Genomic DNA, 67,743 nt, shown 5'->3' on the forward strand with positions numbered 1-67,743 from the left:
TAGAAAAGTTCATCGGAGATGACTCTTTTCCTATAGAAAAGTTCATCGGAGATGACTTATCCTATAGATAAGTTCATCGGAGATGACTTTTCCTATAGAAAAGTTCATCGGAGATGACTTTTCCTATAGAAAAGTTCATCGGAGATGACTTTTCCTATAGAAAAGTTCAACGGAGATGACTTTTCCTATAGAAAGGTTCAACGGAGATGACTTTTCCTATAGAAAGGTTCATCGAAGATGACTCTTTTCCTATAGAAAAGTTCATCGGAGATGACTTTTCCTATAGAAAGGTTCATCGAAGATGACTCTTTTCCTATAGAAAAGTTCATCGGAGATGACTTTTCCTATAGAAAAGTTCATCGGAGATGACTTTTCCTATAGAAAAGTTCAACGGAGATGACTTTTCCTATAGAAAGGTTCATCGAAGATGACTCTTTTCCTATAGAAAAGTTCATCGGAGATGACTTTTCCTATAGAAAGGTTCATCGAAGATGACTCTTTTCCTATAGAAAAGTTCATCGGAGATGACTTTTCCTATAGAAAGGTTCATCGAAGATGACTCTTTTCCTATAGAAAAGTTCATCGGAGATGACTTTTCCTATAGAAAAGTTCATCGGAGATGACTTTTCCTATAGAAAAGTTCAACGGAGATGACTTTTCCTATAGAAAATTTCATCGGAGATGACTTTTCCTATAGAAAAGTTCATCGGAGATGACTCTTTTCCTATAGAAAAGTTCATCGGAGATGACTCTTTTCCTATAGAAAAGTTCATCGGAGATGACTCTTTTCCTATAGAAAAGTTCATCGGAGATGACTCTTTTCCTATAGAAAAGTTCATCGGAGATGACTCTTTTCCTATAGAAAAGTTCATCGGAGATGACTCTTTTCCTATAGAAAAGTTCATCGGAGATGACTTATCCTATAGAAAAGTTCATCGGAGATGACTTTTCCTATAGAAGAGTTCATCGGAGATGACTTTTCCTATAGAAAAGTTCAACGGAGATGACTTTTCCTATAGAAAGGTTCAACGGAGGTGACTTTTCCTATAGAAAAGTTCTTTGGAGATGACTTTTCCTATGGAAAAGTTCATCGGAGATGACTTTTCCTATAGAAAAGTTTATCGTAGATGATTTTTCCTAGAGAAAAGTTCATCGGTGATGACTTTTCCTATAGAAAAGTTCATCGGAGATGACTTTTCCTATGGAAAAGTTCATCGGAGATGACTTTTCCTATAGAAAAGTTAATCGTAGATGATTTTTCCTATAGAAAAGTTAATCGTAGATGATTTTTCCTATAGAAAAGTTCATCGGTGATGACTTTTCATATAGAAAAGTTCATCGGAGATGACCTTTCCTATAGAATAGTTCATCGGAGATGACTTTTCCTATAGAATAGTTCATCGGAGATGACTTTTCCTATAGAAAAGTTCATCGGAGATGACTTTTCCTATAGAAAAGTTCATCGGAGATGACTTTTCCTATAGAAAAGTTCATCGGAGATGACTTTTCCTATAGAAAAGTTCATCGGAGATGACTTTTCCTATAGAAAAGTTCATCGGAGATGACCTTTCCTATAGAATAGTTCATCGGAGATGACTTTTCCTATAGAATAGTTCATCGGAGATGACTTTTCCTATAGAATAGTTCATCGGAGATGACTTTTCCTATGAAAAATTTATCGGAGATGACTTTTCCTATAGAAAAGTTCATCGGAGATGACTTTTCCTATAGAATAGTTCATCGGAGATGACTTTTCCTATAGAAAAGTTCATCGGAGATGACCTTTCCTATAGAAAAGTTCATCGGAGATGTCTTTTCCTACAGAAAAGTTCATCGGAGATGACTTTTCCTATAGAAAAGTTCATCGGATATGACTTTTCCTATAGAAAAGTTCATCGGAGATGACTTTTCCTATAGAAAAGTTCATCGGAGATGACTTTTCCTATAGAAAAGTTCATCGGAGATGACTTTTCCTATAGAAAAGTTCATCGGAGATGACCTTTCCTATAGAATAGTTCATCGGAGATGACTTTTCCTATAGAATAGTTCATCGGAGATGACTTTTCCTATAGAATAGTTCATCGGAGATGACTTTTCCTATGAAAAATTTATCGGAGATGACTTTTCCTATAGAAAAGTTCATCGGAGATGACTTTTCCTATAGAATAGTTCATCGGAGATGACTTTTCCTATAGAAAAGTTCATCGGAGATGACCTTTCCTATAGAAAAGTTCATCGGAGATGTCTTTTCCTACAGAAAAGTTCATCGGAGATGACTTTTCCTATAGAAAAGTTCATCGGATGACTATAGAAAAGTTCATCGGAGATGACTTTTCCGCTAGAAAAGTTCATCGGAGATGACTTTTCCGCTAGAAAAGTTCATCGGAGATGACTTTTCCGCTAGAAAAGTTCATCGGAGATGACTTTTCCTATAGAAAAGTTTATCGGAGATGACTTTTCCTATAGAAAGTTCATCGGAGATGACTTTTCCTATAGTTCGGAGATGAATTTGGAAAAGTTCGTCGGAGATGGCATTTCCTATAGAAAAGTTCGTCGGAGATGACTTTTCCTATAGAAAAGTTCATCGGAGATGACTTTTCCTATATAAAAGTTCATCGGAGATGACTTTTCCTATAGAAAGGTTCATCGAAGATGACTCTTTTCCTATAGAAAAGTTCATCGGAGATGACTTTTCCTATAGAAAGGTTCATCGAAGATGACTCTTTTCCTATAGAAAAGTTCATCGGAGATGACTTTTCCTATAGAAAAGTTCATCGGAGATGACTTTTCCTATAGAAAGGTTCATCGAAGATGACTCTTTTCCTATAGAAAAGTTCATCGGAGATGACTTTTCCTATAGAAAGGTTCATCGAAGATGACTCTTTTCCTATAGAAAAGTTCATCGGAGATGACTTTTCCTATAGAAAAGTTCATCGGAGATGACTTTTCCTATAGAAAAGTTCAACGGAGATGACTTTTCCTATAGAAAATTTCATCGGAGATGACTTTTCCTATAGAAAAGTTCATCGGAGATGACTCTTTTCCTATAGAAAAGTTCATCGGAGATGACTCTTTTCCTATAGAAAAGTTCATCGGAGATGACTCTTTTCCTATAGAAAAGTTCATCGGAGATGACTCTTTTCCTATAGAAAAGTTCATCGGAGATGACTCTTTTCCTATAGAAAAGTTCATCGGAGATGACTCTTTTCCTATAGAAAAGTTCATCGGAGATGACTTATCCTATAGAAAAGTTCATCGGAGATGACTTTTCCTATAGAAGAGTTCATCGGAGATGACTTTTCCTATAGAAAAGTTCAACGGAGATGACTTTTCCTATAGAAAGGTTCAACGGAGGTGACTTTTCCTATAGAAAAGTTCTTTGGAGATGACTTTTCCTATGGAAAAGTTCATCGGAGATGACTTTTCCTATAGAAAAGTTTATCGTAGATGATTTTTCCTACAGAAAAGTTCATCGGTGATGACTTTTCCTATAGAAAAGTTCATCGGAGATGACTTTTCCTATGGAAAAGTTCATCGGAGATGACTTTTCCTATAGAAAAGTTAATCGTAGATGATTTTTCCTATAGAAAAGTTAATCGTAGATGATTTTTCCTATAGAAAAGTTCATCGGTGATGACTTTTCATATAGAAAAGTTCATCGGAGATGACCTTTCCTATAGAATAGTTCATCGGAGATGACTTTTCCTATAGAATAGTTCATCGGAGATGACTTTTCCTATAGAAAAGTTCATCGGAGATGACTTTTCCTATAGAAAAGTTCATCGGAGATGACTTTTCCTATAGAAAAGTTCATCGGAGATGACTTTTCCTATAGAAAAGTTCATCGGAGATGACCTTTCCTATAGAATAGTTCATCGGAGATGACTTTTCCTATAGAATAGTTCATCGGAGATGACTTTTCCTATAGAATAGTTCATCGGAGATGACTTTTCCTATGAAAAATTTATCGGAGATGACTTTTCCTATAGAAAAGTTCATCGGAGATGACTTTTCCTATAGAATAGTTCATCGGAGATGACTTTTCCTATAGAAAAGTTCATCGGAGATGACCTTTCCTATAGAAAAGTTCATCGGAGATGTCTTTTCCTACAGAAAAGTTCATCGGAGATGACTTTTCCTATAGAAAAGTTCATCGGATATGACTTTTCCTATAGAAAAGTTCATCGGAGATGACTTTTCCTATAGAAAAGTTCATCGGAGATGACTTTTCCTATAGAAAAGTTCATCGGAGATGACTTTTCCTATAGAAAAGTTCATCGGAGATGACCTTTCCTATAGAATAGTTCATCGGAGATGACTTTTCCTATAGAATAGTTCATCGGAGATGACTTTTCCTATAGAATAGTTCATCGGAGATGACTTTTCCTATGAAAAATTGATCGGAGATGACTTTTCCTATAGAAAAGTTCATCGGAGATGACTTTTCCTATAGAATAGTTCATCGGAGATGACTTTTCCTATAGAAAAGTTCATCGGAGATGACCTATCCTATAGAAAAGTTCATCGGAGATGTCTTTTCCTACAGAAAAGTTCATCGGAGATGACTTTTCCTATAGAAAAGTTCATCGGATGACTATAGAAAAGTTCATCGGAGATGACTTTTCCGCTAGAAAAGTTCATCGGAGATGACTTTTCCGCTAGAAAAGTTCATCGGAGATGACTTTTCCTATAGAAAAGTTTATCGGAGATGACTTTTCCTATAGAAAGTTCATCGGAGATGACTTTTCCTATAGTTCGGAGATGAATTTGGAAAAGTTCGTCGGAGATGGCATTTCCTATAGAAAAGTTCGTCGGAGATGACTTTTCCTATAGAAAAGTTCATCGGAGATGACTTTTCCTATATAAAAGTTCATCGGAGATGACTTTTCCTATATAAAAGTTCATCGGAGATAACTTTTCCTTTAGAAAAGTTCATCGGATTTTCTATTGAAATGTAATTTTCGATGAAAATTTTAAAATTTATTTCTTAATTAATTTTATTTCTTAATTTATTTTGAAACTTCCATATTCCGCTTGTATTAATATGATGGTATATAGGACTGTTTGGGCGATTATAGAAAATAGTGTGGCCAAGTTAATTGTAACCATGCCTAAAATGTTGATATCTCGCCCAGTTAAACTACAGCTCAAAGTCAACTTTTCTAACTGTAAAGTAGAGAAAAAAATTTATTTTGTTTAGTTTTCTCTTAGGAGAGTGCTTACCTCTTGCTCCCCCTCTATCTTAAACTGAGTAGTGTTGTATTCATAAAGAATCGCCTGAGATTCCTTCATGGTGGCCATTACCCATTCACAAATCATGAAATAAAAATACATGTGGACGAGGATGCAGAGATAAAAACTATCACCAAACAGATAAACATAATTGTGCAGTTTTTGTCCTGATAACAGGATCCGCATTAACACCACATAGCCCACGATTGAGTTGGAGATAATCAGGTACAAAAGTATGCACAGCACTGTGGGACCATAGATTTCATTTAGCTGCAGTAATTTGCTGCGTAGCTGAGAGTAAATTAAACTCAACTTTGGATCCTGATAATTCGCCAGCAGCTGATAATTGATTTGGAATAGGCATTCGCGCAGATAACACAGCAGAATGGCATGTTGCAGCATGAACAAATGCTGGAACGCAATCATGCCCAGCAGAGGATACAACTCAATTGCCTTAAGGAATTGGCTCCGAAATGCCAGCTTGTAAATATCCACAATAACACTGCCAATGTGAGCACATGCCATTGCACCACTCAAATACAACCACTTCCGATGTCCGGTGTTCTTGGGTACATCCCGCAGACGATCAAAATACGAACATTGTATATCCATTATGGCCTCAAACCAGCGGCTCAGTTTCTTATCCCTTTGAATCCGCTCCAGGGTATGAACAAAAATGATTACTAAGCGCATCACCAGATTTAAGAAGTTGGCATATTTGGCCACAGGATTTTTCACAAACAACTGCGACTGGTGGCCGGCAAAGAGCACCGTGTATGGCATCCACAGAACAAAGAATATATTGCCGACTACAACATAGAATTTAACAAAGAAGTTTGCAGGAATTAGTTGCCTTTTTTCGAAATTAATTCTCAATAATGTTGAACCCAAATAAATGCTCAAATAAATTACAAATTTCATTAGAAAGCGATTCCAGTTCATTCTAACTGTACTCTTTGCGTTACTACCACTAACGAGGGCATTGTTGTGATATGGACGAACTCATTAAGGGTGAACTGAGTTGTAATTAAATATTGATAAACAAAATTATTGATAAACATCAGGTGAATCAGTCATCAGAGGAAATTACTTAGCAGAGACACAGTGGGGGATAATGAGCAGGAAGTAAGACAGGAAGGGTATTTCCGACATTTTTTTCTATGAAAAAGGACATTTTTCGATAAATTCTCAATATATTTTTATCGATAGGAAATTTCTGATAGGAAATTTTTCGATTATCGATAAATTTCGGATAGGAAAATTTTCGATTATCGATAAATTACTGATAAGAAATTTTTCGATTATCGATAAATTTCTGATAGGAAATTTTTTGATTATCGATAAATTTCTGATAGGAAATTTTTCGTGTATCGATAAATTTGTGATAAAAAATTATTCGATTATCGACAAATTTCTGATAGGCAATTTTTCGATTATCGATAAATTTCTGATGGAAATTTTTTGATTATCGATAAATTTGTGATAGAAAACTTTTCGATTATCGACAAATTTCTGATGGAAATTTTTCGATTATCGATAAATTTCTGATAGGAAATTTTTCGATTGTCGTTAAATTTCTGATAGGAAATTGTTCGATTATCGATAAACTTCTGATAGGAAATTATTCGATTATCGATAAATTTCTAATAGCAAATTCTTCAATTATCGCTAAATTTCTGAGTGGAAATTTTCTATTATCGATAAATTTGTGATAGGCAAATTTTCGATTATTGGTAAATTCCTGATAGGAAATTTTTCGATTATGGAAAAATTTCTGATATAAAATTTTTCGTGTATCGATAAATTTGTGATAGAAAATTATTCGATTATCGACAAATTTCTGATAGGCAATTTTTCGATTATCGATAAATTTCTGATGGAAATTTTTTGATTATCGATAAATTTGTGATAGAAAATTTTTCGCTTATCGACAAATTTCTGATGGAAATTTTTCGATTATCGATAAATTTCTGATAAAAAATATTTTTTGATTATCGATCAATTTCTGATAGGAAATTTTTCCATCATCGATAAATTTCTGATAGAAATTTTTAGATTATCGATAAATTACTGATAGGAAATTTTTCGATTATCCATAAATTTCTGATAAGGAATTTTTCGATTATCGATAAATTTCTGATAGGAAATTTTTCGATTATCGATAAATTTCTGATCGATACTTTCTATCAGATATTTATCGATAATCGAAAAATTTCCTATAAATTTATCGATAAATTTCGGATAGGAATAATTTCCTATCAGTATTTTTCGATAAATTTATCGACATATTTTTTATCAGAAATTTATCGATAATCGAACAATGTCCCATCAGAAATTTATCGATAATCCAATATTTCCTATCACAATTTTATAAATAATCTAAAAATTTGCTATAAGAAATTTATCGATAATCGAAAAATTTCCTATCACAAATTTATCGATAATCGAAAAATTTCCTATCACAAATTTATCGATAATAAAATTTCCTATCAGAAATTTATCGATAATCGAATATTTCCTATCAGATGTTTATCTATAATCGAAAAACTTCCTATCAGAAATTTCCTATCGAAAAATGTCCTATTAGAAATGTATCGATAATTGAAAAATGTCCTATTAGAAGTTTCCTATCACAAATTTATCGATAATCGAAAAAATTCCTATAAGAAATTTATCGATAATCAAAAAATTTCCTATCAAAAATTTATCGATAATCGACAAATTTACTATCAGAAATTTATCGATAATCGAAAAATTTACTATCAGAAATTTATCGATAATCGAAAAATTTACTATCAGAAATTTATCGATAATCGAAAAATTTCCTATCGAAAACTTATCGATAATCGAAAAATTTACTATCAGAAATTTATCGATAATCGAAAAATTTACTATCAGAAATTTATCGATAATCGAAAAATTTTCTATCAGAAAGTTCATACTAGTTCATACTATGAAAAGTCGAAACGCTCTTCCGATGAACTTTTTCCTATAAAAAAAATCGTCCGATGACCCTTTTCAGAAAAGTTCATCCGATAAACAATCGATAAATTTCTGATAATCGAAACCTGATAATCGATTATCGCTAAATTTCTGATAAGAAATTTTCGATTATCGATAAATTTCTGAAATTTCAGAAATTTATCGATAATCGAAAAATTTCCTATTAGAACTTTATCGATAATCGAAAATTGTCCTATCAGATATTTATCAATAATCGAAAAATTTCCTATAAGAAATTTATCGATAAGCGAAAAAATTCCTATAAGAAATTTATCGATAATCAAAAAATTTCCTATCAAAAATTTATCGATAATCGAAAAATTTACTATCAGAAATTTATCGATAATCGAAAAATTTACTATCAGAAATTTATCGATAATCGAAAAATTTCCTATCGAAAACTTATCGATAATCGAAAAATTTACTATCAGAAATTTATCGATAATCGAAAAATTTCCTATCAGAAATTTAGCGATAATCGTAAAAATCGTATCGATAATCGAAATTTCAGAAATTTATCGATAATCGAAAATTTCTTATCAGAAATTTAGCGATAATCGATTATCAGGTTTCGATTATCAGAAATTTATCGATTGTTTATCGGATGAACTTTTCTGAAAAGGGTCATCGGACGATTTTTTTTATAGGAAAAAGTTCATCGGAAGAGCGTTTCGACTTTTCATAGTATGAACTAGTATGAACTTTCTGATAGAAAATTTTTCGATTATCGATAAATTTCTGATAGGAAATTATCGATGAAAGATTATCCGATGGATATTTTCTAGAGAAAATTAACCGATATTCACCAATAAAAAGGTTCAACCGAAAATTCTACACTCGCGCCTAGTGTCATCTTCTTCCCCAACAGGAATAAATTTAAAAAATCTTTCCGTTAATGACCATGAGTTTTGATTGACCATCACAAAAATCACAGTTTGCCCATTAATATCCATTCGGTATTTTCGAATTTTAGTTTCACACAATGCTTCGTGCGGCACGTTACCTAACGGTCTTGGTTTACTTATATTCTCTGCTTTTGGGTGTTGTTGCCTTTACCTATGACGTTGATACGGGATATGTGTGCAAGAAAACGACCTTAACCATCTATTGCCTCTTCATAAATCTTCTAACGCTGGCAGGAGTTGTCGCTTTTGCCCGAAACATGGAAATAAAAATGCAGAAGTCGGGACAACCAGATTTACACTACAAATTATTGGTGACCATGACCATAATACGTATCACTGGAGTCTTAATGGTCTTGGCTGTCAATTGGTTGCGCCGTAATGATTTCGTAAACAATCTGAATTTGCTGCAAGAATTTCGTGCTCGTTATTTGCGAAAGATTCGGAATCATGAGAAACATTTGGATTTTTTTAATCAACAAATTGTTTTGAAATTTTTAATTGGCGGTTTATCTGAAATGGTGATGTTTTTTGGTACAATACAAATTATGCATCAGATTTTTGAGGTCAATAATCCGGTGATTTTGACAATTTTGGGTCTAATGTCGACTGTCTTAAATTTAATGTCCTCCCACTATTTCTTCATTGTGCTTAATTTGCAAATCCTGTTTCGAATTATGATTGATGAATTGAAGAGCCTGCTGAGGACAATGGAAGAACTCTTTCGCCGGCACTACCGCAACCGTATTGGCCAAGGGCTCTTCAGTATTCTGTGCTGTCAATTATCCGATGATTTGGACTATTTGGCCCGCAACCATTCGGAGTTGCAGTTACTGGGCGACAAAATCAATCGTATGTTCTACATCCAGGGTTGCTGTGTCTTTTTGGTTTTGTATTTGAACAACATTTGTATTTTCCACATTTCAACCAAACGGTTTTATATGCTCTACCATTGGCTGTTTTGCTTTACTATGCCGATTCGTTTATGCTGATCTATATGATATTGGGTTATTTCGATACCATCACAAAACCCAGTGAATTGTTGAAAGATTGCCAAGCATGGCTGCCAATATTGGACACAAGGTTGGAGGAGAGTGTAAGCAAATGTGTGGTGCATAATTTTAGGCAGTGCTGTAGCATTCATAAGTTTGTTCTCTTTTTACAGGCTCAGCTGTTCTCGATCAAAATGGCTGCTTTCCCAATAAGTCGTCAATTGTTGTATCTCTTCGATGTTACCCGGCCCATGGTTTTTGCAACAATTAGTTCCACCCTAACAAATGCCATTGTGCTAATGCAATATGATTATAAATATAGTAAAATAAAAAATTAGTAATTTTTCCTTATAGAAAGAATATTCTCCTTATATCTCCTTAGCAGCGGATGTGAATTTTTTATATATTTTTCAATATTAATCTTCTAGAGGAAAACGTTCATCGGATGAACTTTTCTATAGGAAAATGTTCATCGGATAAACTTGTCTCTAGGAAGATGTTCAACGAATGAATTTTTCTATAGGAAAGGGTTCATCGAATGAACTTTTCTATAGGAAAAGGTTCATCGAATGAAATTTTCTATAGGAAAAGGTTCATCGAATGAAATTTTCTATAGGAAAAGGTTCTTCGGATGAACTTTTCTATAGGAAAAGGTTCACCGGATGAACTTTTCTATAAGAAAAGGTTCATCGAATGAACTTTTCTATAGGAAAATGTTCATCGAATTAACTTTTCTATAGGAAAAGGTTCATCGGATGAACTTTTCTCTAGGAAAAGGTTCATCGGATGAACTTTTCTCTAGGAAAAGGTTCATCGGATGAACTTTTCTATAGGATGAACTTTTCTATAGGAAAGGGTTCATCGGGTGAACCTTTCTATAGGAAAAGGTTCATCGGATGAACTTTTCTATAAGAAAAGGTTCATCGAATGAACTTTTCTATAGGAAAATGTTCATCGAATTAACTTTTCTATAGGAAAAGGTTCATCGAATGAAATTTTCTATAGGAAAAGGTTCTTCGGATGAACTTTTCTATAGGAAAAGGTTCACCGGATGAACTTTTCTATAAGAAAAGGTTCATCGAATGAACTTTTCTATAGGAAAATGTTCATCGAATTAACTTTTCTATAGGAAAAGGTTCATCGGATGAACTTTTCTCTAGGAAAAGGTTCATCGGATGAACTTTTCTATAGGATGAACTTTTCTATAGGAAAGGGTTCATCGGGTGAACCTTTCTATAGAAAAAGGTTCATCGGATGACCTTTTCTATAATAAAAGGTTCATCGGATGAACTTTTCTATAGGAAAAGGTTCATTGGAAGATCTTTTCTATAGGAAAATGTTCATCGGATGAACTTTTCTATGGGAAAATATTCATAGGATAAATTTGTCTCTAGAAAGATGTTCATTGAATGAAGTTTTCTTTAGGAAAATGTTCACCGGATGAACTTTTCTATAGGAAAAGGTTCATCGAATGAACTTTTCTATAGGAAAATGTTCATCGGATGAACTCTTCTATAGAAAAAAGGTTCAGCGGATGAAATTTTCTATAGGAAAATGTTCATGGGATGAACTTTTCTATAGGAAAAGGTTCATTGGATGAACTTTTTCTATAGGAAAAGGTTCATCGGATGAACTTTTCTATAAGAAACGGTTCATCGGATGAACTTTTCTATAGGAAAATATTCATCGGATGAAGTTTCTATAGGAAAAGTTTAATCGGATGAACTTTTCTATAGGAAAATGCTCATCGGATGAACTTTTATATGGGAAAAGGTTCTTCGGATTAACCTTTCTATAGGAAAAGTTTCATCGAATGAATTTTTCTTTAGGAAAATGTTCACCGTATAAACTTTTCTATAGGAAAAGGTTCATCGGATGAACTTTTCTATAGGAAGAGGTTCATCGGATAAACTTTTCTATAGGAAAAGGTTCATCGGATGAACTTTTCTATAGGAAAGGGTTCATCGGGTGAACTTTTCTATAGGAAAAGGTTCATAGGATGAACTTTTCTCTAAGAAAAGGTTCATCGGATGAATTTTCTATAAGAAAAGGTTCATCGGATGAACTTTTCTATAGGAAAATGTTCATCGAATGAACTTTTCTATAGGAAAAGTTTCATCGAATGAACTTTTCTATAGGAAAATGTTCATCGGATGAACTCTTCTATAGAAAAAGGTTCATCGGATGCAATTTTCTATAGGAAAATATTCATGGGATGAACTTTTCTATAGGAAAAGGTTCATTAGATGAACTTTTTCTATAGGAAAAGGTTCATCGGATGAACTTTGTCTCTAGGAAAAGGTTCACCGGATGCACTTTTCTATAAGAAACGGTTCATCGATTGAACTTTTCTATAGGAAAATATTCATCGGATGAAGTTTTTATAGGAAAAGGTTAATCGGATGAATTTTTCTATAGGAAAAGGTTCATCGGATTAACCTTTCTATAGGAAAAGGTTCATCGAATGAATTTTTATTTAGGATAATGTTCACCGTATAAACTTTTCTATAGGAAAAGGTTCATCGGATGAACTTTTCTATAGGAATAGGTTCATCGGATAAACTTTTCTATAGAAAAAGGTTCATCGGATGAACTTTGCTATAAGTAAGGGTTCATCGGGTGAACTTTTCTTAAAGAAAAGTTCATCCGATGAGTTTTCTATAAGAAAAGGTTCATCGGATGAACTTTTTTATAGGAAAATGTTCATCGAATTAACTTTTCTATAGGAAAATGTGCATCGGAAACCTTTCTATAGGAAAATGTTCATCGAATAAATTTTTTATGGGAAAATGTTCATCGGATGAACTTTTCTATAGGAAAATGTTCATCGGATGAACTTTTCTATAGGAAAAGGTTCTTCGGATGAACTTTTCTATAGGAAAATGTTCATCGGATGAACTTTTCTATAGGAAAAGGCTAATGGGATGAACTTCTGTATTGGCAAATTTTCATTGGATAATTTTTTCTATAAGAAATATTCACCGGGTGAACTTTTCTAAACGACAATGTTCGTCGGATGAACTTTTCTATAGCAGTAGGTTCAGCGGGTGAACATTTCTGTAGCAAAAGGTTCATTGGATGAACTTTCTATTGGAAAAGGTTGAGCGGTGAACTTTCCTATAGGAAAAGGTTCATCGAATAAACTTTCGTATTAGAAAAAATTCATTGGATGAACTGTTCTATAGCAAAATGTTTATCGGATGAACTTTTCTTTAGGAAAAGGTTCATCGAATGAACTTTTCTATAGAAAAATGTTCATTGGATGAATTTTTCTATGGGAAAATGCTCATCGGATGAACTTTTTATAGGAAAATGTTCATAGGATGAACTTTTCTATAGGAAAAGGTTCATCGGATGAACTTTTCTATAGGAAGACGTTCATCGTATGAACTTTTCCATAGGAAAAGGTTCATGGGATGAACTATTTTATAGGAAAATGTTCATCGGATGAACTTTTCTATAGGAAAAGGTTTATCGGATTAACTCTTCTATAGAAATATGTTTATCGGATGAATTTTCTATGGAAAAATGTTCGTCGGGTGAACTTTTCTATAGGAAAAAGTTCGTCGGATGAAATGTTCGATAGGAAAAGGTTCATCGAATGAACTTTTCTTTAGGAAAAGATTCATCAGATTAATTTTTTGTAGGAAAAAGTCCATAAGATGAACTTTTCTATATTCATCGGATGAACTTTTCCATGGGAAAAGGTTCATCGGATGAACTTTTCTATAGGTAAAGGTTAATCGGATGAATTTTTCCATATGAAAAGGTTCATCGGGTGAACTTTTCTATAGGAAAGGTTCATCGGATGAGCTTTTCTAAAGGAAAAGGCTCATCGGATGAACTTCTCTATTGGACAAATTTATATAAGAAATATTCAGCGGGTGAACTTTTCTAAAGGATAATGTTCGTCGGATGAACTTTTCTATAGGAAAAGTTTCATTGGGTGAACTTTTCTATGGGAAAATGTTCATCTGATGAACATTTCTATAGCAAAAATGTTCATCGGATGAACTTTTCTATTGGAAAAGGTTTATCAGATGAACTTTCCTATAGGAAGAAAAATTCATTGGATGAACTTTTCTATAGCAAAATGTTCATCGGATGAAATTTTCTTTAGGAAAAAGTTTATCGGATGAAATTTTCCATAGGAAAAAAGTTTCATCGGATGAACTGTTCTATAGGAAAAGGTTCATCGGATGAACTTTTCTATAGGAAAAGGTTCATCGGATGAACTTTTCTATAGGAAGACGTTCATCGTATGAACTTTTCCATAGGAAAAGGTTCATGGGATGAACTATTTTATAGGAAAATGTTCATTGGATGAATTTTTCTACAGGAAAAGGTTCATTAGAGTAACTTTTTGTAGGAAAAGGTCCATAAGATGAACTTTTCCATAGGAAAAGGTACATCGGATGAACTTTTCTATAGGAAAATCTTCATCGGATGAACTTTTCTGTAGGAAAAGGTTCATCGGATAAATTTGTCTCTTAGAACATGTTCATCGAATGAATTTTTCTTTAGGAAAATATTCACCGGATGAATTTTTCTATGGGAAAATGTTCTTCGGTTGAACTTTTCTATAGGAAAATGCTCATCGGATGAACTTTTCTTTAGCAAAAGGTTCAGCGGATAAATTTTTCTATAGGAAAAGGTTCATCGGATGACCTTTCCTGTAGGAAAAAAGTCATCGGAGGAACTTTTCTTTACGAAAAGGATCATCAGATTAACTTTTTTTGTAGGAAAAGGTCCATAAGATGAATTTCTCTATAGGAAAAGGATCATCATCGGATGAACTTTTGGCAAGTGTTCATCGTATGATTTTTTCTATAGCAAAATGTTCATCGGTTGAACTTTTCTATAGGAAAATGTTGAACGGATGAACTATGGGAAAATATTTATCAGACCTTTCAATAGAAAAAGTCTATCGAATGAACTGTTTCATAGAAAAAGTGTATTGAATGAACTTTTAATAAGAAAAAAGTAATCGAAGATGACTTTTCCGATAGAGTATTTCAATAGACTTAACTTGTGTTATGGAAAACTTCATGGGGAATGACTTTTTTCATAGAATAGTTCATCGGAAATGGCATTTCCTACAAAAAATGTCATCGGGTATGACTTTTCCCATAGAAGTGTTCATCGGAGATTACTTTTCTTGTGGAAAATTTCGACTGAGATTTTTTCTTATACAAATTTTCAAATTGTTTGTATAGAGAAATTCATTGGGTTTGACTTTTCTCGTAAAAGGTTAATCGAAGATTAAATTTTTTACAGAATCTAAAGGTTAATATTTCGTTATTAGTGAAATAACCATGACGTCAAGGTGTCGACGTATTCCATGAAAATGCAGTTTGTCTATAGATAGATAACCACTGCCATGTGATATCAGTTGGAATATCAGAAATTACTGTCATTAGGATGGAGGTTAATTGAAAAGATTATTTTTCAATATTGCCATCGAAGTTTGAAATCTGATAGAAAGACATATGGGCCATTCATAAAGAGTTGTTGGGATGATTTCTTTTTTAAACGAACTTTGGTCTATATAGAATAAAACATCGGATGATCTGTTGCCTCTAAGAAAAATCATCTGATGGACCGTTTCTTAAAAATGAATCAAAAGGACAATTGCCTTTGGAAAATTAATCTCATGTTCCCATGTGCAATGCAATGGTCCATATTTTGTTATAATTAAAACAAAAAATCCCAACAACGGATTTCAAGGCTGTCTGTCTCAATAGTCTCCAACTTAAAGAAGTAAACAATCAAGTTAAACTCAGCAAAACCATGAGACGCTCCACCCGTTGGATGTTGGCCTTCTTCTATTGGAGTTCGCAAATATTTGCCATCGTGCCATTCGGTTATGATTTCGAGAAGAGGGAAATCTATACTTCACTCTCACTGACCTTGTATTGCATTGTGGCTAATGTGGGAATGCTGACCCTGATACCGCTCCTCTGGGATGTACAAATGAATCCACAAAACATGTATGAGAAGGACTTGCATGTAATAATCACAGCCATAACAACACTGGTGGAAATTTTGGCTGTTCTGATCACGGTGATAATCATATGGCTGCAACGTCAGGAGTTTATGGAAGTAGTGAGCAAATTTCTGCACCTACGTAGATTCATCTTGGAGAAGTGGATTCCTTATGAAAAACAAAAAACAAAGTATGAAAATGCCATTCGATTGAAATTCTACTGGAGTTTATTGGCCCACGTTTGCATTATTTTCGGCTATACCGATTTCTTTCAACAACATTTCCACATGAATGGATTCTTGGTGGTGCTGCTCGCAATGTTTGTTTTTCTTGCAACTGTTAATATGTTACTGGAACTTCTTAACGGGGAACTGAAAAAGGTTCTGGAATGTTCGGATTTGTTGTCACGTTTTGAATATTTGAAGCAGATTCATGCTGTCGACTTTGAACGTCAGTGCACTAAACTTGCCAATGAACTGGACAACTTAGCCGCAGTCCAATATCAAATGTTTCAGATTTTGAATCGCATTATTCGCATCTTTGGCGTACAAATTATCGGCGATATCCTTGTGGTATATCTTAGCAACATAGGAGTCTTTTATATATCCTATATGATCCTGCAGCATTCCTATATGAGGGAAATCTATGGCACAGCTGTCATATACACATCGATTTCTCTAGTCGTCTACTACATGGATTTGAAATTGTTTATATTCCAAATATTCCGAGTGGAAGAGCTCTTTACAGAAACGGGAGAAGTGTTGAGGCTTCGTGATATGTTCGAGTCGAATTTGAGTGAACGTTTGGAGAATAGTGTGAGTATACTTTGTAGATATTTAAGAAAATAGACATAGCCATAAACGAACATGTTATCAATTGATCAAAAAGTTTATCGATAACCGAAAAAATTGCTCTAGAAAAATTTTCTATAGAAATTTTATTGGCGATCGAAAAATTCCCTATAAAAAATGTTGCCGAAAATCAAAAATTTTTCCATAGAAATTTTTTCGATTATCGGAAAAATTTACTATAGAAATCGATAATCGAAAAAATTTACTATAGAAATTTTATCGATAATCGAAAAAACTTACTATGGAAATTTTATCGATAATCGAAAAAATTTACTATAGAAATTTTATCGATAATCAAACAAATTTACTACAGAAATTTTATCGATAATTGAAAAAATTTTCTACAGAAATTTTATCGATAATTGAAAAAATTTACTATAGAAATTTTATCGATAATTGAAAAAATTTACTATAGAAATTTTATCGATAATCGAAAAAATTTACTATAGAAATTTTAGCGATAATCGAAAAAATTTACTATAGAAATTTTAGCGATAATCGAAAAAATTTACTATAGAAATTTTATCGATAATCAAAAAAACTTACTATAGAAATTTTATCGATAATCAAAAAAAACTTACTATAGAAATTTTATCGATAATCGAAAAAATTTACTATAGAAATTTTATCGATAATCGAAAAAATTTACTATAGAAATTTTATCGATAATCGAAAACATTTACTATAGAAATTTTATCGATAATCGAAAAAATATACTATAGAAATTTTATCGATAATCGAAAAAATTTACTATAGAAATTTTATCGATAATCGAAAAAATTTACTATAGAAATTTTATCGATAATCGAAAAAATTTACTATAGAAATTTTATCGATAATCGAAAAAATTTACTATAGAAATTTTATCGATAATCGAAAAAATTTACTATAGAAATTTTATCGATAATCGAAAAAATTTACTATAGAAATTTTATCGATAATCGAAAAAATTTACTATAGAAATTTTATCGATAATCGAAAAAATTTACTATAGAAATTTTATCGATAATCGAAAAAATTTACTATAGAAATTTTATCGATAATCGAAAAAATTTACTATAGAAATTTTATCGATAATCGAAAAAATTTACTATAGAAATTTTATCGATAATCGAAAAAATTTACTATAGAAATTTTATCGATAATCGAAAAAATTTACTATAGAAATTTTATCGATAATCGAAAAAATTTACTATAGAAATTTTATCGATAATCGAAAAAATTTACTATAGAAATTTTATCGATAATCGAAAAAATTTACTATAGGCATTTTATCGATAATCGAAAAAAAATACTATAGAAATTTTATCGATAATCGAAAAAAATTACTATAGAAATTTTATCGATAATCGAAAAAATTTACTATAGAAATTTTATCGATAATCGAAAAAATTTACTATAGAAATTTTATCGATAATCGAAAAAATTTACTATAGAAATTTTATCGATAATCGAAAAAATTTACTATAGAAATTTTATCGATAATCGAAAAAATTTACTATAGAAATTTTATCGATAATCGAAAAAATTTACTATAGAAATTTTATCGATAATCGAAAAAATTTACTATAGAAATTTTATCGATAATCGAAAAAATTTACTATAGGCATTTTATCGATAATCGAAAAAAAATACTATAGAAATTTTATCGATAATCGAAAAAAATTACTATAGAAATTTTATCGATAATCGAAAAAATTTACTATAGAAATTTTATCGATAATCAAAAAAAATTTACCATAGAAATTTTATCGATAATCGAAAAATTTCCCTTAGAAATTTTGTCGATAAATTTTCCAATTGAAATTTGGTCGATAATCGAAAATTTTCCTATTGAAATGTGGTCGACGATCGAAAAAATTGCTATAGAAATTTGGTCGACAATCGAAAAATTTTCAATAGAAATTTGGTCGATAATCGAAAAATTTCTTATTGAAATTTGGTCGATAATCGAACAAATTGCTATAGAAATTTGGTCGATAATCGAAAAATTTCCATTGCACCACGGTGGCATCGATAAAATTTACTATAGATATTTTATCGAAAATCGAAAAAAATTTACTATAGAAATTTGATCGATAATTAAAAATTTGGTCGATAATCGAAAAATTTCCCATAGAGATTTGATCGATAATCGAAAATTTTCCTATTGAAATTTGGTCGATAATCAAAAAAATTGCTATGGAAATTTGGTCGATAATCGAAAATCTTTCTATAGAAATTTGGTCGATAATCGAAAAATTTTCCATAGAAATTTGGTCGATAATCGAAAAATTTTCCATAGAAATTTGGTCGATAATCGAAAAATTTCCTATTGAAATTTGGTAGATTACCAAAAAAATTGTTATAGAAATTTGATCGATAATCGAAAAATTTGCTATAGAAAGTTGATCGATAATCGTAAAAATTGCTATAGAAATTTGGTCGATAATATAAAAATTTCCCCTAGAATTTGGTCGATAATCGAAAAATTTTCCATAGAAATTTGGTAGATTATCAAAAAAATTGTTATAGAAATTTGATCGATAATCGAAAAATTTGCTATAGAAAGTTGATCGATAATCGTAAAAATTGCTATAGAAATTTGGTCGATAATATAAAAATTTCCCCTAGAATTTGGTCGATAATCGAAAAATTTTCCATAGAAATATGGTAGATTATCAAAAAAATTGTTATAGAAATTTGATCGATAATCGAAAAATTTGCTATAGAAAGTTGATCGATAATCGTAAAAATTGCTATAGAAATTTGGTCGATAATATAAAAATTTCCCCTAGAATTTGGTCGATAATCGAAAAATTTTCCATAGAAATTTGGTAGACTATCAAAAAAATTGTTATAGAAATTTGATCGATAATCGAAAAATTTGCTATAGAAAGTTGATCGATAATCGTAAAAATTGCTATAGAAATTTGGTCGATAATATAAAAATTTCCCCTAGAATTTGGTCGATAATCGAAAAATTTTCCATAGAAATATGGTAGATTATCAAAAAAATTGTTATAGAAATTTGATCGATAATCGAAAAATTTGCTATAGAAAGTTGATCGATAATCGTAAAAATTGCTATAGAAATTTGGTCGATAATATAAAAATTTCCCCTAGAATTTGGTCGATAATCGAAAAATTTTCCATAGAAATTTGGTAGATTATCAAAAAAATTGTTATAGAAATTTGATCGATAATCGAAAAATTTGCTATAGAAAGTTGATCGATAATCGAAAAATTTTCCATAGAAATTTGGTCGATAATCGAAATATTTCCTATTGAAATTTGGTCGATAATCAAATAAAATGCTATAGCAATTTGGTTGATAATCGAAAATTTCCTATTGAAATTTGGTCGATAATCGAAAAATTTCCTATTGAAATTTGGTCGATAACCGAAAAAATTGCTATAAAAATTTGGTCGATAATCGAAAAATTTCCCCTAGAATTTGGTCGATAATCGAAAAATTTTCCATAGAAATTTGGTAGATTATCAAAAAAATTGTTATAGAAATTTGATCGATAATCGAAAAATTTGCTATAGAAAGTTGATCGATAATCGTAAAAATTGCTATAGAAATTTGGTCGATAATATAAAAATTTCCCCTAGAATTTGGTCGATAATCGAAAAATTTTCCATAGAAATTTGGTAGACTATCAAAAAAATTGTTATAGAAATTTGATCGATAATCGAAAAATTTGCTATAGAAAGTTTATCGATAATCGTAAAAATTGCTATAGAAATTTGGTCGATAATATAAAAATTTCCCCTAGAATTTGGTCGATAATCGAAAAATTTTCCATAGAAATTTGGTAGATTATCAAAAAATTGTTATAGAAATTTGATCGATAATCGAAAAATTTGCTATAGAAAGTTGATCGATAATCGTAAAAATTGCTATAGAAATTTGGTCGATAATATAAAAATTTCCCCTAGAATTTGGTCGATAATCGAAAAATTTTCCATAGAAATTTGGTCGATAATCAAAAAATATCCTATTGAAATTTGGTCGATAATCGAAATATTTTCCATAGAAATTTGGTCGATGATCGAAAAATTTCCTATTGAAATTTGGTCGATAATCGAACAAATTGCTATTGAAATTTGGTCGATAATCGAAAAATTTTCCATAGAAGTTTGGTCGATAATCGAAAAATTTCCCATCGAAATTTGGTAGATTATCAAAAAAATTGTTATAGAAATTTGATCGATAATCGAAAAATTTGCTATAGAAAGTTGATCGATAATCGTAAAAATTGCTATAAAAATTTGGTCGATAATCGAAAAATTTTCCATAGAAATTTGGTCGATAATCGAAAAAATTGCTATAGAAATTTTGTCGATAGTCGAAAAATTTCCCATAGAAATTTGGTCGATAATCAAAAATTTTCATATTTAAATTTGGTCGATAATCGAAAAAATTGCTATAGAAATTTGGTCGATAATTGAAAAATTTTCCATAGAAATTTGGTCGATAATCGAAAAATTTCCTATTGAAATTTGGTCGATAATCGAAAAAAATGCTATAGAAATTTGGTCGATAATCAAAAAAATTGCTATAGAAATTTGGTCGATAATCGAAAAATTTCCCCTAAAAATTTGGTTGATAATCGAAAAATTTCCTATAGAAAGTTGATCGATAATCGAAAAAATTGCTATAGAAATTTGGTCGATAATCGAAAAATTTTCCATAGAAATTTGGTCGATAATCGAAATATTTCCTATTGAAATTTGGTCGATAATCAAATAAAATGCTATAGAAATTTGGTTGATAATCGAAAATTTCCTATTGAAATTTGGTCGATAATCGAAAAATTTCCTATTGAAATTTGGTCGATAACCGAAAAAATTGCTATACAAATTTGGTCGATAATCGAAAAATTTCCCCTAAAATTTGGTCGATAATCGAAAAATTTCCTATGGAAAGTTGATCGATAATCGTAAAATTTGCTATAGAAATTTGGTCGATAATCGAAAAATTTTACATAGAAATTTTGTCGATAATCGGAAAATTTCCTATTGAAATTTGGTCGATAATCGAAAAATTTCCCATAGAAATTTTGTAGATAATCGAAAAATTTCCCATAGAAATTTTTTCGATAATCGAAAAATTTCCCATAGACATTTGGTCGATAATCCGAAAATTTTCCATTGAAATTTTGTCGATAATCGAAAAATTTCCCCTAGAAATTTGGTTGATAATGGAAAAATTTCTTATTGAAATTTGGTCGAAAATCATAATAAATTGCTATAGAAATTTGGTCGATAATCAAATATATCCCTAGAAATTTGGTCGATAATCGAAAAATTTCCTATAGAAAGTTGATCGATAATCGTAAAATTTGCTACAGAAATTTGCTCGATAATCGAAAATTTTCCCATAGAAATTTGGTCGATATTCAAAAATTTTTCTATAGAAATTTTGTCGATAATCGAAAAATTTCTTCTAAGAAATGTCTCAAAAAAATCTCATAAAATGTTGCTTATGAAATTTATCGATTAAGATTAAAAATATTTAATTATCCTGCGCATTAGTAATTAGGAGACGATTGTGAAGTTTGTGATAAAACCATCCCATTCCCCATAAGAAATACAACTCAATTCTATTTCTATGTTGTTTTTCCCTATGTCTTGAATTAGTTCCGTTCAGTCAATAGAAGCCGTCATGCGACGGTCTACGGATTACATGATTATTGTGGCTTTGTTTGTCGCCCAAATGTTGGGTGTTATATCTTTTTGCTACAATCATCGTACGGGGGAAGTGTACACATCAACTTGGCTAACTGTATACAGTGTCATCATAAGTATGGTTATGTTTGGAGCATTACCAATACTGCGGCATATCAACGTCAATAAAAAATATTTATATGCCAAAATCAATTTCTTAATATTTCTAATACAAATAGTGGCCGTCTTGGTCACCATCTTCTTCAATTGGACAAAACGCTGTGAATTTATGCACACGCTAAGAGAAGTAACAAGAGTGGAAATGGAATTTAAGAAAAAATGGCCTCTTAGCGAGAAAGTGGAGAGGAGATTTGAAAAAACGATACGTTCGAAATTCACCTGGGGATGTGCTTCCAGTTTGGCCATAATGATGGGATCGTTGGAATTCTTTAAGCATCAATTTAATTTGGAAAACATCTGGTTAATATTGGCTTTGGGTGTCATCACTAATGTCATTAATTTGGTCATGACAACATATTTCTTTTATATTCTCCACATAAATACTTTCCTGGCGGCCCTTAATGAGGAGTTGTTGTTGGTACTGAAGAAATCTGAGAACTTGGCATATCTTCAGAGATTGGGACAAGCTCATGCAGGATTTTTCATAACTCAATGCTGTCAAATAGCCGATGATGTGGATGAATTGGCTAAATTTCAGTTGGTGTTTCGCCAATTAGCCAAACGCATCAACACCATGTATGACGTCCAGGGGGCCATTGTCCTATTGACCATATATTTGAATAACATATCGGTCATTTACGCGTTTTATACGTGGTCAAGTACTGAAGAGGAAGTTTACAGTAAATGGATAATGGTCTGGATGCCATTTGCCTTGTTCTTGTATTTTGTGGATATGAAGTTATTTTTATTTTCAATGTTGGCCTATGAAGATTTAGTCGGTGATACCGGAAGAATGCTGAAGGAATGTCAAACGTGTTTCAATAATCTGGATGTTCGATTGGAAGAAAGTGTAAGTAGAAGAAAAGAGATGATATTACAATTATTAAGAAGTGAATTTGTGGATGAATAATATTGCACATATGAAGTTTTCGAGCAAAGTTAACCGGGTGAAACTTTTCCTACTTTTTTTATAGAAAAGTTCATTGAATTAAACTTTTCCTATAGAAAAGTTTATTGGATGAAACTTTTCCTATAGAAAAGTTCATCAAAAAAAACTTTTCCTGTAGAAAAGTCCTAAAAGAATAGACAAATTGAAAATTCGATTATCACTAAATTTCTCATAGAATATTATTCGATTATCCATAAATTTCTATAGGAAATTTTTCGATTACTGATAAATTTCTGTTAGGAAATTTTTCGATTATCGATAAATTTCTGTTAGGAAATTTTTCGATTATCGATAAATTTCTGTTAGGAAATTTTTCGATTATCGATAAATTTCTGTTAGGAAATTTTTCGATTATCGATAAATTTCTGTTAGGAAATTTTTCGATTATCGATAAATTTCTGTTAGGAAATTTTTCGATTATCGATAAATTTCTGTTAGGAAATTTTTCGATTATCGATAAATTTCTGTTAGGAAATTTTTCGATTATCGATAAATTTCTTAATTATGGGCCATCAAAGCAGTAATTTTGTTTATGTACTTCTTCAGGATAAAAATCATATTTCCCTTAATTAACCCCGACAGAAAGAAAAACAAACGTTTTCAATTATTTAGCTTATCAAAAATTTTTTGATTAAATTTCCTATAAAAAATCAAAAAAAAATCCATTAAAAAATTTGTCGATAATCAAAAAATTTCCTTTAAGAAACTTGTCGATAATTGAAAAGTTTTCTTTTAAAAATTTTTCGATTATCAAAAACTTTCCTTTAAGAAATTTGTCGATTATCGGAAATTTTCGTTTAAGAAATGTGCAGATTATCAGAAAATTTCCTTTAAGAAGTGTGTCTATAATCGAAAATTTTCATTTGAAAAAATTTTCGATAATTGAAAAGTTTCTTTTAAGAAATTTGTCAATAATCGAAAAATTTCCTATGAGAAATTTGTCGATAATTGAAAAATTTCATCTAAAAATTTCCTATAGAAATTTTATCGATCATCGAAAAATTTCCTATAGAAATTTTATGGATAATCCAAAAATTTCCTATAGAAATTTGATCGATCATCGAAAAATGTCCCAGAGAAATTTTATCGATAAACGAAAAATTTCCTATAGAAATTTTATCGATCATCGAAAAATTTCCTATAGAAATTTTATCGATAATCCAAAAATTTCCTATAGAAATTTGATCGTTAAACTAAAAATTTCCTATAGAAATTTTATCGGTAAACGAAAAATTTCCTATAGAAATTTCATCGATAATCGAAAAATTTCTTATGAGAAATTTGTCGATAGTCGAAAAAGTATCTATGAGAAAAATAGTCAAGAACATACTATGAGAAATTTATCGATCATCGAAAAATTTCCTATAGAATTTTTATCGATCATCGAAAAATTTCCTATAGAAATTTTATCGATCATCGAAAAATTTCCTATAGAAATTTTATCGATCATCGAAAAATTTCCTATAGAAATTTTATCGATCATCGAAAAATTTCCTATAGAAATTTTATCGATCATCGAAAAATTTCCTATAGAAATTTTATCGATCATCGAAAAATTTCCTATAGAAATTTTATCGATCATCGAAAAATTTCCTATAGAAATTTTATCGATCATCGAAAAATTTCCTATAGAAATTTTATCGATCATCGAAAAATTTCCTATAGAAATTTTATCGATCATCGAAAAATTTCCTATAGAAATTTTATCGATCATCGAAAAAATTCCTATAAAAATTTTATCGATAATCGACAAATTTCCTATGGAAATTCTATCGATAATCGACAAATTTCCTATAGAAATTCTATCGATCATCGAAAAATTTCCTATAAAAATTTTATCGATAATCGACAAATTTCCTATAGAAATTCTATCGATAATCGAAAAATTTCCTAACAGAAATTTATCGATAATCGAAAAATTTCCTAACAGAAATTTATCGATAATCGAAAAATTTCCTAACAGAAATTTATCGATAATCGAAAAATTTCCTAACAGAAATTTATCGATAATCGAAAAATTTCCTAACAGAAATTTATCGATAATCGAAAAATTTCCTATAAGAAATTTTATAGATCGTCGAAAAATTTCCTATAAGAAATTTTATAGATCGCCGAAAAATTTCCTAACAGAAATTTATCGATAATCGTAAAATTTCCTAACAGAAATTTATCGATAATCGAAAAATTTCCTAACAGAAATTTATCGATAATCAAAAAATTTCCTAACAGAAATTTATCGATAATCGAAAAATTTCCTAACAGAAATTTATCGATAATCGAAAAATTTCCTAACAGAAATTTATCGATAATCGAAAAATTTCCTAACAGAAATTTATCGATAATCGAAAAATTTCCTAACAGAAATTTATCGATAATCGAAAAATTTCCTAACAGAAATTTATCGATAACCGAAAAATTTCCTAACAGAAATTTATCGATAATCGAAAAATTTCCTAACAGAAATTTATCGATAATCGAAAAATTTCCTAACAGAAATTTATCGATAACCGAAAAATTTCCTATAGAAATTTTATCGATAATCCAAAAATTTCCTATAGAAATTTGATCGTTAAACTAAAAATTTCCTATAGAAATTTTATCGATAAACGAAAAATTTCCTAACAGAAATTTATCGATAATCGAAAAATTTCCTAACAGAAATTTATCGATAACCGAAAAATTTCCTAACAGAAATTTATCGATAATCGAAAAATTTCCTAACAGAAATTTATCGATAATCGAAAAATTTCTGTTAGGAAATTTTCGACTATCGACAAATTTCTCATAAGAAATTTTTCGATTATTGATGAAATTTCTATAGGAAATTTTTCGTTTATCGATAAAATTTCTATAGGAAATTTTTAGTTTAACGATCAAATTTCTATAGGAAATTTTTGGATTATCGATAAAATTTCTATAGGAAATTTTGCGATTATCGATAAAATTTCTATAGGAAATTTTTCGATGATCGATAAAATTTCTATAGGAAATTTTTCGATGATCGATAAAATTTCTATAGGATATTTTTCGATGATCGATAAAATTTCTATAGGACATTTTTCGATGATCGATAAAATTTCTCTAGGACATTTTTCGATGATCGACAAAATTTCTATAGGAAATTTTTCGATGATCGATAAAATTTATATAGGAAATTTTTCGTTTATCGATAAAATTTCTCTGGGACATTTTTCGATGATCGATCAAATTTCTATAGGAAATTTTTGGATTATCCATAAAATTTCTATAGGAAATTTTTCGATGATCGATAAAATTTCTATAGGAAATTTTTAGATTAAATTTTTCAATTATCGACAAATTTCTCATAGGAAATTTTTTGATTATCGACAAATTTATTAATGGATTTTTTTTTGATTTTTATAGGAAATTTAATCAAAAAATTTTTGATAAGCTAAATAATTGAAAACGTTTGTTTTTCTTTCTGTCGGGGTTAATTAAGGGAAATATGATTTTTATCCTGAAGAAGTACATAAACAAAATTACTGCTTTGATGGCCCATAATAAGTTGATGAAATCTACATTTGTCCTTTTTGGGTAATTAAGCATTGATTGCGCAATCGAATCTAATTACCTCATCAGAAAAAAAATTCAAACCAATGACGGTTTTATTCAGTCCATAAGTAACTTCTGTAGGAAACGTCATGCGTCGGTCTACGCATTGGATGATTACGGCCGTATTGGTAACCGCTCAACTCTTGGGTACCTTATCTTTCTGCTACAATCATCGCACGGGTGAAATTTACATTGCACCCTGGCTCACCTACTACACTGCCCTGATAAGTGTGGCTATGTTTGGAGTTTTGCCGATGCTGCAGCACATCACTGTCAACAAAAAATATTTCCATGCCAAAATTAATTTTTTAATATTTTTAATACGTCTGACGGCAGTCCTGGTCTCCGTGATCTTCAATTGGACCAAGCGAGGAGAATATATAAAATCGCTGAGAGATTTATATCGATTAAAAATTGAATTTTTGAAGAGATGGCCTTTGAGCACGAGATTGGAGGAGAAATTTGAAAATGCAATACGTTCAAAATTTTGTTGGGGCATTACTTCCAGCATGGCCGCAATGCTGGGATCTTTTGAATTTTTCAAACAACAGCTGAATGTGAATAATGTCTGGATCATTGTGACGTTGGGTCTAATGGCAAATGTCATCAATTTGGTGTTGACAAGTTATTTCTTTTGCATTCTACGTATCAATACTTTGTTGGCTGCCATTAATGAGGAACTAGGCGGAATACTTGAGAAATGTAAACAGTTGGCCAATCTCCGGAAATTGGGCTTTATCCATGCTGGTTTTTTCATAACAAAATGCTGTCAATTTTCTGATGATGTTGAGGAGCTGGCCAGATTTCAGTTGCGGTTTTGTAAATTAGCCATGCATATCAATGACATGTACGATGTCCAGGGTGCTTGTGTCCTGCTTACCGTGTACTTGAATAGTACATCGGTGTTTTATGCCATTTATGTTTCCTCAAATAGCCAGTGGGATGCCCAGAATGCTTTGAAAATGTCCATCAACGGGCTTATAATGTTCCTGTTCTTTATGGACTTGAAGGTCTTCCTGTTTACGATTTTGGATTATAAGGATGTACTGGCAGAGTGTGGCAGACTTTTGAAGGAACAACAAACTTGCCTAACCAATTTGGATGTGCGTTTGGAGGAGAGTGTAAGTAGTCGATTAAGAAAGACATTTTCGCAAGAGGTTAAGGGGGGGGTTGATTTACATTAAGTGGACGACACACCATCAAAATAGAATGACAGCTTTGTTCGACTGTCAATGTGACCATTTTTCATCTTTGTTAGCCAAGAACTGTTTTAATAAATTAGCTGTCAATCTACTTGAAAGTGTGCTTCCCACTTTTTATATTAAATTTAAGGAAATACCAACATTAATCACCGATAAAAATCACACACCGAACTGCAGCCAACTTCGCGTTGTTTTTAAAATAAGAACAAGCAACTTCTCAGTTGCTAAACGCCGCGAACCATGAAGTTTTCCAGTATTTGCATTCTTAGATTTTGTTATTATATTTCTCAGGTATTGGGAGTATTGCCATTCAATTATGATTTCGAAACGGGTGAAATATATAATTCTCTCCCCCTAATGCTTGGTTTACATTTACGAAATCCACTCGATTTCAACTGTCAATTCCTTTGCGTTTACGTCAAATGATACATATTTTTAGAAAATTTGTCGATAATCGATAACGTTTTTTTTTTTAGAAAATTGTTCAATAATCGATCAACTTTTTTAGAAAAACGTCCACTAGTACTACGATAGTCGATCTATTTTTTAGAAAATGTCCTGATAATCTATCATTGTTTATTAGAAAAGGCGATAAATTTTTTTAAAACATTTTTTGATAAACTTATTTTTATAATTTATTTTTTTTAAATTTTTCTATAATCGACAATTTTTTAATCATTTTTTAATAATCGATTTTTTCAACAATTTTCGATAAAATACATTGTTCTTTAGAATATTTTGTGATAATCAATATTTTTTTTACTAGTTGGTAATCGATATTTTTGTTTTAAAGAAAATTTTTCGAAAATCGAAATTTTTTTTTGGAGAATTATTTAGAACATTTATCTGGAATCAGCAATTTTTAACGAAACTTTTTGATAATCATCAATTTTCGTTACAGTTTTTTATGATAATCGATACATTTCTTTAGAATAGTTTCGATAAATGATAAATTTTTCGATAATCTAAAAAACTTTTTAGAATATTTTTATATATGTTTCTATAATTTATTTTGGTAGTCGATAAATTTCGAATCAATCAATCAACTTTTTTAGAAAAATTTCCACTAGTACTACGATAGTCGATCTATTCTTTAGAAGATGTTCCGATAATCTATCAATGTTTATTAGACAAGGCGTTAAATTTTTTTAAAACATTTTTTGATAAACTAATTTTTACAAATTTTTTTATAATAGTTTTCTATAATCGACATTTTTTTTAAATCATTTTTTAATAATCGATTTTTTTAAAAAAATTTTCGATAAGCAACAATTTTCTTTAGAATATTTTGTGATAATCGATAAATATTTGTAATAGCTGGTAATCGATGTTTGTTTTAATGAAAATTTTTCGAAAATCGAATTTTTTTGGAAAATCGTTTAGAACATTTTTCTGGAATCAGCAATTTATAAAACTTTATGATAATCAACAATTTTCGTTAGAGTATTTTATGATAATCGATACATTTCTTTAGAATAATTTCGATAATTTATTTTGGTAGTCGATAAATTTCTTTAGAAAAGTTGTTGATAACCGATAAATGTTTTTAAGAAAATTTTTCGATAAATTATGAATTTTTCGATAATCTAAACATTTTTTAAAATATTTTTTATATATATATTTTTTTGGAAAACTTTTTTTAGAAAATTTTTCGATAATCGATATTTTTTTTTAGAAAATTTGGTGTTTTGCATTTTTTTTAGATACATTTTTTAGAAAATTTTTTGATAATCAATAAATGTCATTAAGAAAAATTTTCGATAAACGAAAAAAATTTTTAAAATCTTTTCGATAGTCGTTATATTTTGTTTAGAAAAATGTTCGATATTCGATTAATTTCTTTAGAACATTTTTCTATATTCGATCAATTTCTTTAGACAACTTTTCGATAATCGGTACAATATTTTAGACAGTTTTTCGGTAATCGACATATTTTTTTAAAAAAATTTCGATAATCGATAGTTTTCCTTAGGACTATGATAATCGATTAGTTTTTTAGAAAATCTTCCGATAATCTATAAATTTTTATTAAAATATTTTTTGATAAACAAAATTTTCTAATTTTTTATAATATTTTTCGATAATCGACAATTTTGTTTAGAAACCTTTATGATAACCAACGATTTTCTTCGGAATATTTTACAATAATCGATAAATTTCTTTAGATAAACGATACATGTTTTTAAGAAAATTGTTCGATAAAATTTTCTGTAATCTAAATATTTTTTTAGAATATTTTTTATGTATGATTTGATAATTTTTTTAGAAAACTTTCGATGGTCAATCGATAAATTTTTTAAGAAAATTTTTCTATAATCGATACATTTTTTTTAGAAAAATTTTCGATAATCCATCAGTCATTGTAGAAAATTTTTCTACAATAAATTTCTATGGAAAATTTTTTTGACAAACAATTTTCTTAACAAATTTTTCGATAATCGACAAAATTTCTAAGAAAATTTTTCGATAATCGACAAAATGTTTTTTGATAAACCAATTTTTTAGAACATTTTTAAAAAATCGACAATTTTTTTTTTAAATTTTTTCGATAATCGATATTTTTTTTTTTAATTTTTGATAGTCGATGCTATTCTTTAGAATATTTTATGATAATCAAATCAATACATTTCTTTAGAACAGTTTTTGATAATCGATAAATGTTTTTTAAAAACAATTTTCGATAAACGATATATTTTTTAAGAAAAATGTTCGATAACCTATATTTTTTAGAATATTTCTTGATATATAATTCCAAAATTTTTTAATCGATAAGAATTTTTAGAAAATTCTTCGTTAAACAAAAAAATTGTTTTAGAATATTGTGCGATAAGTATTTTTAGCAAATTTATCTACAATGATATATTTTTAAAACATTTTTCGATAGACAATTTTTCGATAATCCATCAATCATTGTAGAAAAATTTTTGACAATAAATTTTTTTGGAATACTTTTGACAAACGGTTTTTTGAGAAAGTTTTTCGATAATCGACAATTTTTTTAGAAAATTTTTCGAAAATCGTCATTCATTTAAAAAAATTTTTGATAATCGATTTTATTGAAACTTTTTCGATCGTCGACAATTTGCTTTAGCATATTTGATTATAATAAATTATTTCTTTAGAATTGTCTTCGATAATCGATAAATTAAAAAAAAAAATCCTATAAATAAAAATATTTCCAATAATCTAAATTTTTTTTTTAGAATATTCGCTATACATATTTCGATATTTTTTTTAAACCTTAATTGGTCGATAGTTTTATAGACAATTTTTCGATAACCCATAATTTTTTTTTAGAAAATTTGCCGTTATAATTTTTTTTAGAAAAATTTTCTATAATCGATAGTTTTTTTTAGAAAATTTCTTGATAATCGATAAATTTTTTCGATAATCGATTAATTTGTTAGAAAAATTTTCGATAATCGATAATTTTTTTAAATATTTTTTAACAAATAAATCTTTGCATTGATTATTACCGATAATCTTTATTTTTCAGAAAATTTTTTGATATATAATTCGATATTTTTTAGAAAATTGTTCGATAATCGATGAACTTTTTAAGAAAATTTTCCACTAGTTGTTCGACAATCGATTAATTTGTTAGAAAATTTTACGGTAATGTATAAATTTTTATTAGAACATTTTTCGATAATCGATAAATTTCTTTAATATATTTTTTTTTGATTTTTTTTTTAATTTTCGAATCGAATATTTTTCACTAGTACTACGATAATCGATTAATTTTTGTCGAAAATGTTCCGATATTCTATCCATTTTTATTAAACATAGTTTTCGATAATCGATACATTTTTTAGATTTTTTTATTATCGATCAAATTGTTTAAGAAAGTTTTTAGATTATCGATAATTTTTTGTTAGAAATTTATTCGATAATCGATCATTAATTTTAGACAATTTTTCGATAATCGATCCATTTCATTAGAATATTTTTTGATGAGTTAATTTTGTTGTAGAACAATTTTAAGAGAATTCGACACATTCTCTTGGAAACTTTTTCGATAACCGTTTAGAATATTTTATGAGAATTGATAAGTTTCTTTAGAATATTTTTTGATAATGGATAAATGTTTTTAAGGAAATTTTTCGATAAACGAAAAATTTTTAAGAACATTTCTTTAAAATATTTTTTGATAAACCAATTTTTATCAAATTTTTCGAAAATCGACAATTTTTTTAGAAAGTCTTTTTATAATCGATAATTTTTTTTTTGTAAATTTTTCGAAAATTTTCTTTAAAGTATTTTGTGATAATCGTCAATTTCATTAGAACATTTTTCGATAATCGATAAATATTTTTTAAGAACATTTTTAGAAAAACGATAAATTTTTTAAAGAAAAATTTTCAATAATTTGTAATTTTTTAGAATATTTTTCAATATATAAATCGATCTGATTTAGAATATTGCGCGATAAGTTTTTTTAGAAAATGTTTCGATAATCGTTTTTTGACAAAATTTTTCCATAATCGATACATTTTTTAGAACATTTTTCTATAATCGATACAATTTCTAGAAAATTTATCGCTAATCGACATTTTAATAAAAAAGACATTTTCGAAATCGAAAATGATATGATATGATTTGATAATCGATAAATTTCTTTAGAATTGTTTTTGATAATCGATAAATGTTTAAAAAAAATCCAATAAATAATAATTTGTCCAATAATCTACAAATATTTTAGAATATTTTATTATATATATATATATTTCGATCATTTTTTTTTATAAAACTTTCGATGGTTGATAACCTTCTTTTAGAAAATTTTTCGATAATCGACATTTTTCTTTAAAAATTTGTCGCTATACTATTTTTTTAGAAAACTTTTCGATAATAGATATTTTTTAGAAAATTTCTTGATAATCGATAAATTTGTTTGGAACATTTTTCGATAATCGATCAATGTTTTAGAAAATTTCTAATTAGTAGTTTGACAGTCGATTAATTTGTTAGAAAAATTTCCGATAATCTATAATTTTGTATTAGAAATTTTTTCGATAAAATATTTAAAATATTTTTTGATAAATAAATTTCTGCATTTTTTTTAAATTTGTTAATACATTTTTTAGAATATTTTTCGATTATCGACAATTTTTTAGAAAATTTTTCCAGACCCGACAAAGTTTTTTTAGAAAATTTCCCATTAGTAGTTCAATAATCGATTAATTATACCCTCAGCATTTATGCTAACAAGGGTATATACACTTTCATACGGGCAAAATGTGCCTCATCAAAATAATGGTTTTAGACCCCAAGTATGTTTGGACGAAATGTGTTTCAGACAATTTGGAGTCGATTGAGCAATGTCCGTTCGTCTATCTGTCTGTCCGTCTGGCTGGCTGGTGCGCACGATAACTCTCGAACGGATGAACCGATTCGGTTCAAATTTTGGATTTCGTAATATTTTGCCCAAACTTAGTTTAAGTTCGAAGATGGGCTATATCGGTCCACTCCTTTCGGTACCTCCCCCACAAAAGTTCGAAAATGTTCGGAAAATTTGTGCGCACGATAACTCTTGACGGGAGTAACCGATTTGTTCCATACTTTGCCCATCGTAAAATATGTACCAGACTTAGACAATGTTTCAATATAGGATCAATCGGTTCATTCCTTCGAGTACCTTCCACACAAAATTTCGGAAAAGTTCAGTTTAGGGCCATCTCTCGAATCACTGTGCTTTTTGTTTTAGCAACTTGTATTCACTGCCCTCCATACAACGGTACAAGTTTCATTAGGGGCAAGTCCATACTTCCTGAAAAAATAGCCTGAAAGTTGCAAAAAATCCCTATGACACCATGTGAGGTGGTTGGAGCGCAATATAACTCTAGAACAGATCTGCCGATTCGGTCCAAAATTTGGCCTTAGTAATATTTTGTCCAAACATAGTCTAAGTTTGAAGATAAGCCATATCGGTCCACTCCTTCATGTACCTCCCCCACAAAAGTTCAAAAATTTTCGGAAATTTGTTCATACGGTAACTCTTAAAGGGAGTGGCCGAATTGGTCCATACTTTAACATCCTAATATATCTACTAGATATAGATCAGGTTCAAATATTGACTATATTTGTCCAATCCATCCGGTACCTCCTACACAAAATTTCGGATAAGTTCACCTTAAGAGAAAACACTTCTTGAGAAAACAGCCCGAAGGGTTTAAAAACCCCCTATGGCACCCCCATGGTCTATGTCGGTCCATTCCTTTAAGTACCTTTTCAGCAAAATTTTTGAACTTTAATCCTAATCAACATTTTTGTCGGTTCATACGAGACAAAAATTTTGAAAACCCCTAAATACATAAGTTTTTTGTGAAAAAAAGTGTTTCAATTTGCACAGGCTGAGGGTATATCTCTGCCGGCAAAGCCGACTGATAATTTTTTACTTGTTCAGTAAATTTTTTGATATATAATTCGATAATTTTTTTAGAAAATTTTTCGATGATCTATCAACTTTTTTAGAAAATTTTCTACTATAATAAATATAATTTATTAGAAAAATTTCCGATAATCGATCAATTTTTATTAGAAAATTTTTTGATAAATAAATTTTTGCAAATTTGTTTCATAAAATTTTTTAATAATTGACAATTGTCTTTTAGAAAATTTTTCGATAATCGAAAAACGTTTTCATAGTCGAAATTTGTTTTCGATAATTTCCCACTAGTCGTTCGAAAATTAATTAATTTTTTTAGAAATTTTTCCGATAGCCTAACAATTTTTATTAGAAAATTTTTCGATAATCGATAAATTCCTTTAAATTTTTTTTGATAAATACATTTTGCAAACTTTCTTATAACATTTTTAATACATTTTTTTAGAACATTTTTCGGTAAACGTCAATTTTTTTTAGAAAAATTTTCCATAGTCGACAATTTTGGTTAGAAAATTTCCCACTAGTAGTTCGATAATCGATTATTTTTTTAGAATATTTTCCGATAATCTATCAAGTTTTATTAGATAAATGATCGATAATCGATAAATTTCTTTAAAATATTTTTTGATATATAAATTTCGTTAGAATATTTTTTAATTATCAATATGTTTTTTTTTAGATTTTTTTTTGATAATCGATAAATGTTTTTAAGAAAAAGCGAATTTTTTTTAGAAAATTTATCTATAGTCGATACATTTTTCAATAAGCGATACATTTTTTAGAAAATTTTTCGATAGTCGATAAATTTTTTTGAGAACAGTTGTTGATTATCGTAATTTTTTAGATAATTGATTAATCGATAGTCGATTAATCGACAAATTTCTGTAGAATATTTTATGATAATCGCCAATTGTATTAGAATATTCTTGATAATCGATAAATGTATTAAGAAAAATTTTCGCTAACGTTTTTAAATAAATTTTTTTGGTAATCTGTAATTTTTTCGAATATGTTTGATATATAATTCGATAATTTTCTAACCGATAAGAATTTTTAGAAAATTTTTCGTTATACAAAAATTTGTTTTTTAAAATTTCGCGATAAGTTTTTAGAAGATTTTCCGATAATTAATACATTTTTAGGAAATTTTTCGATAATCGATACATTTTTTTAGAACAATAACAATAAATTTCTTTAGAATATTTTTTGATAAACGAATTTTTTTTTAGAAAGTTTTTCAATAATCCACATTTTTTTAGAAACTTTCGATAATCGACATTTATTTAGAAAATTTTTCGATAATCGATTTAATAATTAATTATCATCAAATATTCTAATTGATGATAATTAATTATTTCTTTAGAATTGTTTTGGATAATCGATAAATTTAAAAAAATCCGATAAATAAAAATATTTGCAATAATCTACAATTTTTTTGAATATTCGCTATACATATTTCGATATTTTTTTTTTTTAAATTTAAGTGGTCGATAGTTTTATAGACAATTTTTCGATAACCGATAATTTTTTTAGAAAATTTGCCGTTATAATTTTTTTTAGAAAAATGTTCTATAATCGATAGTTTTTTTTTAGAAAATTTCTTGATAATCGATTATTTTTTCGATAATCGATTAATTTGTTAGAACATTTTACGGTAATGTATAAATTTTTATTAGAGCATTTTTCGGTAATCGATAAATTTCTTTAATATATTTTTTTGATTTTTGTTTTAATTTTCGAATCGAATATTTTTCACTAGTAATTTGATAATCGATTAATTTTTTCGAAAATGTTCCAATAATCTATCAATTTTTATTGGAAATTTTTTTCGATAATCGATAAATTTCTTTAAAATATTATTTGATAAATAAATTCTTGCACATTTTTTCGATACTATTTAATTTCAGAAAAATTTTTGATATATAATTCGATAATTTTTTTATAAAATTTTTCGATAATCTATCAACTTTTTTAGAAAAATTTCTACTAGTAGTTCGATTATCGATTAATTTGTTCGAAAATTGTTTGGTAAGCTATCAATTTTTATTAGAAATTTTTGTAATAATCTACAAATTTCTTTTAAATATTTTTTTGATAAATAAAGTTTTGCAAATTCGTAAATAATTTTAAAACATTTTTCGATAATCGAAAAATTTTTGTAGAAAATTTTTTCATAGTCGAATTTTTTTTCCATATTTTCTCACTAGTGGTCCGATAACCGATAAATTTGTTAAAAATTTTTACGGTAATGTATACATTTTTATTAGAACATTTTTCGATAATCGATAAATTTCTTTAATATATTTTTTTTGATTTTTTTTTTTTAATTTTCGAATCGAATATTTTCCACTAGCACTACGATAATCGATTAATTTTTTTCGAAAATGTTCCGATAATCTATCAATTTTTATTGGAAATTTTTTAGATAATCGATACATTTTTTTTTAAAATATTATTTGATAAATAAATTCTTGCAATTTTTTTTCGATACTATTTAATTTCAGAAAATTTTTTGATATATAATTCGATAATTTTTTTAGAAAATTTTTCGATAATCTATCAACTTTATAGAAAATTTTCTAATAGTAGTTCGATTATCGATTAATTTGTTAGAAATTTTTCCATAAACTATCAATTTTCATTAGAATTTTTTTTAATTATCTATAAATTTCTTTAAAATATTTTTTGATAAATATATTTGTGCAAAATTGTAAATAATTGACAATTGTCTTTTAAAATTTTTTTCGATAATTGACAAATTTTTGTAGTTTTTTTCATAGTCGAAATTTTTTTTTCGAAAATTTCCTACTAGTAGTTCGATAATCGGTTAATTTTTTAGAACATTTTCCCATAGTCTATCAATTTTTATTAGAAAATTTTTCGATAATCGATAAATTTCTTTAGAAATTTTTTTTAAATAATTAATTTTTGCAATTTTTTTCGACAATTATAGATAACCTTTTTTTAGAGTATTTTTGATATATAATTCGATAAGTTTTTTAGAAAAATTTTCGATAGTCGATCAATCATTGTATAAAATTTTTCGATAATCGAAAAAGTTTTTTTAGAAAATAGTTTGATAATCGATCTACTTTTTTAGAAAATTTTCCACAAGTAGTTGGTTAATCGATTAACTTTTTAGAAAACTTTCCGATAGTCTATAAATTTTTATTAGAAAGTTTTTCGATAATCGATAAATTTCTTTAAAATATTTTTTGATAAATAAATTTTTGCAAATTTGTTTTATAACATTTTTTAATTATTGACAGAAATCTTTTAGAAAATTGTTCCATAGTCTACAAAATTTTTTAGTTAGTTGCTTTTTAGAAATTTTTCCGATAGTCCATCAACTTTTATTAGAAAAATTTTCGATAATCGATAAATTACTTTAAAAAAATATTGATAAATAAATTTCTTTACAATATTTTATGATAATCAATAAGTTTCTTTGGAATATTTTTTGATAATCGATAAAAGTTTTAAGGGAAAATTTTCGATAAACGATAAATTAAAAAGAAATCGGTAATCTATACATTTTTAAGAACATTTTTCGATAAGCGTTAAATTTTTTTAGAAAATTTTTCGAAAATCGATACATTTTTTTGGGAACAGTTGTCGATAATCGACATTTTTTTTTTTTAGAAAATTGGTCGATAATCTATTAAATTTCGATAATTAATCAATTTTTCTTAGAAAATTTTCCAATAGTACTTTGAAAAATTTTTGTAGAACACTTTGAGTTATTCGAAATATTTTTTGAAAATTATTTAGCTACAGACTGGGTTTGTTCCAGAACTGCAAGAATCTACTAATTTGTACTATTTTTTCCGTTAACATAAAGGGAAAAAATGTTATCGTAGTAAAAAATAGTAGCTTCTTGCAGGTTCTGGAACAGAGCAACTGTTTTTAATTAAAAATCGTATATTGATTTTTGTATGTTTCTTTTTGTATTTTCCAATATTTCAATTGGAATCGCCAATCATCATCAGAGAATCAAAAGTGGGTTTTGGTTTATCTGTTCCGAGAGCTTTCATCAACTCTTTCTTTCGACTATCGATAGAATTTTCTATGGAAAATTACCATAAATTCTCAAGGAAATTTTTTCCGTGATAGATAGCAAATTTTTACAGAAAAATTTTACTGTTATTAGGAACAACCTAATGTATTGAATTGCAACAATGCCTTGGATTGTCAAATTAATCATTATTGATAGTTATCGCACGGGTAGCCAAATGCAATGCCTTACTAATAAAAACTGTCTTAGTTGTATTTCGCGAACCATGAAGAACTCAACAGTTTGGATTCTCAAATTCTGTTATTATGCTTCGCAAGCATTGGGAGTTTTGTCATTCAATTACGATTATCGTACAGGTGAAATTTACACCTCTCGGGGCCTAACCGGCTACTGTGCTCTTATAAATATTCTCAAGTTTGCCGTTATACCACTCGTACTACGTTTGGATTTCAATCTTCATACCGTAAATGTATCTGATTTTCATTCTCGAATATCGTCAATAATTGCTTTTCTTCGGCCATTAACAATATTCGTAACAGTGGCCTTTAACTGGATAAAGCGTCACAGTTTCATGCAAACGTTCAGGGATTTTGAACAGCTACGAAGGAAGTTTTACAATAAATGGCCTCTAAGTCCTGTAGCGAAACAAAAATTTGAAAGTGATTTAATATCAAAATTTGTATGGAGTGCATTGGCTGCAGTTTTCCTGACAATAGGAAACTACGAATTTTTTAAATTTCTATTTAAGGAGGATTGTCTTTGGGTGTACTTACCGTTTGGCCTCTTCGTTCAGCTTTTCAATGTATCCCTGTTCCATTATTATTTCTTACTGTTGATCATCAATACAATGCAGTTGTCAGTCAAAGAGGAAGTGAAGACGATTTTACAAGAAACCAGTCAAAATTTTGTCGATCCACGTTTGAAGCTTTTAATACCCGAGAAATGTAATGATGTCGACCAATTGGCCAGAGTCCATTACGCTCTGCAGCATTTAGTGAAGCGTATCAATGGTATATATGATATGTTGGTGGCATGCATTTTGTTATCCATCTATTTGAACAATGTGAGCATAATCTATATGGCCTATATGTCGTGGTATCATCGCTATATACAGGATGCCTATAGTGACTGGTGTAAGGCCTTCATGAACATTGGATTAATTTGCTATCATATCGATTTGAAGAATTTGTTGAACTGCATGTTCGGTGTCCAGGATAATTTTGCAGAGATTGGAAAATTAATAAGGGCTTGGGAATATAATTTGCAGAATTCGGATCAGAAATTAGAGGAGACTGTAAGTACAATGAATATTGAAACAACATTTATAATCGATAAAGTGTTTTAGCGATAATCGCAAAAATTTTCTATTGAAATACTAGCGATAATCGCAAAAATTTTGTATTGAAATTTTAGCGATAATCCCGAAAATTTTCTATTGAAATTTTAGCTATAATCGCGAAAATTTTATATTGAAATTTTAGCGATAATCGCGAAAATTTTCTATTGAAATTTTAGCGATAATCGCCAAAATTTTATATTGAAATTTTAGCGATAATCCCGAAAATTTTCTATTGAAATTTTAGCGATAATCGCCAAAATTTTATATTGAAATTTTAGCGATAATCGGAAAAATTTTCTATAGAAATTTTAGCGATAATCGGAAAATTTTTCTTTTGAAATTTTAACAAATATCGCAAAAATTTTCTATTGAAATTTTAGCGATAATCGGAAAAATTTTCTGTTGAAATTTTAGCGATAATCAAAATTTCCTATTGATATTTAAGCGATAATCGCAAAAGTTTTCTATTGAAATTTTAGCGATAATCGGAAAAATTTTCTATTGAAATTTTAGCGATAATCGGAAAATTTTTCTATAGAAATTTTAGCGATAATCGGAAAAATTTTCTATAGAAATTTTAGCGATAATCGGAAAAATTTTCTATAGAAATTTTAGCGATAATCGCAAAAATTTTCTATAGAAATTTTAGCGATAATCGGAAAAATTTTCTATAGAAATTTTAGCGATAATCGCAAAAATTTTCTATAGAAATTTTAGCGATAATCGCAAAAATTTTCTATTGAAATTTTTGCGATAATCGGAAAAATTTTCTATTGAAATTTTAGCGATAATCGCAAAAATTTTCTATTGAAATTTTAGCGATAATCGGAAAAATTTTCTATTGAAATTTTAGCGATAATCGCAAAAATTTTCTATTGAAATTTTAGCGATAATCGCAAAAGTTTTCTATTGAAATTTTAGCGATAATCGGAAAAATTTTCTATTGAAATTTTAGCGATAATCGGAAAAATTTTCTATAGAAATTTTAGCGATAATCGGAAAAATTTTCTATAGAAATTTTAGCGATAATCGGAAAAATTTTCTATAGAAATTTTAGCGATAATCGCAAAAATTTTCTATAGAAATTTTAGCGATAATCGGAAAAATTTTCTATAGAAATTTTAGCGATAATCGCAAAAATTTTCTATAGAAATTTTAGCGATAATCGCAAAAATTTTCTATAGAAATTTTTGCGATAATCGGAAAAATTTTCTATTGAAATTTTAGCGATAATCGCAAAAATTTTCTATTGAAATTTTAGCGATAATCGGAAAAATTTTCTATTGAAATTTTAGCGATAATCGCAAAAATTTTCTATTGAAATTTTAGCGATAATCGGAAAAATTTTCTATTGAAATTTTAGCGATAATCGCAAAAATTTTCTATAGAAATTTTAGCGATAATCGGAAAAATTTTCTATAGAAATTTTAGCGATAATCGCAAAAATTTTCTATAGAAATTTTAGCGATAATCGGAAAAATTTTCTATAGAAATTTTAGCGATAATCGCAAAAATTTTCTATAGAAATTTTAGCGATAATCGCAAAAATTTTCTATTGAAATTTTTGCGATAATCGGAAAAATTTTCTATTGAAATTTTAGCGATAATCGCAAAAATTTTCTATTGAAATTTTAGCGATAATCGGAAAAATTTTCTATTGAAATTTTAGCGATAATCGCAAAAATTTTCTATTGAAATTTTAGCGATAATCGGAAAAATTTTCTATTGAAATTTTAGCGATAATCGGAAAAATTTTCTATTGAAATTTTAGCGATAATCGCAAAAATTTTCTATTGAAATTTTAGCGATAATCGCAAAAATTTTCTATTGAAATTTTAGCGATAATCGCAAAAATTTTCTATTGAAATTTTAGCGATAATCGCAAAAATTTTATATTGAAATTTTAGCGATAATCGCAAAAATTTTCTATTGAAATTTTAGCGATAATCGCCAAAATTTTCTATTGAAATTTTAGCGATAATCGCCAAAATTTTATATTGAAATTTTAGCGATAATCGGAAAAATTTTCTATAGAAATTTTAGCGATAATCGGAAAATTTTTCTTTTGAAATTTTAACAAATATCGCAAAAATTTTCTATTGAAATTTTAGCGATAATCGGAAAAATTTTCTGTTGAAATTTTAGCGATAATCAAAATTTCCTATTGATATTTAAGCGATAATCGCAAAAGTTTTCTATTGAAATTTTAGCGATAATCGGAAAAATTTTCTATTGAAATTTTAGCGATAATCGGAAAAATTTTCTATAGAAATTTTAGCGATAATCGGAAAAATTTTCTATAGAAATTTTAGCGATAATCGGAAAAATTTTCTATAGAAATTTTAGCGATAATCGCAAAAATTTTCTATAGAAATTTTAGCGATAATCGCAAAAATTTTCTATTGAAATTTTAGCGATAATCGGAAAAATTTTCTATAGAAATTTTAGCGATAATCGGAAAAATTTTCTATAGAAATTTTAGCGATAATCGGAAAAATTTTCTATAGAAATTTTAGCGATAATCGCAAAAATTTTCTATAGAAATTTTAGCGATAATCGCAAAAATTTTCTATAGAAATTTTAGCGATAATCGCAAAAATTTTCTATAGAAATTTTAGCGATAATCGGAAAAATTTTCTATAGAAATTTTAGCGATAATCGGAAAAATTTTCTATAGAAATTTTAGCGATAATCGCAAAAATTTTCTATAGAAATTTTAGCGATAATCGCAAAAATTTTCTATTGAAATTTTTGCGATAATCGGAAAAATTTTCTATTGAAATTTTAGCGATAATCGCAAAAATTTTCTATTGAAATTTTAGCGATAATCGGAAAAATTTTCTATAGAAATTTTAGCGATAATCGGAAAAATTTTCTATTGAAATTTTAGCGATAATCGGAAAAATTTTCTATAGAAATTTTAGCGATAATCGCAAAAATTTTCTATTGAAATTTTAGCGATAATCGCAAAAATTTTCTATAGAAATTTTAGCGATAATCGGAAAAATTTTCTATAGAAATTTTAGCGATAATCGCAAAAATTTTCTATAGAAATTTTAGCGATAATCGGAAAAATTTTCTATTGAAATTTTAGCGATAATCGGAAAAATTTTCTATAGAAATTTTAGCGATAATCGGAAAAATTTTCTATAGAAATTTTAGCGATAATCGGAAAAATTTTCTATAGAAATTTTAGCGATAATCGGAAAAATTTTCTATAGAAATTTTAGCGATAATCGCAAAAATTTTCTATAGAAATTTTAGCGATAATCGGAAAAATTTTCTATAGAAATTTTAGCGATAATCGGAAAAATTTTCTATAGAAATTTTAGCGATAATCGCAAAAATTTTCTATAGAAATTTTAGCGATAATCGCAAAAATTTTCTATAGAAATTTTAGCGATAATCGCAAAAATTTTCTATTGAAATTTTTGCGATAATCGGAAAAATTTTCTATTGAAATTTTAGCGATAATCGCAAAAATTTTCTATTGAAATTTTAGCGATAATCGGAAAAATTTTCTATTGAAATTTTAGCGATAATCGCAAAAATTTTCTATTGAAATTTTAGCGATAATCGGAAAAATTTTCTATTGAAATTTTAGCGATAATCGCAAAAATTTTCTATAGAAATTTTAGCGATAATCGGAAAAATTTTCTATAGAAATTTTAGCGATAATCGCAAAAATTTTCTATAGAAATTTTAGCGATAATCGGAAAAATTTTCTATAGAAATTTTAGCGATAATCGGAAAAATTTTCTATAGAAATTTTAGCGATAATCGCAAAAATTTTCTATAGAAATTTTAGCGATAATCGCAAAAATTTTCTATTGAAATTTTTGCGATAATCGGAAAAATTTTCTATTGAAATTTTAGCGATAATCGCAAAAATTTTCTATTGAAATTTTAGCGATAATCGGAAAAATTTTCTATTGAAATTTTAGCGATAATCGGAAAAATTTTCTATTGAAATTTTAGCGATAATCGGAAAAATTTTCTATTGAAATTTTAGCGATAATCGGAAAAATTTTCTATTGAAATTTTAGCGATAATCGCAAAAATTTTCTATTGAAATTTTAGCGATAATCGCAAAAATTTTCTATTGAAATTTTAGCGATAATCGCAAAAATTTTCTATTGAAATTTTAGCGATAATCGCAAAAATTTTCTATTGAAATTTTAGCGATAATCGCAAAAATTTTCTATTGAAATTTTAGCGATAATCGGAAAAATTTTCTATAGAAATTTTAGCGATAATCGGAAAATTTTTCTTTTGAAATTTTAACAAATATCGCAAAAATTTTCTATTGAAATTTTAGCGATAATCGGAAAAATTTTCTGTTGAAATTTTAGCGATAATCAAAATTTCCTATTGATATTTAAGCGATAATCGCAAAAGTTTTCTATTGAAATTTTAGCGATAATCGGAAAAATTTTCTATTGAAATTTTAGCGATAATCGGAAAAATTTTCTATAGAAATTTTAGCGATAATCGGAAAAATTTTCTATAGAAATTTTAGCGATAATCGCAAAAATTTTCTATAGAAATTTTAGCGATAATCGCAAAAATTTTCTATAGAAATTTTAGCGATAATCGCAAAAATTTTCTATAGAAATTTTAGCGATAATCGCAAAAATTTTCTATAGAAATTTTAGCGATAATCGGAAAAATTTTCTATAGAAATTTTAGCGATAATCGCAAAAATTTTCTATAGAAATTTTAGCGATAATCGCAAAAATTTTCTATTGAAATTTTTGCGATAATCGGAAAAATTTTCTATTGAAATTTTAGCGATAATCGCAAAAATTTTCTATTGAAATTTTAGCGATAATCGCAAAAATTTTCTATTGAAATTTTAGCGATAATCGCAAAAATTTTCTATTGAAATTTTAGCGATAATCGGAAAAATTTTCTATTGAAATTTTAGCGATAATCGGAAAAATTTTCTATAGAAATTTTAGCGATAATCGGAAAAATTTTCTATAGAAATTTTAGCGATAATCGCAAAAATTTTCTATAGAAATTTTAGCGATAATCGCAAAAATTTTCTATAGAAATTTTAGCGATAATCGCAAAAATTTTCTATAGAAATTTTAGCGATAATCGCAAAAATTTTCTATAGAAATTTTAGCGATAATCGGAAAAATTTTCTATAGAAATTTTAGCGATAATCGCAAAAATTTTCTATAGAAATTTTAGCGATAATCGCAAAAATTTTCTATTGAAATTTTTGCGATAATCGGAAAAATTTTCTATTGAAATTTTAGCGATAATCGCAAAAATTTTCTATTGAAATTTTAGCGATAATCGCAAAAATTTTCTATTGAAATTTTAGCGATAATCGCAAAAATTTTCTATTGAAATTTTAGCGATAATCGGAAAAATTTTCTATTGAAATTTTAGCGATAATCGGAAAAATTTTCTATTGAAATTTTAGCGATAATCGCAAAAATTTTCTATAGAAATTTTAGCGATAATCGGAAAAATTTTCTATAGAAATTTTAGCGATAATCGCAAAAATTTTCTATAGAAATTTTAGCGATAATCGCAAAAATTTTCTATAGAAATTTTAGCGATAATCGCAAAAATTTTCTATAGAAATTTTAGCGATAATCGCAAAAATTTTCTATTGAAATTTTTGCGATAATCGCAAAAATTTTCTATTGAAATTTTTGCGATAATCGGAAAAATTTTCTATTGAAATTTTAGCGATAATCGGAAAAATTTTCTATTGAAATTTTAGCGATAATCGGAAAAATTTTCTATTGAAATTTTAGCGATAATCGGAAAAATTTTCTATTGAAATTTTAGCGATAATCGGAAAAATTTTCTATTGAAATTTTAGCGATAATCGGAAAAATTTTCTATTGAAATTTTAGCGATAATCGGAAAAATTTTCTATTGAAATTTTAGCGATAATCGGAAAAATTTTCTATTGAAATTTTAGCGATAATCGGAAAAATTTTCTATAGAAATTTTAGCGATAATCGGAAAAATTTTCTATAGAAATTTTAGCGATAATCGGAAAAATTTTCTATAGAAATTTTAGCGATAATCGCAAAAATTTTCTATAGAAATTTTAGCGATAATCGGAAAATTTTTCTATAGAAATTTTAGCGATAATCGCAAAAATTTTCTATAGAAATTTTAGCGATAATCGCAAAAATTTTCTATTGAAATTTTTGCGATAATCGCAAAAATTTTCTATTGAAATTTTAGCGATAATCGCAAAAATTTTCTATTGAAATTTTAGCGATAATCGGAAAAATTTTCTATTGAAATTTTAGCGATAATCGCAAAAATTTTCTATTGAAATTTTAGCGATAATCGGAAAAATTTTCTATCGAAATTTTAGCGATAATCGCAAAAATTTTCTATTGAAATTTTAGCGATAATCGCAAAAATTTTCTATTGAAATTTTAGCGATAATCGCAAAAATTTTCTATTGAAATTTTAGCGATAATCGCAAAAATTTTCTATTGAAATTTTAGCGATAATCGCAAAAATTTTCTATTGAAATTTTAGCGATAATCGCAAAAATTTTCTATTGAAATTTTAGCGATATCGGAAAAATTTTCTATTTAAATTTTAGCGATAATCGCAAAAATGTTCTATTGAAATTTTAGCGATAATCGCAAAAATGTTCTATTGAAATTTTAGCGATAATCGCAAAAATGTTCTATTGAAATTTTAGCGATAATCGGAAAAATTTTCTATAGAAATTTTAGCGATAATCGGAAAAATTTTCTATAGAAATTTTAGCGATAATCGGAAAAATTTTCTATTTAAATTTTAGCGATAATCGCAAAAATTTTCTATTTAAATTTTAGCGATAATCGGAAAAATTTTCTATAGAAATTTTAGCGATAATCGGAAAAATTTTCTATAGAAATTTTAGCGATAATCGGAAAAATTTTCTATAGAAATTTTAGCGATAATCGGAAAAATTTTCTATAGAAATTTTAGCGATAATCGGAAAAATTTTCTATAGAAATTTTAGCGATAATCGGAAAAATTTTCTATAGAAATTTTAGCGATAATCGGAAAAATTTTCTATTTAAATTTTAGCGATAATCGCAAAAATTTTCTATTGAAATTTTAGCGATAATCGCAAAAATGTTCTATTGAAATTTTAGCGATAATCGCAAAAATGTTCTATTGAAATTTTAGCGATAATCGGAAAAATTTTCTATAGAAATTTTAGCGATAATCGGAAAAATTTTCTATAGAAATTTTAGCGATAATCGGAAAAATTTTCTATTGAAATTTTAGCGATAATCGGAAAAATTTTCTATAGAAATTTTAGCGATAATCGGAAAAATTTTCTATAGAAATTTTAGCGATAATCGGAAAAATTTTCTATAGAAATTTTAGCGATAATCGGAAAAATTTTCTATTGAAATTTTAGCGATAATCGCAAAAATTTTCTATTGAAATTTTAGCGATAATCGGAAAAATTTTCTATTGAAATTTTAGCGATAATCGGAAAAATTTTCTATTGAAATTTTAGCGATAATCGGAAAAATTTTCTATTGAAATTTTAGCGATAATCGGAAAAATTTTCTATTGAAATTTTAGCGATAATCGCAAAAATTTTCTATTGAAATTTTAGCGATAATCGCAAAAATATTCTATTGAAATTTTAGCGATAATCGCAAAAATTTTCTATTGAAATTTTAGCGATAATCGCAAAAATTTTCTATTGAAATTTTAGCGATAATCGCAAAAATTTTCTATTGAAATTTTAGCGATAATCGCAAAAATTTTCTATTGAAATTTTAGCGATAATCGGAAAAATTTTCTATTGAAATTTTAGCGATAATCGGAAAAATTTTCTATTGAAATTTTAGCGATAATCGCAAAAATTTTCTATTGAAATTTTAGCGATAATCGGAAAAATTTTCTATTGAAATTTTAGCGATAATCGGAAAAATTTTCTATTGAAATTTTAGCGATAATCGCAAAAATTTTCTATTGAAATTTTAGCGATAATCGGAAAAATTTTCTATTGAAATTTTAGCGATAATCGGAAAAATTTTCTATTGAAATTTTAGCGATAATCGGAAAAATTTTCTATTGAAATTTTAGCGATAATCGGAAAAATTTTCTATTGAAATTTTATCGATAATCGAAAAATTTTCTATTAAAATTTGATCGATAATCGAAAAATTTTCTATTAAAATTTTATCGATAATTGAAAAATTTTCTATTAAAATTTTATCGATAATCGAAAAATTTTCTATTGAAATTTTAGCGATAATCGGAAAAATTTTCTATTGAAATTTTAGCGATAATCGCAAAAATTTTCTATTGAAATTTTAGCGATAATCGCAAAAATTTTCTATTGAAATTTTAGCGATAATCGGAAAAATTTTCTATTGAAATTTTAGCGATAATCGGAAAAATTTTCTATTGAAATTTTAGCGATAATCGCAAAAATTTTCTATTGAAATTTTAGCGATAATCGAAAAATATTTTTAATATAAAAGATTAATTTTTCGAATATATTCCTGTTTTTGTGTTTTTACGCGACCTGTTTAAAGGTCTTAACTTTAACTATGTTAACAAATTGATCCCATTTGCTTCAATATGCAATTAATTGATTATTTTCGAAATATATTGTTTTTCATTTGTTACAACGACATGTCGTTAGCTTTGCAAATTTGCAAAATTTATTGCTGATATTTATCTAATTAGTTTCCTATGCCTTGTGCTCCGTAAAACGTATCAGTTTAACTGTGCAACCGCCATGAAACGTTCAACAATTTGGGCTCTCAATTTCTGTTATTTTGCCTCCCAAATATATGGAATTCTACCATTTCACTATAATTATTGGATAAGAGAAGTTTATACCAGCAAGCTGCTTACCATCTACAGTGCCGTAATAGATATTGGCATGCTGTCTGTAATACCTCTGGTGCTACGCCTGGACTTTGATTTTGCAACTGTAAATGCATCCGAACTGCACACACGAGTTATGTCGATAATGTTTGTCCTAAATGTGTCGATTATATTGATGGCAATTATATTAAACTGGCGGAGACGACAACAATTTATGCAGACCATAAGGGAATTTGAGTGCATGCGGCAGAAGTTTCTTAGCAAATGGCCTCTAAGCCTCGATGTTCAAGAAAAATTTGAAACAGATTTAAGATCAACAATGTTATGGGGTTTCTTATCGAGTATTTTTCTCATACTAGGTTCCGGTGAATATTTCTCAGCTATGTTTAAATTTGAAAATGTTTGGTTGTACTTGGGGATGGCCTTTTTCCTTCAGATATTTAATATTTCCCTCTTCCACTATTATTTTTTACTCTTGAACATTAACGCCATACAAATGGCCATCAATGAGGAATTGAAGAATATTTTACAACAATCCACTGATTGCATTTCCATTGACAGGAATCTAAAACAAATTTCCGATAAGTGTGCCAATGATTTGGATTTTTTAGCTGGCATCCAGTATAGATTGCAGCTCATCGTGAAGCGCATCAATTATATGTATGATCTGCATGTGGCCTGTGTTATATTGACTGTCTATACGGATAATATAGTTGTATTTTATATGTCCTATATGAATTGGTATCATCCCTATGTCCAGGAGGAATTTAGCTATTGGACCCAAATATTTGTATTCTTGGGATTCATATTCTACTATGCTGTGTTGAAGAGCTGTACAATTTGTATGTTCCACGTCGTGGAATATGCGGACAAAACGAGATTTTTATTAAAGCAGGCGGATAATGTTTCAACAAACTACAATCGGAGATTGGAAGAGAGTGTAAGTAAGAAATAAAAAAGAAATTTTTTCCTAGTGTCAAAAAGGCTTTGTGTTAACGAGAAATCATATCGCTAAAATTTCAATAGAAAATTATTGTGATTATCGCTAAAATTTCAAAAGAAAATTATTGCGATTATCGCTAAAATTTCAATAGAGAATTTTTGCGATTATCGCTAAAATTTCAATAGAACAGTTTTGCGATTAACTCTAAAATTTCAATACAAAATTTTTGCGATTATCGCTAAAATTTTAAAAGAAAATTTTTGCGATTATCGCTAAAATTTCTATAGAAAAATTTTGCGATTATCGCTAAAAATTTAAATAGAAAATTTTTGCGATTATCGCTAAAATTTCAGTAGAAAATTTTTGCATTATTGGAATGTGAAAAAAAACTCTCAGATCAAGAGGTAAATAATTCCATAATCTTGCAACGCGTATTAAGAACGAATTCTCAAAAGTAGAGTTGTATATTCTAGGTATCTTCTTCTTCTTTATTTGCCTATTCGATTTTCGAATGTTGGCGACCAAAATGCAAATATAAGAATATTATTACAATAGTTTTATATTATCATACTTAAATTATTAAATATTGTTTATAATATCGGCAAAAGTCTCTCTGTTTCTGGCTTCGCTTAGCAGATTTATGACATCACGTATGCCGGTCCATTCTTGGATGTTGTTGATCCATATAAGTTGTTTCCTCCCTCTAGTAGGCCTTCCTTCAATGCCAAGTATGCCGTTTTCCGTCTCCTTGTGTTGTTCAGCAGTTCTTTTTCTTTATTAAATCTTCTTAGAACCTCATTATTTGATATGAATTGTGCCCATGATATCTTTAAGATGCGACGATATGTCCACATCTCAAATGCTTCCAGTTTTTTCATATCTACCGATTTTAAGGTCCATGTTTCCATGCCATACAATAGGACAGACCATACATATGTTTTCATATATCTTATTTTGGTTTTTAAGTTTACATTATGGCTTGTAAAAACTTTTTTATATTTAAAGAATGTGTCTCTGGCCATTTCAATCCTGCAGGCTATTTCTTTAGAAATGTCCCATTCGTCGTTGATTATCGCTCCAAGATATTTAAAGCTTTGGACTCTTTCCACATTTATTTCATTAATTTTTAATGGGGCCACATTAGCATATGTATGATGTTTACTGATGATCATGTATTTCGTTTTTTTGATGTTAGTTTTAAGACCGTATTTTTCGCTGCAAGTGGTCAATCTGTTAACCAGTTCTTGAAGTGCTGTCATATTATCGGCTATGAGAGTGGTGTCATCGGCATACCTTATGTTGTTAATGAACGTTCCATTTACATATATTCCTTTCCGGACACCATTTATTGATTCTTGGAATATTCGTTCAGCGTATGTGTTGAATAATAGAGGAGACAGGACACAACCTTGTCTAACACCTCTGGAAATATTAATATTTTCCGTCAATTCGCCATTGACGTTGACTTGCGCTGTTTGGTGCCAGTACAAGCTTTTTATGCATTCAACCTCCTTCTCTTCTACTCCAATGGACAATAAAATCTCGATCATTTTGTCATGTTGGACCGTGTCAAATGCTTTTTCATAATCAATAAAGCATAGGAACACGTCTTTCTGTGAATTTCGGCATTTTTGAACTAACGCTTGTAAAGCGAATAGAGCTTCGCGGGTTCCCATCCCATCTTTAAACCCAAACTGGCTAGTCCCCATTGCCTTTTCACATTTCATGTAGATTCTGGAGTGAATAATCTTCAGAAATATTTTGAGTGCATGGCTCATTAGGCTAATTAGTCGATAGTCGTTGCAGAATTTTGGACGACTTTTTTTTAGGGATGGTTATAAAAGTTGATGTGAGCCAATCTTTGGGATATTTACTAGTTTCGTAAACGTAGTTAAAAAGTTTCGTAAGAAGGTTTACGTTATCACCTTCAATTAACTTTAACAATTCTGAAGGAATCTCGTCTGGACCGCATGCTTTTTTATCTTTTAATGCCTTAATGGCTGTTTCAACCTCTGTTCTTGTGATAGGTATCCCGGATAATTGTTGGTCTACCCGTCTTTCATAGATTGACCGATTTTCGTCAGTAAAAATGGTTTTTATGTAATTGCTCCATATATTTTTTTTCAGGAAAGATTGTTGTCCGCAATTGTTTTAATGGCACATTTTATGGATTCCCAAATATTTTCTCCATCTTCACTGTTTACTGAGGTGAGTTCGTTGCTTAAAAGTTGCTTTACATTTGTTCGAACTGTTGGCTCCTGTAGTTTCTGTACATCAATCTTTTTCTTGTGGTTGGCCCGCTTAGCATGTTGTGCCATAAGTTGTGATCCGATGGCACGTCCGCCCCCGGGTACGTCGAAGTCTTTTTTACGCTTGAGCTGAAGCGTTTATTAATAAGAATATAATCAATCTGATTTCTAATAATATTGTCCTTTCTGTCCAGGGGTGATTTCCATGTATAGAGGCGTCTTGCAGGCAAGCTAAACAATGTGTTAGTTATAATCATTTTGTATTCTTGACAGAATTGTACAAGTCTGTCACCTCTTTCGTTTCTTGATCCTAAACCGTAGTGACCTGTAATTCCAGGGACCATATATTTGCCTACTTTGGCATTAAAATCACCTTGTATAATGGTAATTTCCTGAGGTTTTTCTTAATTTTAGTAGGTCGTTAATCTCTTCATAGAAGTTTTCTATTTCATCTTTGCTTTTGTCAGCTGTGGGAGCATATATTTGAATTATATTTATTTTCACTGGTTTTGCATCGAGTTGTATAAGCATAGTTCGGTCCGATTTCGGTATGTAACCTGTTACACTTCTTGCTATACTTTCCTTCATGATTATTCCTACCCCATTCCTATGGTTTCTGTCTAGATTTCCAGAGTAATAGATTTTCATGTTTTGCGAGGTGAAATCTGCACTATCAGGCCACCAAGTTTCGCACACTCCTAGTATATCTATATTCAGTTTCTTCATTTCAGATATCGTGTTTGCCAGTTTGCCAGATTCATAAAGACTTCGTATATTCCATGTTCCGATATTTAAAGTATTTTTTGTTTTACCTCCGGGGATTCTTAGCACCCTCGTTTGGCCGGAGACTGAGGGCCGTGTATTGTTGTTCGTATTCATAGATGCATGGTTTGCAAGGGATTTTACTTCAGTGGTTTCCTCTTGCCTTCTGAAGGGTTTATAGTTTCCGTCTACATATTCAGCCGCTCCTCCTGGAATTCAGACGCTGTTTGCTGCCGCCAACTGTTGATCAGACGCTGCCTTTGTTTTCCTTTTTTATTTTTGGTTCGCCCCGCATATTTTATTTTTGCGGTATCCACCATATCTGATGAACGTTCCCCTATCCACCACCTGGGGAGGCGTCCGATGGGAGAAAAAAAGGAAAAACATAACTCCGCACGGAATTCTGGGTATAAAAGGTTGTGTATTCTTCGTTGAAAAGATAAAGCTAAACATTTTAGCCAATGAAGCGGGTGTAGCAGTCTTAATTATTTTGTGAAAAGTGCTCAACAGCTTACAATTGACAAATTTCTCGAAATCAACCCCCAAAAAACTCTCTACATAACTAGATATATGTTCACGACGACTCACACCAAAGACAATCCGGGCAACAGAGTTGACAATACGTCTCAGCCTCAAAAAATTTCGTTCTATCGTACCAGAAACCACTTCTAAGCCATAATTGATACACGGCATGAGTAGAGCTAAAGCTAGTCTTTGTTTATCCCATGGAGGAAGATATACATTAATAGAGTACAATCTGCGAATGGTACTAAAGACTTTCCGCTGAATAGAGTCAATGTGAAATTCGAATGCAAGCTTATCATCTATAACAACTCCAAGGATTTTATGGGAACCTACGAAGCTGATCCGATTCTGATCTAGAAAAATATTGATGTCATTAGCTTGACTCCCAAAGCCAAACTTAATTGCTTTTGCCCTCCCTGGGTTGATCAAAAGAACATTTTCAGACAACACAGGGAGAATTGAAAGAGGTCTGAGATCGTCGTAGCTGTTAACAACATTACCTTTCGGTATTGAAACAATGCGAGCTTTTTTCCACTGTAAAGGAAAAACGGAATTTATTAAGTCTAAAATGTAATCAATGATTTGGATTTTATTTTTCTAAGCGCTATAACAATATCATCGGCGTAAACGCAGCTAAATGAAAAACCAGTATCAGACCCCTCAAATTTAGGGAAATCAATACCTTTTTTTCCTTTATTCATTCCACTTGGGAACATAGGGCATTTACAAAAAAATTCCATTCTATTCTATTGTTACAAATACATTTAACATCTTCCCACGACTTCTTCATTCTTTTTAATTCCATGGAAACTGTTCTGCCCCAAGTGTTCTTCGGCCGACCTGGACGTCTACTGCCTTGGGGGTTCCAGTCTAAGGCAATTCTAGAAATGCTGTTGGGACTTTTTCGCAGGTTGTGGCCTATCCACTTCCACTTTCTTTTTGTGATCTGGCGTTTAATGGGATCTTCATTAGTTTTATTCCATAGTTCTACATTGGAAGTTTTATTTGGCCAAAAGATGCCGCAAATTCTTCTTAAGCATTTGTTAATGAATGCTTGTAGTCTGTTGATAGTTGAATTTGAAATCAGCCAGGTTTCGCTCCCATATAACAAAATAGATTTTACGCACGCGTTAAATATGCGCAGTTTTGTTTGTAGGGAAAGATGTTGTGACCTCCATGTTTTGTTAAGACGACCAAACGCAGATCTAGCTTTATTTAGCCTACTGTTGACGTCTTCTTCTACTCCTCCGTCAATTTCCATGAAACATCCTAAGTAGCAGAATGATTTCACATATTGTAGTGGCTCGTTGTTTATTTTTATTTGGTTGTCCATTGAATAATTCAAGCGCATTGCATGCGTCTTTTTTTGTGTTTATTTCGAGGCCAACCTCTTTTGCTCGAAGAACAAGTTCATTTACTTTCTCCTGCATATCGTTGAACTTATGCGACATGAGGCAAATATCGTCTGCAAAGTCCACGTCCTCTAGATGACGATGAAGTGTCCAAACGATTCCTCTTTTCTTCGAAGAAATCTTCTCCATGATATATATCGTCGAGAACGACCGCAAAGAGCAGAGGGGATAAGGGACAACCTTGTTTCACCCCGGCTTTGGTTGTGAAAGGCTCGCTTATTGTTTTGCTGTGCTTGACTTGTTATGTTGCGTTGTTACACATTGCCTTTATGATGTTTATAATCTTCGTCGGCACCCGTTTTTTTTTTTTGCAAAGCGGACCAAATTGCACTTCGTTTAATAGAATCGAATGCTTTTCGAAAATCTATAAAAACGAGATAAAGCGGAGTTCGCCATTCTATAGACTGCTCTATTATTACACGCAGTGTGTTTGTCTGATCGGGTGCCACCGTGGTGCAATGGTATGCACGCCCGCCTTGCATGCAGAAGGTCGGTGGTTCGATTCCCCGGCCAGGCAACACCAAACATTTTTCAACGGTGGCAAAATACCCCTCAGTAATGTTGGCGACATTTCCTGAGTATTTCAGCCTTGAAAAACTTCTCTACAAGTGGTGTCTTAGGACACGCCGCACGGTGGTTCAGGATCGTTTTTTCCTGGTCAAAATTCTGTAACTTTTGAACGGATAGAAATATTTTCACAATTTTTTTTTGTTGGACAGATGACACAATCATCTTTCCGGTGAATTATAAGCTGTCAAATTAGGTCTGGTAGTTGCAGAGGAATTCAATGTCAAAGTTAAACATTTGAATTTTTTTACTATTTTTCATCAAAATATCAGTGCTTTTGTGTTTTTATATATTCTTATATATTAAAGATGGTCAAACGCCAATAAATAAACTATAAAAATGCCAAAAAAAAAAATTAAAAAAATTTTTGGAAAAAAAATTAAAATTTTTTTTCCCAAATTTTTCACATTAAAAAATTCAAAAAATTTAAATTTTTTCAAAAATTAAAATAAAATGCTCCTGGATGTTCATAAAACTTATATAACTCGTATGAAAACTCAAATATTCCAAAAAATTTTAATTTGTATAAAAAAGCTGTAATTCATATGGGAATTGGTATGGAAAAACACACATTTTTACCCATGTAATTTCAGTAAATTTAAAAAAGTGTTAAACGGACGGAACGGGACGGGAACAAAAGTATATATGGGCTAAAAGAGGAGACTTTCGGGCATATTTCTGTGGAAACAGAACATTGTTCCATGTTGTTCCACAAAAGTTCTAGTCCACTAAATTTGGAATTTCATAAAATGTAGTACCTGAGGAAAAATAAAATAGCTCATGTTGTGTAAACGCCACGGTAATTTGTTTAACTTATTTTTAAAGACCACAATCCTACCTACCTAACAAATAAACAGCGAACGCAGTTTATGTTATAGCTATTTCTTTCTCCAGAAGCTTTCAAAAATTACGTATTTCTCAAAAATTGGAAAAATGTTCGTCTTTAGGGGCACCCCACGCCCGCAACTTCCAATATTTTGACCTAATTTTTTGGTTTCCTTAGTTTCAATATGTTTACTATCGAATCCCATATAGAAATTAAATATCTGTTACAAAACACAATTTTGATTTTTGGCCAGGAAAATCGATTCCTGAACCATTGTGCGCCGTTCGGACTCGGCGATAAACAGTAGGTCCCATATCATTGAGCTTAAATATGAATCGGGGTGCACTCATTGATATGAGAGAAGTCTCCCTTGTCCCGTATGGGATGTTGTGGAACAATGTTATGTGTTTGTCTGATCAACGCAGCTACGATGTGGGCGGAACACGGCCTGTTCATCACGTAATGTTCCTTCAATAGGCTGCAATCTCTCGTTTATAATGATTGCAATTATTTTGTAAACAGTGTTAAGTAGGGTGATTCCCCGCCAGTTGTCACATTGTTTTAGGTCCCCTTTCTTTGGCAGTTTAATTATAGTGCCTTTCGTCCATGCGCAAGGTAGCCTTTCATTGGACCATGCCTCGTTTATGTGGGTGTGTATAATTTTTGCCGATGTTGTAGGGTCCACTTGTAATAATTCGGGTGGTACGCCGTCTTCTCCTGGCGCCTTGTTCCTTTTCAATTTATTAATTGCTGCTGCAATTTCTGATATTGTGGGGGCATTTGTGATAATGGAATCGTCTGGCATTTGATTTCCATAGTTTTGCTGGTGGTTAGGCTCGCAATCGTCACCGTCCATGTTGCTTATGTCTTCGAAGTGCTGCTTCCATCGTTTCGTTTGCTCTTCGACATTTGTTAGGAGCTTGCCGTTCGTGTCTCTAATTGTTTGTGTACGGGTTTGTGAGTTATTTGAAAGGCGCTTTATTATTTTGTGGAGTTCTCTCATATTGTTTGATCCTGCTGCTGCTTCCGCTTCTTTGGCCATTGCTTCTGCGAAATTCCTTTTGTCATTTCGCGCCGATCGTTTTACCATTTTTGCAACGTCTTTATATCGTTCCTCGCTTTGTACATCTCCTAAAGCCTGCAGTTTTAGACATTTCCGTTCCTGGATTAGATTCCAGGTGTAGTCTGATATCCAATCCTTCCGTTCTGACTTCTTGGAGTATCCAACATGGGTTTTTGCTATAGGTTTGGTTAGGTTCAGGATGCGCAACTGCCATGTTGGCAGCTACTCCACTCGGAGACCTTGAGGTCCATTGTGATCATCCAAACTATTGAATTATGTGTTTTGTAGAGGTGAAAGATGTTGTATTGATGTGTGATTTGGGCTATTTGATTGTAGATGATGGATATGGCTATGTGTGTTGATGTTGATTGGGTTGTAGATGGTGATGATGTGTAACTGATGGCTATATGGTGATTTGTGCATTCAGGTGATGACTGTGCAAAGAGATATGTTATATATTTGTAAATGATGATGCGTGGCTATTTAGATGATGATAGTGTTTGTGGAAAACAAGTGATGTGGTGCCTGTTGTGGATAGAGCTATGTGGTGCTGTGTGACTGTTGGTGATGATATATGTCAGTTGATGTGATGTGCTGTGTGGGAGGAAGATAATTAGGTTGGAAAGGTTGGACAGGAAGGGAAGCGGAAGTTGGTATAACAAGAGAGAAGAGTAAGAATAATTAGAATAATTAGTGACTGCATTGGAGAAGTCAGGTTATTTAAAGAGGGAAAATGGTTTAGTAGCTAACTACGATTTAATTACTAATGGTTTTAGGTCTGTGCTGGCCTGCCCCAGAGTATCTTAAGGCTCTTGCAGTAAACTACCAACACTGTAGGGTCAATAGAGGCGAAGTAGGAAAGAGATGCAATCACATGTTCACCAAATAGTCTATGTCTTTTGACCATCAGTCTAGGACATCCACATAGAAGGTGCTCGATTGTCTCTGTTTCCCCTCATCCTCACATAACCTACAGTACTCAATGTTATTGCGATCCCACTTGCAAGTCATGGATTTTATTCCGCAGTGACCGGTTATTACCCCCACAGCGGTTCTGATTTCTGATTTGCACAGCGAGAGGAGGGACGAAGTTCTACGCCATGAGATAACCGGCCAGATTGACTTAGATACCTTACAACCAGGCACATCTTGCCAAACTTTAACGGTTTTCTCTGCGTTGAGCTTACTGAGTTTGTCGAGGAAGAAGCAGAGAGGTGGCTTGACACTATCCTCTACCGTGAGATCCGAGGATTGGGATCCTCTTCTAGCCAATTCATCAACTATCTCGTTTCCCTCAACATTGCAATGCCCTACAACCCAACAAAACCTAACAACTATGTTACATGTATTTAAGAGAGACCTGCATCTTTGAACAATCCTGGATTTAATACTGTATGACCCTAACGCTTTTAGGGCAGCCTGACTGTCCACATAAACAGTGACTGCCTTATCTATAAGGTTCGTCATTCCCACTATTAATTCCAAGGCTTTCAAAACCGCAAAAACTTCTGCCTGAAAAACACTACAATTGTCATTAAGCTTATATGAGTTCCTGATTTCTAGTTCTTCACAAAACACACCAGATCCCGTGCCTTCTTCCATCTTCGACCCATCGGTGAAGATCGCCAGACTGTCGGAAAGTGGTCTGCCTCGTGTCAACTCACTCCTGTCGGGGATTAATACTTCAGCTGTGTCAAAGTCCAGGCTTGATGAGACGTAGTCAGTCTCATCTCCCCTGGCTCTTAGTCCAATCTGGCTACATATCCGCTGTAGAACACTAGCATGTCCAAGATGTGAACCACGCCACAGATTTACACAGATTTAGATACTGTACATGTATGTCCATAGGTTGGACGTTCAGTATGGCATTCAATGCGGTCTGAGGGGTGCTTCTTGCTGCTCCAGTAACGAGTACTGACGCAGCTCTTTGCACAGTAGCTAATGGGTTTTTGCTATACTTCTAAGCATGTTGCATGTATCTTCCCATGATGACACGTTGTTTGGGAGTATATGTGTACTTAGACTGTTTGCAACTTCTATGCACTTTTCTTCCGTCTTCAGCATATGTGTATTGAATCGCCGTTGTGAATGTTGGGTATTGTTGTCACGTACACTTTTAAGTTTGATTTTTAGCGTTGCCACTACGAGCTCGTGGTCGCTATCAATATCGGCACTACGTTTGGTGCGCACATCTACGAGGGAACCTCTCCATTTTCTGCGGATGCATATATGGTCAATTTGATTTTGTGTATTGCCATCTGGAGATGTCCATGTGTATTTGTGTATCCGTTTATGTGGGAATATAGAGCCACCTTTTACCAGCTGCGCTGCCTGGCAGATTTCCACAAACCGTTCGCCATTGTCATTCATAATACCCATGCCGTGTTTTCCCATGATGTGAGATAGTCTTTCGTTTTCACAACCGATTTTAGCGTTGAAGTCGCCAAGTATGATCAGTATGTCTCTATTGGCAATTCCGTTTATGGTGGCGGTTAAATGTTCGTAGAAAGCCACCTCTGCTTCTTCGGTTGGTGCATAACATTGTATGATGGTAACAAATTTTTTGATGTGGGTATAGAACCGCGCTGTGATTATTCTGTCGTTTACAGGTTGATACTCCGCTTTCGCTTTTATCATCCTTACCACTGTAAATTACAGTATTTCCATTGGCAGATATTAGGTCGCCATTACCACGCCATCGCATTTCGCTAATGCCTAGAATTTCTATTTTGAGTTCACTCATTTGTTTTTCTACTTGTGCAAGCCGTGATGATTCTCTTAATTTTCCGTACGTTCCATTGTGCTATTCTTATCCGTTTCCGAGTGCCAAATGTTGTCATCGCAGTTCCTTTGCCGCTTTGTTCAGTATTTGAAACACTCCTCCAGTTTGTGGTGTATGCCGCTGTTCCGATCCACCTGATCTCCACCGGTATACACTACGTAGTCAGCTGCTGCCCTGAGTACGACTTGTTGGTCCACGGGAGGTATTTTATTTCCCTCCTACTCTTCGGTTGAACCGACGAGCATTCCCACATCCGCCACCCGGGGACGCGCCTAGAGTTTGAGAATACCTAGAGTTTGAGAATTGTTGCCAACAAACGCAGCATTCAAACCATTAACATCAATGTCAAAAGCAATATCATCTGCACCAAGACATCCTGATCCTTTCAGGAAACGCCACAGAGCAGTTGAACCCATTGCATTGAATTTCTTGGAATAAAACTTTCTGCGCTCAAGCCGAATAACAGACTTCGCCTTATTACGATACCTACAAAAAACTTTCCAAGACTCACGACTCTTGTTACACTGATAGGCTCCAAAAGCTAAGGGCCTGCTTATGTATGTCGATAAGAAAACGAATGCGGAAGAAAAACTACCAAATTTGAGTGTGTATTTCAAATTTGTTTTTTTTTGTTTTGAAGCAAAAGCAAATGAAATAATATTTCAAATACTAAAGTTTGGGTGTCTTTCATGTGCACACATTTTCGTTTCGAAATACATAAACTGGGGGAATGTCACGCATAGAGCGAGCAAAAGTAATAGAGTTAGATTTGATCCAGTTATTTTTAGAATGTATCCTTCTACGAACCGAAGGAACAAACTCAAATAAGTCCATAATAAGGAAATTTATGATAGAACATTTAACATGAACATCACCAACATTTAGCAAATCAAAGTCGAAGTTAGATAAGCGCAGGTAATACCCATCCCAATCAATGTTGGAATAATCCCGATATTCAACAAATTCAAGGAAGCGAAGCGAATATAAGTGAATGATCAGAAATAGCAGGACAAATACCTTGACCAGATTGATAAACCATGGAAGAGTCACTGACTAAAACAAAATCTATCAGAGAAGTTGAACCATGCGACACATCCAAGTGAGTAGGCTTGGAATTGTGTAATATTGACAGATTCAACCGGAAGCAACAAGAACGAACATATGCAGATTTATGGAAATTGAACAAATTATAGATAAAGTCACCAACTATCACTAGATTCCAATACCTCATGAAAATATCTGAATGTTGATCCGCAAAGAAAGAAAAATCACCAGGAGGAGGCAGATAAACAACACCAAACAATACCTTTGAGTTACCGGCCGAAAGCTTAATAAAAAGTGATTCACATTTGCCCAATCTATATAATTTGAAAACAATTTTGTATCTGATAGAATTTACAGCATAAATAGCCACACCACCACCCCGAGTTCCAATCCTGTCATTCCTTACAAGTTTATAACCTGGAATATCAACCATACGATTAAAGATATCAGGCCTCAGCCATGTCTCAGAAAATGCAAGAATATTTAAAGAAGAGTCACATAGAATCGACTTTAGCTCACAATATTTAGAAGAGTTATTTGAAGGCATTATACTTCTGCAATTTAAATGTGCGTTATTCATTTTGCCATGGCATGTGCTAAGAACCGAGTTTAAGTAAACATTGTTGCTTGTCAAAAGACATCAAAAGTAAAAAATAAGTAATGGCGGGGAACCAAGTATACATATAAATATATGTCTTAACTTTCTACACATCGTAAAAACATATAAAACTTTAAGGCAGCTGATCAACAGCATATTGAGATCAAAAATACTTTTTCAAAAGATAAAGGAAAAAAAGATTATTCAGAAGAATCAAGCAAAATGTAATGAATTATATAAAAAGGAGAAAAAAAGTTCAAACATCTCACCTTCAACATCATGAGGCAAAGCGTCACATTGACTGGCGCTATAAGTGTCTTCTCTGCCATCAGGAAACCTTAGCCATGCCTTAAGAATATCAGAATTCAAGTTTTTTAACTTTTACACCATCTTTAAACGTTGAAGTTTCTTGCACACAAAGTTCAAACGTGCAGCGGCTGGAAAGAAATGGTCGTTAAGATAAACTCGACTAGTTGGACCTACACCCTGGGTACCCAATAAGCCAGAGACTTTAAGGTTACGAGTTTTAAAATACTCCTTCATCAGTAGGTCGCGCTTAGATACTTTGTTAAATTTAACAAGAATTTGTTTTTTCCGATTTATGTTACATACGTGATTTATGTCCATTGTAAAATGTGCCCAGAGCTATAACAGGCGCTTCTAGATCCTCTCCAATCAATATATCCGAACGATTTATCCTCTTATGAATAATGTTGTCTTCCTTCTCCAGAGCTACAAATTTAGCCGAAGTTGAAACTTCAACACGACGGACATTGTCATTACATCTACCAATGTCTGCTCTCATCTCAACCACAAAAGAACTAACTTCCTGCTTAATGTCATTCAACACCGTTGTAAGACGGCCTGGTAGTTCAGCATAAAGCTATTTTGGCTTTAGGTCAGAAAATAAAAACAATATGTTTTGTTTTTATTTAATTTTTATTTTTCCAATATATCGACCTTCTCCGAAGTTCATCATCAGGGAATTTTGTTTTTCTTTCTTTAACAACCGTCGAGTATGCACATCCTATTTTGTAAGCGAGTATTTTCCAAATTCTTTCGATAATCGATGACAGACCTGTTACAAGAAGAAGACCTGAAACCATAGACTAAATACTCTTATAGACAGAGAAGTCTTAATGTGTGCTGTTTTTGTAGATGGCGTCCTTCCATTCAATATGCTCTCGATATCCTGAAGTTGTCACTCAAATATGTCGTGTAGTAGCCCCATAGACAAAATAATCTATAGATAGAGAATTTTAATGGGTTTATTTTTTATAGATGTTGCCCTTCCACTCAATATGCTCTCGATATGCTGTGGATTTCACTCAAATATGTCGTGTAGTAGCTCAATGTTAAAAAAAAATTACCACTAACGCCATCTAACTATTACAGAGCATACTAAGTAACATGCTGAGAACAATTCTTCGTCTACACCTTCATTAGTCTATGCCTGAAACTATTCATGGAGATTGAAAATAAACTGCTGGAGAGTTACACCAATACATACAAAACAACACAAATAAAAAACTCAAGTCTTTGCAACAACAAAATGCAGAAATTAGAATGGACAACCAAAACGGATGGTTTGTGAATAAAACTGAAGTAGAGATTCCAAGTGACATTGAGTTGTTGCTCTCGCTTGGCCCCAAATATGCAACGTCAACAACAACAAAAACGTTTCCATTATTTGACATTATTGCAGAAGGAGAGGACTGCATACAAACAATCGACGATAAAGAAAAACAAGAGATCGCGAGAACAAAATTAGTAACACTCATAGACTAGCCAAGATCACCCATATACGTTAACGTGACTGCAACAACAAAATATGTTCTCAAACAAAGGAAAAACTGGCTCAGAGAGACTAATGCATAAAATATTTTGAGCACCACCGCTCATAGACGAACACATGAAGAAGAAAACAACAACACTGCCCGCGAGAGACAAACACGTACTTAACACAGTGGGTCGATGCAGAACCTTCTTAAAATAAAATACTTACATAATTATTGTTAATGCCGACAAGGGGGGTAAAACTGTGGCTATGAACAAAAAAGACTACCAATTAAAAATGGCAACAATCTTAGGAGATACATATGTATATGCACTTATAGAAGGCTAAAAAGGGACCTAACAAACATTCTTCAAAATAAGAACAATTTGATTATGGAAAAACTTTATAAACTAAACATTATCAATGATGCCGAAAAATACAAACTTTTGAATAAAACGTCTACGGCACCTAGACTCTATGGCTTACCTAAAATACACAAGGATGGTAACCCTCTAAGGCCAATTTGTTCTACAATCAACTCCACTGCTAATGCTCTCTGTAGGTATGTAATAGACATATTAAAGCATTTGACAGCGAACTCGATCTACAACGTAAAGGACGCGAAAGACTTCAAGACCAGAATCGATAGCATACAAATACTTCCTGACGAAATCCTTATTTTATTTGACGTGGTATTGCTTTTTCCCAGCATCCCTGTAAATCTAGCATTAAACACCATAGAAGATAAGTGGGATACAATAAAAACACATACGACGATTCCTAAGGAACTATTTATGAATATTTTGACACTGTGTATGAAGGATACAAGATATTTCATTTATGACGATAAGTTTTAGGAACAAAATAAAGGCATGCCAATGGGTTCTCCCACCTCCCCCGTTGTAGCCGATATTATAATGGAACTGTTACTGGACTCATCACTCAAGAAAATGCGCACAAAACCTAAGATATTGACGAAGTACGTCGATGATATTTTTACGATAATGAAAAAAGATGAAATCATGGAAAATATGGACATTCTTAACCCTTTCGGCCCCAACGTTGCTTATAAGCAACTTCGATTTTAACGTCGTTTTATTTAAAACTAACGGAATTTTTTCCTCAAAGAACACATTGCTTTGGCTAATTGTAGTCCTAAGAATGCAAAAATTATAAAAAAGTGCCAGTTGTATCCCGATCAACAGAACTACGATGCATTATTCAGTGTGAAGTCTGGAAAATCACGGTATGTCAAAAATCGATGTGTACAGTCCAAATTATTTAAATCGTTTCTAAATCAAAATGTATGAGCTTTATGTTAAACTTTAGTTTTGATTCTTCAAAAGTAAGGTCAGAGGTATACCTCTATACGATTATAACATTTACATTTACATAATTGCACAAAATAATGAGCAAATAAATTTTAGATAAAATGTACTGTATCTTCCGAAATAGGTGGGGTAACGCCCACCACTTTATGTTACGTCTTAGTTTTGACTTATACTTTAATTCTATGTTTTTAAAGTAACTGCTAATGCGTGGAAAACAGTTCGGGGCCGAAAGGGTTAACTCTTTCAACCCACATATACAATTTACCATGGAGATGGAACGAGGCAACAAATTACCATATCTGGATGCAATAGTTATTAGAAATGAAACCCAACTTAAACTTGACTGGTACCAGAAACCTACGGCGTCAGGGAGACTGATTAACTACACCTCAAAACACCCGAGAAGAACTATAGTCAACACAGCAACCAATTTCTTAAAAAGAGTATTAGACATTAGCGATACAGAATTTCATAGACAAAATCTACATAAAATTAGGGAAACTCTACATAAAAACGATTTTCCATCATTTATTATTGACTGTCTTATAAGACGCGCAAACAATGTAAACACAGAGAAACCGGCGAGAAAATATATAAACCTATGACGTACATACGGGGTTTTTCAGAAAGGCTAAAAGATGCAAATATATATGACCATACCAAATACGTGCTGGCATTTAAATCTACCAACACACTGAACAATGTGTTTAGCAAATTGAAAAATAAAGTAAATGACGAGGAAAAGTCTAACCTAGTATACCGTATAAATTGCAAGGGTGACAAGTCCAACATATGCCAGAAGGTATATGTTGGCACTACTAAAACGAAATTAAAGACAAGGATATCCGCACATAAATATGACCATAAAGCACAGAATAAACCTATAGAGCAAAATACGGCATTGGCTGCTCATTGTACAATGTACATTGACGGGGCATACCCCTGATTTTAATGATGTCAAAGTTCTCACATAATTAACACTCCTACCAATATAAGACTTAACTACAAAACTGATACTGACAACTGTGCTCATATTTACAGACACATAGTTAACAAATACAAATCTGACAAACATTAGTTAAAGTAAGTTCGCTGACAATTACACAACGTTAACTCTCTTTAAGTAAGTTTGCAATTGGTATTTTTTGTAAAACTCTTTGCTGATATATGTATACATTTGTAGTTCCCTGATGATGATTGGAGATTGCAATCGAAATATTGGAAATAAAACTTACTTACTTACTTAGTTGGCCCATTACAGAACATTTGTTCCATAGACCGAACTAAGAAAAGATCTCCATTCCTCTCTGTTTTTCGCTTGACTTTTTGGAATACCGCGCCTTTCCATTTCTTCATCCACTTGTATGCTCCATCGAAGCTTAGGCCTACCGATTCTGCGTGCACCGCCATGTGGCATGTATTCATACGCCTTTTTAGCGGGTTCATCATCGCTCATTCTCATGATATGGCCTAGCCAACGCAATCGTTGCATCTCGATACGTTTAACTATATGCATGTCTTTGTATAGCTTATATAGCTCGTGGTTCATACGACGTCGATATTCACCGTCAACGCAAATCGGCCCGTAGATCTTTCGAAGAATTTTCCTCTCAAACACACCAAGCACTGCCTTATCTGCTTGCGCAAGTACCCATGCTTCGGAGCCATACATTAGCACGGGTAGTATCAGCGTTTTGTATAGTGTTATTTTTGTTTGACGAGATGTGGCTTTGTTTTTAAATTGCTTACTTAGACCATAGTAGCATTTGTTGGCCAATACAATTCTTCTTCTTATTTCACAACTGATGTTGTTTGTTGTGTTTATGGCAGTGCCGAGGTAGACGAAGTCTTTAACTACCTCAAAATTGTAGGTACCAACTTCCACAGTTGGCCCGAGCTCTATGGACGCTTTGCGCGTCGACACCATCAATTTGGTATTTTCGCCGTTTACCGCCAGACCCACTTTCGCAGATTCTGCTTCGACCTTCCTAAAGGTATCAGTTACTTCCTTTACTGACCGTCCCATGATGTCTATGTCATCAGCATAGGCAAGTAACATGTGGCTATTGGTGTAAATTGTTCCATTTCTTTTGACATTTGCATCTCGTATTACCTTTTCCAGCAAAATGTTGAATAGGTCACACGAAAGGCTGTCTCCTTGTCTGAAACCTCTTTTGGTACAAAATTCTTCGGAGAGGTTCTTTCCAATTTTAACTGAGGACCTAGTATCAGTTAAAGTCATCTTACAAAGCCGGATGAGCTTTGCGGGGATACCAAATTCAGACATTGCGTGGAATACCTTTGATCGGAGGGGACTGTCGAATGCTGCTTTATAATCGACAAAAAGGTGAAATGTGTCGATCTGCATCTCTTGGGTCTTCTCTAGGATTTGCCGCAGGGTAAATATCTGATCAATGGTGGACTTGCCAGGTCTAAAGCCACATTGGTATGGTCCAATTATTTCGTTGACCATTGGCTTTAGTCGTTCGCACAATATCCCTGACACTATCTTATAGGCAATAGGGAGAAGACTTATGCCCCTATAGTTGGAGCATACAGTCTTATCCCCTTTCTTGTGGACGGGACATAGGATGCTCAGGTTCCAATCATCGGGTACGCGTTCTTCCTGCCAGATGGTGCTAACTAGCTGATGCATACACCTTATCAGCGCGTCGCCTCCGGTTTTAAACAGCTCGGCTGGTAAGCCATCGGCTCCTGCTGCTTTATTATTCTTCAGCCGGTTGATTGCTGTTTTT

The 67,743-nt window shown here is 30.8% G+C and overlaps 2 protein-coding genes across 2 annotated transcripts; both read left to right on the forward strand.

The window, feature by feature from the left end:
• Positions 1–9,217: 9,217 nt before the first annotated feature.
• Positions 9,218–10,129, forward strand: LOC141404587 (putative gustatory receptor 59c). The gene has a single exon (XM_073988041.1). It carries the CDS (start codon positions 9,218–9,220, stop codon positions 10,127–10,129), a length of 912 nt encoding a protein of 303 aa, XP_073844142.1.
• A 17,283-nt stretch (positions 10,130–27,412) lies between these two features.
• LOC141404588 (putative gustatory receptor 36b) lies at positions 27,413–52,371 on the forward strand. The gene is made up of 3 exons (XM_073988042.1): positions 27,413–28,444; positions 52,179–52,259; positions 52,357–52,371. Exons 1-3 carry the CDS (start codon positions 27,413–27,415, stop codon positions 52,369–52,371), a joined length of 1,128 nt encoding a protein of 375 aa, XP_073844143.1.
• The last annotated feature ends 15,372 nt before the right edge of the window (positions 52,372–67,743 follow it).

This window comes from Musca autumnalis, unplaced genomic scaffold (assembly GCF_047663935.1).
Source record: "Musca autumnalis isolate F117 unplaced genomic scaffold, ASM4766393v1 scaffold_487, whole genome shotgun sequence".
NCBI lineage: Eukaryota > Metazoa > Arthropoda > Insecta > Diptera > Muscidae > Musca > Musca autumnalis.

Coding starts and splice junctions, on each gene's coding strand:
- LOC141404587 (XM_073988041.1), top strand. CDS start 9,218: ATGCTTCGTGCGGCACGTTACCTAACGGTCTTGGTTTACTTATATTCT.
- LOC141404588 (XM_073988042.1), top strand. CDS start 27,413: ATGCGTCGGTCTACGCATTGGATGATTACGGCCGTATTGGTAACCGCT. Junction 28,445..52,178: donor ATGTGCGTTTGGAGGAGAGT/GTAAGTAGTCGA, acceptor ATTTTTTTTCAG/GAAAGATTGTTGTCCGCAAT.